The following is a 72,089-nucleotide window of genomic DNA, read 5'->3' as shown; positions in this document are numbered from 1 at the left end:
CACAAAAACAATACCATTTAAATATCTTATGCAACACAGGTTTGTGATGTTTATAGGGGAGGGCCGACTTATAGAGGTGATTGCATGCTGCATAGCATTTCTAGACAGCACAGAGCGGTTTGTATTCCAATTTTTTTTCCTTCTCCAAGCATGAGACACACTAAACTCAAATATCAGGTTTTACTTTAGGGTGGATGTTTTGGGTAAAGACATCAACTCTGCTGATGGGCCTGTCAACATATTAGAGCACATGTTTCAAATGATCAGTTTGCTTATTTTTGCTGAATAATAATTGGTCTTACATTCTCTATCAGCTAATCTATTTTGGTTTATTTATGTTGATTTTATGATATTGATGAAACTGTATACTCTCTTCACTTCTCCTGGATTGCCACCTTGTCGTCGGGGAGAAGCTTGCGTGTACTAATGATCCCAAGAGCTATGCCGCCAGGAGCTTGGCTCGTCGTAGGGTCACCCATGGCAGCTAGGTCAACAGGGAGGTTGCAGACGAAGTGTGATCCAACAAAGATCTTGCAAAATGCCTATAAACTCCACAGTAGACAGGTTAGGTTTTACACACTCCAAACTGCTTTAATTAAGATTCCGTGCTAAGTTACAACTGAGGTTGCCACTTGTGTACATCATAAGTCCTCGCCTGTAATTTAAAGTGACCACACCATAACTCTACATTCACCCTCTTCTAGATGTAACACAAAATACATTACAGCAACACAACAACAGCAATGCTGCATAACTTGAGTGGCACAAGCGGCTCCCTGAACACAACAGCATGAGTGGGGTACAGCACATAACAGGAAACTGACAAACTCGCATGCCAAAAAAAGATAAGATGGCATGTGTAACTAATAAGGTACAGAATAACCAACAAGGAAACTCAGTAATAAATCACTGGAAGGATTATATTTCTCAGTGTGCACACATTAGTTTTATCAGTCACTGGGGCTAAATGTTGATGTAATCCTGATAATGCTGGTTGGAGTGGCTGACTCTTCCTGAGCGAGTCACCAAAGGCTGTCTACCACCTGAATCACCTGGGGTGATTTCTGGTGTGGCGATGGACAGTGTGAGTGGCATAGTGTCAGCGCGAACAGCTTCTGTATCAAGTGCTGCTGAAGTGGGGATTTGTGGCAGGTCATCCTCAGAGATGGCCAGTGGGGGTTCATCAACTTGGAGAAGGTGTTGCCGATTCCTCGTGTAGTTGGTTCCTTGGGATGTTATTATGTAGCTGTAAGGCTGAGGGGCTGGGCCTACCACTCTTACTAACCTGTCAAATTCATGTGCAATCTGCACCCTGATGGTATGACCTGGACTTAATGCAGGGGCGGTGCCGGGCATTGCAGTCATGCTATGCTTTCCCCCTCATCCTCTCTTTTGTGATCGTGGCTTTCACATTAGTGTGGGTGGCTGGCTGGAGCATGGCTTTGGTGTCTGGTATGAATGTTCTGGTCTGTCTGGACACAAGGCGCTGAGTGGGACAGGGGAGTCCATCATGGGGAATGTTGCATGCATGGAGGAGAGCAGCCTGGATGTCTGTGCCATCACGGTAGCACTTTTCCAGGAGGAGCTTAGCAGATCATACAGCATGCTCAGCAAGGCCAATTGATTGTGGGAAATGAGGACTACTCCGCATGTGTCTGAGGTCCCATGTGTGTGGAAAGTCTGAGACGTCCTTACCAGTGAATTGGATCCCACTGTCAGTCATGAGTGTGTGAGGAACACCATGTGTTGCTAAGTGTCACTTCAGCTTTGCGATGACTATGGTGCTTGTCATATCAGGGAGGAAGTCTGGGTCCGCAGTGGCTTGGTGTCAATGCAGTTGCCGACTGGGGACTGGGGTTCGCGTCCCGGTCTCGTCAGATCCAACTATGGCCGGATTCAATGAAGCAGCAATAACTGGCAATGCTGTCTTCGGGAGGGGGGCGGAGTTGGCTTGTGTTCATCATATGAAAGCATCTCTGTGTGTGTCGGAAAAAGCAGTGGTTTGGCCTGGATTCGCCTTGTCACGAAAGTGGCGAGGCGTCTCCTTCGAGACTGCTGGCCGGAGAGATGCAGTTGGCGAATGCATGCAGTACGAGGGTGGGTGTTTGAACTAAAATAGGGATCGATTGGCCACTAAATTGGGAGAAAAGGGGAAAAATCAGAAATAAATGTATAAAGGGAGCAAGTCCAGCTCCAACCACCCCGAGTAAGAGTACACAACCACTAAATGCATTTTGGCATGCCATTCAAATATATCTGCTGCAGTGAATTGCCATGGTAGGTCTGGGATTTCATAAAGGTGCAGTGGTTCCTTTGTGTGGTGAGGTGTAAGAGCATTGTTAGCTGCACAGCGAGACACCTCCCTCTCAATGTTTGTGTACATTTATGGTGAATACATGGTCTCCCAAGCTGTGCATTTTGTGGCTTGAATACCAGGATGGCCTTGGTGTAACTGGCCAACATAGAACTTTTGCGGTGCAGGGGGTATTACTAGTCTCAGTCCACAGAGCAGAAGTCTGCAGAAGAAGAAGAGCAGCGCATATGCCACGCAAGTTGGGTGTGAGATGGAAGAGAAAGAAGAATTCTGGAGTGAGTTGGGTGAAGTGGTGGCGAGTGTACCCATGGGAGAGAGAGTGGTGACTGGAGCAGACTTCCACAGGCATGTTGGTGAAGGAAACAGAGGTGATGAAGAGGTGATGGGCAAGTATGGTGTCAAGGAGAAATGTGTAAAGACAGATGGTGGTGGAGTTTGCGAAAAGGATGGAAATGGCTGTGGTGAATACATATTTCAAGAAAAGGGAGGAACACACAGTGACGTATAAGAGTGGAGGAGAATCCACAGGTGGACAATATCTTATGTAGAAGGAGCAATCTGAAAGGGATTGGACACAGCAAAGTGGTGATGGGAGAACGAAGCTAGGCAGCATCAGATGGTGGTGTGTAGGATGACTTTGCAGACCAAGAAAAGGAAGAAAGTGAAAGCAGAGCCAAGGATCAAATGGTGGAATTTGAAAAAGGTAGTCTGTTGTGTGGAGTTCAGACAGGCGTTGAGTGGTAGTGAAGAGTTACCATATGGCTGGGAAACCACTGCAGAAATAGTGAGGGACACAATTAGGAAAGTACTTGGTGTGTCATCAGGACAAAGGAAGAAGTGGGATAGTCAGAGAGATGAATAAAGTAGACAGGAGTACAAGGATATGCAGCGTAAAGCGAGGAGAGAGGTAGCAAAGGCAAAGGAGGAAGGCGTATCGTGAGTTGTATGAGAAGTTAGACACTAAGGAAGAAGAAAAGGACTTGTACTGATTGGCTAGACAGAGGGATCAAGCTTGGAAGGATGTGCAGCAGGTAAGAGCGATCAAGGATAGAGATGTGCTGACAAGTAAGAGGAGTATGTTGAGAAGCTGGGCAGAGTACATTGAGGGCCTGATGAATGAAGAAAATGAGACAGAGAGAAGGTTGGATGATGTGGGGATAGTGAATCAGGAAGTGCAGTGGATTAGCAAGTAGGAAGGGCAGCTATGAAGAGGATGAACAGTGGAAAGGTAGTTGGTCCAGATGACATACCTGTGGAGGCATGGAAATGTTTAGGAGAGATGGCAGTTGAGTTTTTAACTAGATTGTTTAACACAATCTTAGAAAGTAGAGGATGCCTGAGCAGTGGAGAAGAGGTATATTGGTACCGATTTTCAAGAATAAGGGCAATGTGCAGAATCGTAGCAACTACAGAGGTATAAAGTTGATCAGCCACAGCATGAAGATATGGGAAAGAGTAATAGAAGTTAAATTAAGACAAGAGGTGACGATCAACGAGTATCAGTATGGTTTCATGTCACAAAAGAGCACTAAAGATGTGACGTTTACTTTGAGAATGTTGATTGGGAAGTATAGAGAAGGCCAGAAGGAGTTACATTGTGTCTTTGTGGATTTAGAGAAACCATATGACATGGTGCTGAGAGAGGAGGTCTGGGAGGTATGACTCCCTCATACCTCCCACAACTCCTCTCGAGAGAGAGAGAGGGGGGGGTGAGGAAGTCGGGAGTTGTAGAGAAGTATGTAGGAACGGTGAAGCATACTATGTATGAGGGCAATGTGACAGCGGTGTGCGGTATGAATGATGGATGGATTCAAGGTGAAGGTGGGATTAAATCAAAGATCAGCTCTGAGCCCTTTCTTGTTTGCAAGGTTGATGGACGAGATCAGGCAGGAATCTCTGTGGAATATGATGTTTGCGGATGACATTGTGATCTGTACCAAGCGTAGGCTGCATGTTGAGGAGAACCTTGAGAGGTGGAGGTATGCACTGGAGAGAAGAGGAATGAAAGTCAATAAGGGCAAGACGGAATACCTATGTGTGAATGAGAGGGAGGACAGTGGAATGGTGAGAATGCAAGGAGTAGAGGTGACAAAGGCATAGGAGTCTGAATACTTGGGGTCAACTGTACAAAGTAGAAGGGAGTGCAAAAGAGAGTTGAAGAAGAGGGTGCAGGCAGGGTGTAGTGGGTGGAGAAGAATGTTAGGAGTGCTTTGCGATAGAAGGGTACTAGCAAGAGCTGAGGGGAATGTTTACAAAATGGTTGTGAGACCAGCTATGTTACAAGGTTTGACATCAGTGGCACTGACGAAAAGACAGAAGGCGGAACTGGAAGTGGCAGTGCTGAGGATGCTAAGATTTTTATTGGGAGTGACAAAGAAGGACACGATTAGGAATGAGTATATTAGAGACAGCTCAGGATGGACGGTTTGGAGACAAAGCAAGAGAGGCAAGATTGAGATGGCTTGGATATGTGTGGAGCAGAGATGCTGGGTATATTGGGAGAAGGATGCTGAATATGGAGCTGCCAGGCAAGAGGAAAAGAGGAAGGCCAATGAGGAGGTTTATGGATGTGGTGAGAGAGGACATGCAGGTGGTGGGTGTGAAAGAGGAAGATGCAGAGGACAGGAAGAGATGGAAATGGATGATCCGTTGTGGCGACCCCCAACGGGAGCAGCCGAAATTAGTAGTTGTAGTAGTAGTAGTGGTAGTAGTAGCCCACAGAGCAGAAGTACATCTTTAACAGTCAAATCTTCCTTCATTGAAAAGAAGAGAATCAGAATGTGGGGTAATTCATTTGAGGTGTTCGGCCAGCCATGTAGGATAATGTCACTTATAGAAATATGTTATCTTACTTTACTTGAACACGAAATCCATGCATCTCTCCTTGTAAATGAACACTTCTGTGACTTTACTGTAAAAGTATCCTGCTTGTTGGAGTTTTGAAAGTCTCTCCTTCTCAACTGAAATCAGGGCCAGTGATGAAAGGCGTCCTTGTCCGGTGCAATTTTGACTGAGGGTCTTCACTCTCTTCATCGTTGAAAATTACCTCTCAACAGATACCGTTGTTGCTGGTATAGTTAAGACTAATTTTAGCAACTTGGTTGCCTCGGGAACGGTTTCAACCAAATCATGCTGAATGAGCCATCCAAGCATCTCCCCAGATGTTTTCTCTCTCACCTCCTATAATTGGTAAAGTCCAACTAAGTCTGCCTTAAGTCTGATGAAATCAACATGTTTAGCATACACCGCCAGGCTCTCAAATTTGTCATTGTCAAAAATTTTTGATATTTGGTTAAATTGTTTGTTGTCAACAAGGCCAATGAAATTCAAACTGCCGAAGTTACTAAATCTAGCCTTCATTTGTGCGAGTGTGTCATTCAAAATTCTGTGAAAAAAGTATCTTTCGCTCATCTTTGATGGATTGGTTGGGTCTTGCGTGCCCCTCCGTGAGGTTGAGTTGGCTGCATTTCTGGTCAAATTGCACATAGTGCGCATCAAAGCCCTGCCATTTTTTTTTCTTTTTCAAAAGCTGTCATTATGTCTTGTATTCTAGAACAATAACCAATGTAAATTCCCTTTTTTGCAGCACATTAAACAGTGCATCAGTGACATTAAAAATGTCTTCATAGGTGTCAAGGAGAAAGCATGTCGAGGCCTTTGCCAGCAAGGCATCTAAATAGCCTTCAGCCATCATTAGGGTTTCAGTATCCCAGTCAGTAGGATTATCAATCATCGACTGAAACATGGTCCACATATCCGAGTAGTTGTGGCTAACTGTCTGAACGAGGCATGAGTGCGAAGTCCACTGTGTCGGTGCAGCTCTTGGTATCCATCGTTTGACAACCTCATCCAGGAGTTTTGTGCGCTTTGTCGATTTGTTGAAGAATGATGAAAGCCCTTCCACTGTTTTGAAAAAGACCTGGAATTCTGAAATAGACCTCACCGATTGTGATAGTACGACATTTAATTTATGAGCGTAAAAATGCCTGAAAATAGCCTCTGGCCTCTTTTTCTGTATTGACTGGAGGCTTTAGTGCTAACTGTGGGCCATGCTGGCATGGATCTGCAGCATTTATAAAAATGATTGAGTTTGCAACAATTATTGCATTATTCGTTGAATGCATAACATTTACGACAGTCAGGAGCGTGTTGTCCATTCCAGTTACCACGGCAAGTTTTCTGAATAGCGCATATATCCGCTTCTTTCTTTAACTCCTTGGAGCTCTTTTATGACTGTTCACTGAGCATACTGCTAATCGCTATTTCCACGGTGACATTCTTTTCATTTAGTAGCCACTTGCAGACAAAGTCCCTTTCTATGCCCCACACAATGCGATCCCTTATCAATTCATCGTGGAGCGCGCCAAAATCACATTTCTTTGTCAGTATTTTCAAAGTGGAGATGTAAGTTAGAACTGTCTCACCAGGTTTTTGACTAGTGGTGTTGAAAGCATGTCTGTCCTTATTGATGTTTCTGCAGATAAGCACAATTCAGCAAACTTTTCCAGTAGAACCTCTGAATCTTCATGACTTTCTCCATCTTTGTAAATGAATGATTCCGATTTTTCAACAGCCTCAGGACCGGCTAGGTTTAGGAGCGTGCAGGCTTACACTTTCTTTGATTTATCCAACAGCCCCGCGTCGTTCAAAACTTAAGGGGTCGATGCGACGAAGGCCTTGCGTCATTGTCGTGCACTTCTGACACCATGTAAAGTGCCTCTAAATTCCTCAGTAGACCGATAAAGTTTTACACATTCCGAACTCCTTTAATCACCATTCTGTGCTAAGTTACAGCTGAGGTCGTCACTTGTGTACGTCATAAGTCCTCACCCATAATTTAAAGTGATCACACGATAACTCTACAGACCTCAACAGCGGAACTGGCAGAAGCCCATGCCAGTGAAGGCAGATGAAGGCTGCAACCGAGTGTGGTACCCAATCGTCTTGGTTCTCTATGCCATCGGACTCTGGCCATCCCCTGGCAAGGCCTGTGTGGTGGCTGCAGGCACATCAGCCATTCCACATCAAAAGCTGTCACATGCAGGCGTCCTCCCGCAAGGATGCCCACAAAGACCACGAAAGGAAGACAGTCGTACTCGACCCCAAGTGACCACCGATAATGATGATGATGATGATGATGATGATGATGATGATAATACTCTCTTCATGTGATCATATAAACTGCCTTTGCTCGTCTAACCTATAACAAATAGTGTAACCTCTCTCTCTCTATTCATTGTGACATGGACAAAACCTGTGCTGTGATATATTTAAATGTGATAAAATTTGTTGAACAAAATTAAATTTAATAGGATTTATATATATATATGAATATTTCATATCAGGAACTGAGAGAAATTTGATTATCTCTTTTTGGCTTATATGGGTTTCTTTAAACCTGTGTCCCTATTGGTAGGTTGTGTAACAGATATACAGGCTTGCCTTTCTGAGCTTTTCTGAGCTTTTCCTAGCTTTGTCTAGTCAGAAAGGCACAAACTGAGGGAGCCTCTTGGATGAGAGGCGAAACGTCTTAACGGATATATACCAAGTCCAGTTGCACTTGATTCAACTCCTTTGGATATTCAGGTAGTATCCTGTCATACCCAGGAAGGAGGCGACCTGGGCGGCTGAGCTGGGCTCGGGGATGGCCTGAATGATGTCCACATTAGACTGGAGTGGGGTTATGCCACTTGCTGACAGCCGGAGCCCCACAAACTCAATGGCCGGCACAGAGAGGACACATTTTTCAGCATTGAGAGTTAGCTTGTGCTTGGCTAGGGCTGCGAAGACCTTGTTTGAGTTGCTTGTCACGGATTTCAGTGGTGGTCCCGTGTACGACTATATTGTCAGAGAAATGGCCATGCCCGGTATGCCAGCCAGCACAGAGACCATGCCTTTCTGGAAGCAGCTAGGGGCGGAGCTGAGGCCAAACGGCATCCGGGTGTAGCGAAACACTCCTGCATGTGTCACGAAGGCTGTGAGGTATCTGCTGCCGGGGTGGAGAAGCACCTGTAAGAATCCCTGTCTGAGGTCGAGCTTGGAGAACACCGCAGAGCCACAGAACTGAACTTTGAGCTCTTCTGAGTTGGGTAGTAGATACTTGACAGGGATCACCGCCTTATTCACTGCACGTAGATCGACACAGACATGCAGGGCCTACGACTTCTTCTTAGCCACCATGAGGTTTGAGACTCAGGGTGAAGCGTCCACTAGCTCAATGATGTCAGCTTCCAGCAGTTGTTGCAGCTCGGCCGAGAACCCATCACAGAGAGCCAGCTGGATGCGGCACAGTACCTGGATGACAGGTTTCACAGAAGGATCAAGGAGAGGTTGATGGGCAAAGGCAGAGAGGCAGCCCAGACCCTCAAACAGTGATGGCCATTTTTGCTGCCATGGCGTGGCGACAGTCAGGATTATTGACCCCCCCATGTCCAAGAGGGAGAACCTCAGAGCAGAGAACAGGTCCAGGCCCATCAAGTTGGCCCCATCGCAGGCAACATGAAAGACAACACTGGGCAAAAGCTTTGTTCCATAGAAGACAGTCACTCGGAGAGAGCCGATCAGACCGATTCTGGAGTCTCCATAGCTGCAGAGGGCAGCTGAGGGTGCACACAGCGGTAGTGAACTGAAAAATTGTCTGTAAGTATCAACATTCAGAAGAGACACACTGGCGCCGGTGTCCAACAGCAGAGGAATGCTCACATCACTGAGGTTGACTGTGCATGATTTGAATGGCACAGGCCCAGGGGTCACATTGTGAATAATGTTGGGTGCAGACTGGGAGGCGTGGCTCTCTGACCCAGCTGGGGAAGAGCGACTGACGTTAGCAAAATGATTTTGCTTACCGCAGCTACGGCATGTCTGGCCATTGGCTGGACAGTTCCGGGCCCTTGAGGCGTGAGACCGAGATCCACAGTTACCGCAGGGCTGTTGTGGGCGGGACCGAGAATGCTGTCATTGGCCCAGTTGCATGACATCCGAGGAGTCGGGGTCTGCTTTGCTCTGGCTTGGAAGCGTCCCGGGGGGAAGTCTCGAGTAAGAGAGCAATCTGAGGAGGCAACTTGACTGGGGGTGGCCACTTGCTGTGTAGTTAGCATAGCTGCACACTCAGCTGCACTCTCTACTTGCAATACAATGGTAATTGCTCTAAACAGCGATAGATCATCTGATTCAAGTAAAAGTGTCTAATGCATCTTCGTGCTGTTGGTGTGTTCAATCAGCTGGTCATGGATCATCTTGTCCTGCAGCGCGCCAAACTTGCACGAGCTAGCCAACCCTTACATATTAGCTACCTACTGCTGCACAGACTCACCAGGCAGTTGGTGTCGCTGACAGAATAAAAATTGCGGAAGGAGTGCACTTTGTGGAGCAGTGAAATGGATATTCAGAAGCCCCACAGCTGTGTCATAGTCAGTGATGGTCCCCAGCGTCCCGAGCACACGCTGACCATCAGCTCCCAAACAGTGCTGTAACAGAGCCTTCTTCCGAGCCGCACTCACTTAGCTCAGCCCTGAGGCTATGAGGTAAGTTTCGGAGGACTGTAACCAGTGAGTCCAGGGTATTGGAGGCTTGCCAGACAATGCCAGAAAGGGGGCAGGTGGTGGAAGAGAAATATCAGCCATCTTCTTTGCCAATATTATGTTTGAAGGATCACACCATGACACAGTCTCAGCATCAATGCAATGTTCGTTTTACTCTCGATTTCAAAACCCCTTACAGCAGACTCAACCTATCAATTCAAGAACCATAAAAGCATCACATACCGACTGTAGCACAACAGAACAGTGCTAACCAAAATGCAGTACTGATAACCCAGTGTGCAGACATAACACTCTGTACAAATCATGTCCCTGTATGCTGTACGCTAACAATAGTTGTGCCAAATGCTGCTAACGTCCATAATGATGATCCTAAATTAAATACGAAAAATTTTGTTTTTAGGACAAAGATGAAGTGTGCTACGCTGCACTGGATGTTCGCCAAGCAAAGCGGAGGCCAAAGAAGAGCGACCAAAACTCTGACTTCTGCACCTATTCAGCCATTAACACAAATAGAATATGAAGGACCACTGGATGTGGGTATGTGTCCTGGTCACTCCAATAGCGCCTCCTCTGGTCGGACGGGGCGCCTGTTCAGAGGGGAGGGGGAACTAGGGGGAAGAGCATGGCGGTCTTCCATTGCCTACAACAAGGGGATCGCCGGATCGAATCCCCGTGCTACCTCCAGCTTGGTCGGGCATCACTACTGACAAAATTGGCTATGTCTGCGGGTGGGAAGTCGGTTTGTGCCCTGGTCGCTGCACTAGCAACTCCTCTGGTTGGTCGGAGTGCCTGTTCAGGGTGGAGAAGAACTGGGGGAATAGTGTGATCCTCCCACGCACTATGTCACCCTGGTGAAACTCCTCACTGTCAGGTTAAAAGAAGCGGCTGGCGACTCCACATGTTTCGGAGGAGATATGTGGTTGTCAGCAGCCCTTGCCGGATCAGCAGATGGGGTGGAGCAGCAACCTGGACACCTCAGAAGAGCAGGGTAATTGGCCGGATACAATTGGGGAGAAGAAGGGGGGGAATAATAAAAAAAAAACTCCCCCTGGCGAAACTCCTCACCGTCAGGTGAAAAGAAGCGGCTGGCGATTCCACATGTATCACAGGAAGCACGTGGTGGTCTGCAGCCCTCCCCGGATCGGCAGAGGGGGTGAAGCAGCGACCGGAACGCCTCGGAAGAGTGGGGTAATTGGCCAAGTACAATTGGGGAGAAAAAGGGGGAAAATCAAAATCAAAAAGAAAACATGACCTTCATCATTATGCATTATGTTGGCCACACTGATGGACACTATAAACTAGTTGTAATCTCTGTAGACTTATTTTCTCAAGCCTCATCCCTCACAGCAGTACAGCCACCTTCATCACCACATGCCTCACACACAAACACATATATACACACACACACATACACACACACACACACACACACGCACACACGCACACACTGTAGAAAGTACTGTGTGCTACCCATGCAGTGAAAAGAGAATTTTGCCAGAGATTTTTGTTGATTTACTATTTTTCATGTGTTCCATTTTCTTATAGCCCTTTTTAAAATGAATACACAGTTTGTATAAAAAAGTCATTAATGATATGTACACAATACTCTTGTCATGACTAATGAGTAATATTCAAATGAATAACCATTGCATTGGTAATGTTTCAGATGGCACTGACAAGTGATTGTTTTATACAGAAAGACCGGCGTACATGATGATCTAACCTGAGAAAACTGTTGAAACAAAACTGTTCACATTTCTCTCAGACTTTAGCTGTTTATGATATGACCACATTAAGTTTGCTGAGAGCAGGTGTTGACAGGAAGTGGTTAAAAAGACGCTCAAATAAATGGTTGACTCGTTTCGAGGTGTCGTGGGGCTCACACACCAAATGGTCTAAGAAGTTTCCATTTCAGAAAAAAATTTAAGAGCAAAAATAAAAAGTCTTTTTAAATGCAGCCATGGATAAACATTCTTTACCCTGAATCATTTTTACACCGTGTATTTAAAAAATTATTGTATTTCATTTTATTCTCATTTTGTTATTGTTGTTCCAGTTGCATTTCCATGTGCAAACCTACATAGCCAATAAACATGATTCTGATTTTGAGCCTGATGACGTGGGACCAACTACCGTCAGCCTTTTTCTTCTTGCTCCTCTCATCCCTGTTGGTCTATCTACTCGGGAGATAAACAGCTATCACAACAATGTTTAATTCTGTTATGTAGCCTACTCATTTATTTAGTCTTTTCATAATATTCTGTCACACCTCATCTGGATAGTTGAGTTATCTTTTCGTCTCTCCCAGTGTTCTTGGTCTTGTACTTCCTGTTTTATTTTGATACTCACCTCTTGTCTCGTTTCAGGTCCTTTACTTCCTGCCCTCATGTGACTCCCACCTGCGTGATTACCTGCCCTGCCCTAATGTGTTGCACCTGTGTCTCATTGTCTCACCTCCTCCAGAGTATATATAGTCTTAGTGTTCCCTTCCATCTGTGCCAGTTCGTCTTGTTCCTTGTGACAGCGTTCCAGCATTTTTTTCCATTGTGTGAGTTTCTTAAGCCCTATAGTTTCCTGACCTGTTTTTGCCTTTTTGACCTTGCCTTTCACCTGCCGATTTGGACACTGTTGCCTTGTTATCTGATCACCTGTGTACCGACCTCATTCTTATTAAAAGGACTGATTTTTGTGAACTGAGACTGCGTCTGCTTTTTGAGTCCAAGCCTGTGGTTCAGTACTGACAGTAAGAACTGGCCATAACATGGACTCAGCGGACTCAGATACAGTACGCTCTTTGATCTGAGCACAGGTTCACAAGATCCAGAGTCAAGATGAGCAGATCAGTCTTCTTTGCCATGAAGTGAAGGAGCTGACAAGACCATCAGGAGTCCCTCTTGGCAGCCTTTGGAACCCAGCTCAACCATCTCACTGACCAAATGCAGAAGATGCAGAACCCGCCGGGCTCTGGCTTATCGACACCGGCGGCACCTCCAGGTTCTGGGTCCGATGCTGCGTCTCCTGCGCCCACCACTCCGTCTCTGCCTCTCCACCTTTCCAGACCAGAGCGTTTCTCCGAAGACACAGGTGACTGCAGAGCTTTTCTAACCCAGTGTGATATGCATTTTGAGCTTCAGGCTGCTGCCTTCCCCTCTGACCATTCAGATTGCATATATTATTTCTCACCTGACTGGGAGAGCGGAGGTCTGGGCGACGGCAAAGTGGAGTCGGAAATCACCTGTCTGCAATTCACTGTCGCTGTTCTCCAAGACCTTCACCCAGATCTTCCAGCAGACAGCCCCTGGACAGGAGGCAGCCCGAGCTCTAGTGAGACTGCGACAGCATAAGAAGAGGGTCTTTGATTACGCCATAGAGTTCCGCACTCTAGCAGCAGAGTGATTGGAACCAGCCAGCCTTGTTTGATGCTTTTCTTGATGGACTTTCTGACACTCTAAAAGACCAATTAGCCCCCCTGGACCTACCTGCAGAGCTGGATTCCCTTATAGCCCTGGCTATAAAGATTGACAAGCGTCTGTATGAGAGAGAGAGAGGCAGAACCAGACCCTGCAGTTCCCCGCCGCTCCAGCGGAGGCAACAGGTCGGCAGCTCTTCTTCTTCCTGGCGACGCACTCCTCCTGCTGACTCTATCACAGCGCCTCCCCCAGGCACGGAGGAACCTATGCAGCTTGGCTGAACCCACCTGACTCCAGAGGAATGCCAGCGACGAGTTTCAGAGGGTCGCTGCATCTACTGTGGCCAACTGGGCCACTTCATCGCCTTCTGCCCGTTAAAAGACCAGGCTTGCAAGTGAAGGTGAGGGCACTGGTGAGCCGTACTTTGACTGTTTCTAATCCCTCTCGTTTGTAACCTCTAGTCAGTGGCGTAACCACGAATATTTCTTTAGGTGGGCCTGAGTGAAAACGGGTGGGCCAAAATTTTCCAGCAATAATCCTTCAAACAAGACGCAAATTCGAACACATTACAGCAGTAAACACATAACACAGGTTTTTAGTACGTGACCAAGAAACATACTAAAACTTTAATAAAAACCCACTTAAACAAATACCACGCCAGTCATTCTCGCCAGGCTCTACACAACCATTTAAACATCACTGAGGAAAACAGCCCGACTCAGTCTAAAAGATCATGATACAACATGTAAGCTATAGGCCTATAGTACACGTTTTACAGCACAATGTGTAGACGCCGAGGGCGAGTGTTGAAGATAGAAATTATTTCATCATAGTCCAAAGAGTCAGTAAGTTCCCTTTCAAAGGATACCAGGGATAGATTGTTGAGGCGTGCAGTTAGCATGGAAGATCTTAGACATGTTTTGATACGGCCTGTAGTGGAGAAGAGTCTTTCAACAGTATATGAAGTCAGGGGAATGGTGATCATTGCCCTTAACAGTCTGTTAATGTTTGGGAAAACGTCAGAGTTGCAGCTGTCCAGCACTTCAATGAGGGATGGGTAACACTGACCCCTCTCCACTTTACAACGCAGTGCCTGAATGAAAACGGTCCATTCCGCGTCCTCAATAGATATCCGGTAATGATAACACTTTGTTGAAATCACCTTGTGAATTATCTCTAAACTGTGCAAAACTGTCTTTGAGGCCTTGAATTAGATCTATGCAGTCAGTGACAGTCAATGAGCCACTCTGTAAACCTTTTGTTGCAAAATCGCTGCTCTCGAATAATTTCCCGAATGTAACCAGCAAAAACAAAAAATTCTTCGTCTGAATTTGTTGCAAAAGTCATTCGGCTTCAACTTTAGTGTGACCACTAGTTTCGGAAAATTGTGCTAGCGTTTCCAAGATAATGTCAAGTAACACCAAAACCTTGCTCACTGATCCTGACTTCGAGCTCCACCTTGTGTCTGTTGAGCGCTCTAACTCCAGGCATCGTCTGTTAGGATGAAACTCTTTCTGTATGTTGAGGAGTTTAGCGTGTCTGTGCGCACCTGTCATGAAACTGTATAGAGAGTTCAGTGTCTCGAAAACAGTGCTGACGTGTCCCGATACTTTCCATGCGGTGCAAAGAACTAAATTAAGACGGTGGGAATTACAATGGACGTATACCGCGTCTGGAAAAGTGCGTTTTAAAATAACATGCACACCCCCTCTGTTCCCTGACATTACGGAAGCCCCGTCAAAGCTTAAACCCACGCACAGAGAGGGATCAAGTTCCAGTGGTTGCAGCACTTCTAAAATCTTCTCAGATATCGCGTTTGCACTCATCACCGGTGTCTACAAATCCAATTGCTCTTTCTTTTATTGTCCCTGCATGAATGTACCTAATACACACAGCGACCAATTCACGCTTTAACATATCCTTATATTCGTCCGCTAATATGGCATAGTAGGTGGCGGGTGATTCACGCAGCTCTGCTTTTATCTTGCGCAACAATAATGAGGCAGCAGATTCTAGCAATTCGTTCTGAATTTTTGCACTCATGAGCGTTGCATTTTTAGGCATTTGTTGAAGGCGACTTTGAATTTCTGGGTCGTATTTGGAAATGAATTTAATCAATTCTAAAAAATTTCCCTTGTTTAGTGCTTCTGCTTCCTCGCTTTCTTTGTGTCCACATAATGACAGTTCTTGTTTTGCACAGAACATAACAATGTCCAGAACCACCTTTACGTGATCACGATTTCTTTCCACAAATGAGCGGTCCATTGCCTCAGGGTTTAGTTGGTCTAGAACAGTCCCCCGACCTTGCAGGCTTGCTCTGTAACCCTCAAATTTACCAAGTGCAATACAGTGGGGGGGGGGGTTGCTAGCCTGATGTTTCGAGCATGCCTGGCGGAGGTGCTTCCAATCTACAAACCCGCTTCGAAAAAACGTGTTTTCCATATGGGGCTCGGGGAAATGCCTACACATTTTACAGAAAACAGCGTTCCTTGCTGAGCTGTATTCAAGCCACTTAAATTCTTCATACCACTTATGGGAAAAAGAACGTAATTTTCCTGAAATGTTGGTTGCGGGGAACACTAATTTAGGCTGCGAGGGTGGCTCATCCACAGCAGACAAATCTGGCGGTGGCATGGTCAAGGGAATCGTCTCACCGTCGTCAGAGGGGGAAGGAGAAGCTGCCTGCAACGGAGAAGCTGTAGCCTCGTCTGTCGTTCTCTCCGGCGGTATCTCACTCTCATTGGGCGCCTCACTCGGTGCTGGAGCAGGTGTGCGTTCCTCCTCCTCCATCCGTGGCTTTTTAAAAAAGCGGAAGATTGAACTTTGTTTCGCCATTCCATAAGTTATGGCTAACTATTGGCTATTGGCTAGTTAGCAGCAGTGAAAAATACAGAGCGTGATGGTATGCACGCTCAGATTTTGCAGTTCTACGTACGTAAAAGGGGCCGGCCTACGTGCTTGTAAGCCAGCGTGATTGGGTGGGCCTGTGACAGGCCAGGCCCACCCGTGGTTACGCCCCTGCCTCTAGTGTCTCTCATCTCCCCTGTGTTTTCTCTTAAGCATCCAGTCCTAGTTGATTCCGGCTCAGATGCTAACCTAATGGACTTTGATCTAGCCAGGAAGCTAGGCCTCAAAACCTTCCACCTCAACCAGCCCCTGGATGCCAGTGCCCTGGACAGCAGGCTATTATGTAAGGTCACCCATCGCACTCAGTCACTGTACCTGTCTTTTCCCGACTCTCACACCGAAAGAATCAGCTTTCATGTCTTTTGAGCTCCTCAGCACCCACTTATCCTTGGATACCCCTGGCTCACACTCCACAGCCCCCATATAGACTGGAAAACAGGGCAGGTAATTTTGTGGGGAGAGACTTGTGCAAAGAACTGTTTCTCACCCTCTCAACCTTTCCTGTCTGAGCTTCAACCTCCTAACACCTCCCAGAACTCCCCCAACCTGGATCCAGAGTTTCCTGACCTTTCCGTGGATCCCGTCTGCTACCACGACCTTAAGGAGGTTTTTAGCAAGGCCCGTGCCATGTCCTTGCCTCTGCACCGGGCCTATGACTGCGCCATTGACCTGCTCCCTGGAACATCACCACCCAAGAGTCACCTGTATTCCCTGTCAGCTCCTGAAACCCAGGCCATGAGAGTGCGTTGAGGAATCCCTGGCTGCAGGATTATTCGGCCTTCCTCCTCTCCTGCTGGCGCTGGATTCTTCTTTGTTGACAAGAAGGATAAAACCCTGCAGCCATACATTGACTACAGAGGATTCAGGAGATCACCGTTCGCAACAGGTACCCTCTCCCTTTAATTTCCACTGCTTTTGAACTACTAAATGGTGCTAAGGTTTTCACTAAACTGAACTTAAGGAATGCTTATCACCTAGTTAGAATAAGGGCTTCATCGTGTCTGAGGGGGGGGGGGTCAGGATGGACCCAGAAAAGGTTTGTGCTGTTGTTGATCGGCCCACTCCCACTAGCCGTAAGGAGGTTCAACGATTCCTGGGGTTTTCTAATTTTTACAGAAAGTTCATCAGAAATTTTAGTTCTGTTGCTGCCTCCCTTCATGCACTGACCTCTTCTAAGCCTAGCTTCCAGTGGAACCCCCGGGCTGAGCTCGCTTTCCAGAGACTGAAGACCAGCTTCACATCAGCTCCTGTCCTCACGTTGCCTAACCCTAACCTAGAGTTTGTGGTGGAGGTGGATGCCTCTGATGTGGGGGTGGGAGCTGTTTTCTCTCAGAGGTCAGCTAAAGACAATAAGCTACACCCCTGTGCCTTTCTTTCCCACAAGCTGTCGGCCTCTGAGAGAAACTATGATGTTGGCAACCGTGAGCTGCTTGCCATCAAAGTGGAATTGGAGGAGTGGAGGCACTGGTTGGAGGGGGCCGAACAGCCTTTTCTCGTCTGGACAGATCATAAAAACCTTGAGTACTTGAGGACGGCAAAGAGGCTCAACTCTCGGCAGGCAAGGTGGACTCTATTTTTCAACCAGTTATATTCACCCTGTCCTATCGCCCTGGCTCCAAGAACTTAAAGCCTGATGCTCTCTCCCGTTTGTTTCCCTCTGAGAACTTTTCTAAAGATCCTACCCCCGTTCTTCCTCCCTCGTGTGTTGTGGGTTCTGTCACTTAGGACATTGAGAGAAGGGTCAACGAGGCCAGTGTGAACTGTCAACCTCCAGCCGGCTGCCCCCCGAACCGGCTGTTTGTGCCTCCTGTCTTGCATTCACAGGTCATCCACTGGGCCCACTCTTCCCGGTTATCCTGTCACCCTGGAGTATGCAGGACCTGGTTCGTCATACGACAGCGGTTCTGGTGGCCGGTCATGGAGAAGGAGGTGACAGAGTATGTGGCAGCCTGTCCTGTGTGTGCTCGCAGTAAGGTCTCCCGACGCCCAGCTTCTGGTCAGCTTCTGGCCACCATCCCCAAACCAACGGTCAAACGGAGCGGCTGAAGCAGCAGCTGGGGACCAGCCTGTGTTGCCTCACCTTTTGTTCCCTTGCCCAAGTTGCCCTCAGCCAAGGAGACAGCCGAGGTGATGTTGCATCATGTTTTTCGCCTCCATGGCTTCCCCAGGGACATTGTGTCTGACCGAGGCCCACAGTTTGTGGCACAGTTCTGGCGGACTTTCTGTTCACCCCTGGGAGCATCCGTCAGCCTCTCATCTGGCCACCATTCCCAAACCAACGGTCATACGGAGCGGCTGAACCAGGAGCTGGGGACCAGCCTGTGTTGACTCGCCTCCCTGACCCCCAACACATGGAACAGTCAGCTCATCTGGGTTGAGTATGCACACAATTCCCTTCCATGTTCCCATCTGGTCTCTCCCCCTTTCAGTGTGACTATGGATATCAACCTCCTCTCTTCCCTGCCCTGGAGAAGGAGGTCACTGTGCCCTCTGCACTGGCTCTGGTTCGCCACTGTCGCCACACCTGGGCCCGGGCCCGACGCACCCTGCTCCGCAATTCTGAGCGTTACAAGAAGGCGGCTGACTGACGGTGAATCCATGCCCCCACTTACAGGAGCAGCCAGAGGGTATGGCTATCCACTAAAGACCTGGCTGTCAGAGTGGAGTCCTGGAAACTCGCTCCCAGGTTTGTGGGGCCAATCCCTATTTCCAAAGCCATTAACCCAGTTGCAGTCAAGCTCAAACTCCCCAGAGCCATGAGAGTCCACCCATCCTTCCGCGTGAGTCAGATCAAACCGGCCATAGAGAGCCCTCTGGTCCCTGCCTCCAGGCCCCCTCCTCCCACTTGGTTCGCCAATGGAGGCCCTGTTTACACTGTCCGCAAGCTGCTGGCGGTCCGGTGTCGGGGCCGGGGCTTCCAATACCTGGTCGACTGGGAGGGATACGGCCTGGAGGAATGTTCCTGGGTCTCGGCCAGCAACACCCTGGATCCCTCCCTCATCCAGGACTACCATTGGGCCCACCCTGGTGACCCTGGGCCGTCTGGGGCCGGCCGTAGGGGGGGGGGGTGTTAGTTTCAAATAAGACAAGTGCACTTATTTAACTGAGTTTTATTTGCGCTCTCAACAGCAAGTGGCCACAGCCTACCGAACATTTCAACAAGTGCCTTTCACTAGCAGCGCGCCTTCCTCTTAACAGCAGGGTTACCATAAAGACTGCAGTAGAAGTGACTAACAAAACAGGCTACCGTATTAACTGTATTATAGGCATCAACAAAAGTTAACTTAACAAACTTAACAATCTCCCCTCTTTTTTTTTTAAACGAAAACTGCAAGGATAATATTTCAGGAAAACAAAACAAATGCTCAGTTATCAACAGTCAGACTCAGTCATCTAGCTTCCATTGTCCATTATTCAGTGCCTTAAGCAATACCAGGGAAGAGGCTCCCTTTTTGGTCAGACAGTCTGCCAGCTGTTCCTTTGTAGCTGACCACAGAATACGATGAATCCTTTTGTTCTGGATAAGTTCTTTGATGCCACTTATTTCAAGTCTCAGTCGTTTCTCAGTCACTGACTTAGTGGACTTGATGGCATCCACAAGGGAGTAGTTGTCTGTTACACTTATCACAGGTAGGGTGTGCTGTTGGACCTTTCCTGTGGTAAGTTCAGAGTAGAGGGAGGACAGAAATATGGCATTATCAATACCATCAGCAAGGGCAAGTGTCTCTCCTGCCAGCGTGCTCCGAACCACTCTTCTGATCCTTTTTGATTGCCAGCAGATTGGCGAGAATCTTCCTTCCTCATCCATCAGCACGATGAGATGTCCTCCTTGTGTTCCCCCATCTGGGAGGTTTCCCATGGAAGCATCACTGAAAACAACAAACTTCAAAGAGTCCTCATTTCCGAAGTTCTGAAACTTTAGGGTGACACGTTCTGATTTCAGTTTTCTTACCTTATTTGCTTCATGCATGGTCTGTACAGTAGCATGTTTTAGATTGGCTGCAAGGGCGCATGTATCAAACATGATATCTGGCCTACTCTGTCTAGCCACCCATAGGAGTTGTCCTATCTTTGACCTTAGTTTGTCAGTCTCACACTCTGTGAGAAGAGCATCACGCTGCAACGCTCTTGATGAGTCTATGAGAATGGGCTGAAGATTCTTTATGTAGCTCTCTTGTTGCATGTGCACTTCTCCATCTACTGTGGCTAGTTCCATCCCCACATAGCGAAAGTTGTCCTGTTCTTCATGTCCCACTTGGAAAACTGTTTTGAGATGGGGAATGATTGTGGTGGCAAATTTGTGAGAGCCACCCCAGATAAAATCACCCACATGACAGGCAAGGACACCAGTCACATTACAATCTTCATCAACCCAGTAGAAAACAGCAGGATCAACTTGTGACATTGTGGCCCCTGTTTTCAGCATCGTTGCTTTGACTCTGTTGTACCAGTAGAGTGATGCATCAGCGAGTCCATAGACACATTTTTTGAGCTTCCACAATGTTCCCTCACTTTTAGCCTCAGGAGGTGGGCGAACATGGATGTCCCGAGACCGCTCCATTCCCTGAAGAAAAGCTGACTTGATGTCCATAGAGTTTAATGTCCACTTTTTCTAACATAGAGCTGACATGAGTAGTCTGAGGGACTCTGATGAGCATGTAGGTGAGTCCTTCTGTAGATCTTTAGTGTTGAATTCTTCAAAACCCCTAGCCACAAGACACACTTTGGGTATTATACCATCAGGGGATTCTTTCTGTGCATTTATTTTCTTCTTTCATCTTTACGTGTTCTTTCTTATGAGGGCAATCTTTCACCCAGTGGAATGTGCTTTGACAAATCCCACACTTTGTTCGTCTTCCGTATTTATCAAGTGGATTTGTGCCTGCGAGTGGTCCTCTAGCTTGCACACTTTGGGCTCGTGGCTGCAGTTTTCTTTGATCTGTGTAGTAGGCTGCATCCTGACTCACGTTAATGGCTCCCGCCTTCTGCTCATGTTTTTCTCCGAATATGCGTTTTAGTGCTGACTTCATATCATCAAAAGTGTGCTTACCACATGCAGTCAATGCCAGTTGCTTGTCTTTCACATCAAGACCTGCTGTATCCAGTAGTTTAAACGCCAAAACAGCGTCGGGCAGAACCATCTCGAATTTACGGATCCTCTTGTATTTCTGTTCAAAATCAACAATAAAGTTCACTATCGAGACGCCATTTTCCCTCGATATTCGATCAAACTCAGAATAGGATTTGTAAGCCCGGTCCTTCTCTTCTCTCAAAAAAACCTTGTCAAGTTCCCCAATCAAAGTGGTCATTCCATCATCCTCATTTAGATCATCCACATTTATTCCTAAAGCAGTATCCCTCGCTCTACCTGTCAACGATAGAGCCACAGCCAACGCTTGCGTTTTCTTGTCCAAGTTCGTCACCCGTCTCCATATTTCCACTTCATTCTTCCAGTTTTCATACGGCTTCTTTTCATCAAATCCCGGAGGCTGTCTGAAGTAATTTGTGGCAACCACCCTCTGCTACCAATGTTAGTTTCAAATAAGACAAGTGTACTTATTTAACTGAGTTTTATTTGCGCTCTCAACAGCAAGTGGCCACAGCCTACCGAACATTTCAACAAGTGCCTTTCACTAGCAGCGCGCCTTCCTCCTAACAGCAGGGTTACCGTAAAGACTGCAGTAGAAATGACTAACAAAACAGGCTACCGTATTAACTGTATTATAGGCACCAACAAAGTTAACTTAACGGGGGGAGGGGGTTCTGTCACACCCCATCTGGATAGTTAAGTTATCTTTTTTGTTTCTCCCAGTGTTCTTTGTCTTGTACTTCCTGTTTTATTTTGATACTCACCTCTTGTCTAATTTCAGGTCCTTTACTTCCTGCCCTCATGTGTCTCCCTCCTGCGTGATTACCTGCCCTGCCCTAATGTGTTGCACCTGTGTCTCATTGTCTCCCCTCCTCCAGAGTATATAGTCTTAGCGTTCCTTTCCTTCTGTGCCAGTTCGTCTTGTTCCCTGTGAGAGCGTTTCAGCATTTTTTCCTCTCATGTGAGTTTCTTAAGCCCTATAGTTTCCTGACCCGTTTTTGCCTTTTTGACCTTGCCTTTCACCTGCCGATTTGGACAGTTGCCTTGTTATCTGATCACCTGTGTACCGACCTCATTCTTATTAAAAGGACTCATTTTTGTGAACTGAGACCGAGTCTGCGTTTTGAGTCCAAGCCTGTGGTTCAGCTATGACAATATTCATATTTATCTTTTTCTCACTTAGCTTCACTTACCTTGTTTCTTTGTCATCAGTAATATCACAATTCAATTTCAACTTTATTGTCATGTGTATTAGAATACAATTAAATTATTGTGCACTGGCTCTCTCTGCCTTAACACAAGTGACACAAGGACATGACCCCACCCCCCCAAAAAACACAAAACTTAGTAATAGTAATAATTTAATCTACTACTACTACTTTCGGCTGCTCCCGTTAGGGGTCACCACAGCGGATCATCCATTTCCATTTTTTCCTGTCTTCTGCGTCTTCCTCTGTCAATAGTAATAATTTAATAAAATAGTAATAAATGTGATTAATACTGATCTTTTGATCTTCATAAATGAAATGATGAGCAAGTTCTCTTGTTTTAAGGTATCCTATAGAGCCGTGTGCTGCGGTCTGAGGGTTGTATTAAGTTTTGCAGCTAAAGACCTTCAAGTTCATTGACATGTAACACATCAGTATCAGGTGATGATGAGTTTAAGCTGTTCCAAGGCTTTAGCTTGTACGTTTGCATATTTCAAAGTCGTAAAAATTGTTGAGCAAAGTTAAATTTAATAGGATTTATATACATGAATAGTTCATATCAGGGACTGAGAGAATTGTGATTGTCTCTTTTTTGCCGATATGAGTTTCTTTAACACTGTGGCCTTATTGGTAGGTTGTGTAACAGATATACAGGCGGCTTGGATCATCAATCAAATGCCCTCTCTCTGTGTTTGCATAAACTAAACCAAATGTTTGACCTGCCAATAAAATGGTGTTGTACACAGTGGAGAAATTACCACAACATTGAGATTAGGACATAAAAATTACTGAGTTTAGGTTTGTTTGAAGTATGTATCTTACACTGTTAATTATCGCTAAACACTCAAGTGGGCATCATATCTGTGAAAGCCTTTGTTTGAAATGTTTATTTCAACACCAAACCCACAAAAAGACAAAGAAAAAAAAGTGTTGCGGGTAAAATGTTCCACTCAACCAGCCAATCACTGTCATTTGTCTTTTAATGGAAAAAGTTTGTCTCATCACCAGTGACATCCGTGTGGCCCGTGTCCCTTTCTCTCAAACTCAGATCATCCTCAGACATGAGTTGGCTGCACATCCTTCTAACTGCTCTCTCAGGTAAACCTTGGCTCATTTTTAATCCTTATGGAAGGTTGAATTTACATTCTTGGTTTCCACTTTGACAAGGCATGCGTTTTTCCTGTTGTTGTATCAGGCACTAACCTGTGTTTGCTCTGTTGTGATGTTGAGTGCCATTTTGCTCATCTTCATCCTAACTTTAAGACTGCTTTTGCATTCCAGGTGCTCTGCTCTCCAGTCCACATTGGACCTCTGCATCAGAAATCGAGCTGACAGTGAGATCGGGGGACAATGTGACGCTTTATTTTGACTGCAGACAGTCAAAGCCTGATTCATCGTGTGGCTCAGTAACTGTTCTCATGAGAATCAGCCTACTTTTGTTCTGTCAATAAACTTTAAATCAACTACAATAAAGAAAAATTATTTTCAGAGATTGAATCCTTTTCCGCGTTTCCATTTTGTTTTGAATGAGTCCAATCAGTCCTATGATCTATGGATTGAGAGCATCACTCTCAATCCATCACGGCCCAGTTGGAGGTGGGCCGCTACTACTGTGGGACTGAAGAGACGAACGTGGTGGATTATGGAATGCCAATTTACACTAAAACAATCAACAAAAATTGTGATCTTGTCACCCGGCTCTTACTAGGTGAGTACTCTGATTCTGGTCCACTTTTATTTAAAGGTTTTATTGATAGGTTTATCCTGCTTATTTATATGTTCGAAATAAGTTACATTGTGCTTCTAGTCCCGTTTTTACTCCAATAATAACAGTTTTTCTTCCAGAATCCTAGTAATATTTCCATGAAATTATCTATTGCCATCCTGGATTCAACCATACAAAACAACAAAAACTTCAATGCATGTCAATAGAAACCAACCTGGTTGCAGCATCTAAGTTTTTAAAATGATTTCTATGGCCCTGACACCCAGAATTATACATCAGAAGCATCCTCACAATTCTAAATCTCAATCCATTTTGTAAATCTATATTAGCATATTCATCAGCATGTCGGTAAACAAGTTTACCTGAGACAGTAGCCATTTTCCCTACTCATATTGAATAAACCATTTAAACTCTAAAGTTGCTGCCTCTAAAAATTCTTCACCAGATTTTGTTCAACAATGATAACTAGTTGTTTTTAGGACGAAGACGGAGTGTGTTATGCTGCACTGGATGTTCGCCAGGCTAAACAGAGGCCAAAGAAGAGCGGTCACAACTCTGTCTTCAGCACCTATTCAGCCATTAACACACGTAGAATATGAAGGACCTTGTTTAGTATCATTAAGTTGTCCATACTGATCAGTACTATAAACTAGTTGCAATCTCTGTAGACTTAGTATTTTCTCAAGCCTCATCCCTCACAGCAGTACAGCCGCCACCTTCACCACTACCACATGCAAACTCTCTCTCTCCCCACCTTTCTTCCTCTAACATGCCTCAAACACACAAACACACGCACACGCACACATACAAACACTGTAGAAAGTACCGTTTGCTACCCATGGAGGGAGGCAAATGAAAGAATTTTTTTCAAGACATTTCTGTTAATTTACTATTTTTTCGTAAGTTCCATTTCCTTATAGCCCTTTTTAGTATTAATACACATTTTGCATAAAACTCATGAATAATACAAACATAATTATTGCTTTGCAGTTCTTTATTTATTTTTCTTCCGCCCATTTTTTAACACTTTGTAGCTCCTTCATACTTTTAGCTACTGAAACCATTCAACTATCAAAATGTTAAACTCATTAAGGAAATTAGTGCTCCCCTTTCAGATTTTTCATACCTTTTGAACTTTTTGAAATATTCAACTTTTTTCAGCCATTTTTTGAATGGGAGTCAATGGGGGACTTTTGCAACCTTTCCACCTCTTTTACTCCTTCATAATTTCAGCCACTGAAACCATTCAGGTATCAAAATGTTCATCTCTTTAAGCCCATTAAGGCTCACATTTCGTTTTTTTTAATCTTTTATACTTTTGGACATATTAAGCTTTTTCTACTTTTTCAAAACAATGGAAGTCGATGGGGAAAGGTTGAAACCCTCATCACCTTTGAACTGTATCTCCTCCATTTTTTGAGCTAGAACCCCCATTTAAAATTTAAACAGTTTAGGACATTCAGCTCTTTCAGGATCCTATTCAGAAATATTTTATAGTTTTTGAACAATTCAGCTCTAAAGTTTAGCAATTCTGCCATACACTTTGCCTGTTAGAATGTTCAGTCCTATTGTGACATCACATATCAATTTGAAACTCAACTGCCAGTCTAATTACTGTCAACTCTCAACACCTGGTAGATTTGATCAGCTTCTGCCACTTCTTAACTGCTCTTCCTCCCTCTTCAACCTTCCTACCTTCCTTCCTTCCTAACTTGCTTCCTACCATCTTTCCTACCTTCCTACAACCTTACTACCTTCCTTCCTACAATCTTCTTACCTTCCTTCCCACAACCTTCCTGCCTTCCTACCTTCCTACAATCTTCCTACCTTACTTCCTACCTACAACCTTCCTACCTTGCTTCCTACCATCCTTCCTACAACCTTCTTACCTTCCTACCTTGCTTCCTACAACCTTACCTTCCTTCCTACAAGCTCCCTGCTATCCTACCTTCCTACAACCTTCTTACCCTCCTTCCTACCCTTCCTCTTCATCACCACTCTTCATCTTCGTCACCACCCTTCCTCTTCATCACTCATCTTCATCACTACCGCTCCTCTCATTCTACCCCTCCTCCTCTCATTCTACCATTCCTCCTCTCGTTCTACCCCTCTTCTCATTCTACCCCTCCTCCTCTCATTCTACCCTTCCTCTTATTCTACCCCTCCTCCTCTCATTCTACCCTTCCTCCTCTCATTGTAACCCTCCTCTCATTCTACCCCTCCTCCTCTCATTCTACCCTTCCTCTTATTCTACCCCTCCTCCTCTCATTCTACCCTTCCTCCTCTCATTGTACCCCTCCTCTCATTCTACCCCTCATCGCATTTTACCCCTCTCATTCTACTCCTTCTCCTCTCATTCTACCCTTCCTTCTCTCATTCTACCCCTCCTCCTCTCATTCTACCCCCTCCTGAGAGATCTCTTGAGAAAGGAGAAGAGGCCTACCAAGCATTCCAGCAAACAAGGTTAGATGCAGACCCACCACCTGTGAAATTCCACGACAAGATGACCAAGCAAAGTCTGAAAACATTCTCCAATGTCAGCACAAAACAAGCTCATGGAAAGAAAGCACAGGATGTGGTTCTGAAGGCAGATAGAAACCTTTTCAGTCACATGATCCTGGTGGCTGAAAGCAGGAAGGTGAATCTGAAGGATGTCCTTGCCTATCCATTGGGCCCACTACCATGGGCACTGGCAAATGCTGATGGGTGCTTACGAAAAACAAACAAGGCTGCACTTGCCAGAGAGCTTGAAAAGAATGTATCTCCTGCAGAAGACATCCCAATCCCATCTACTTCCATCATTGATGGGATGAGCCTGGTCCAAAAAATGAATGGCAACAACAAAACCTTTGCACAGGTGGCAGAGTCAGCCTTGACCCAGGTCCTCCATGAGGGAGCACAGAGTGGGAGGATTGATGTTGTTTTTGATGTCTATCACCAGACTTTGATCAAAGATGCTGAACGACTGAACCGGGGTGGAGACATCACTCTCCAGTACAAGAATCTTGCAGGGGGACACCACGTCCAGCAGTGGAGAAAATTTCTGTGCAGTTCCTCCAACAAGACCAGTCTCATCAAGTTTCTGGTGGAAGAGTGGAAACTCCCACGATACAGAGCTATGCTGCATGGCAAGGTGTTGTACATGACCTGTGAGGAAACCTGCTACAAGTTGACAGAAGATGGGTGTGAGGAAGCAGCAGAACTGCACTCCACACATGAAGAAGCTGACACCCGTCTGCTCCTGCATGCATTGCATGCAGCAAATGCGGGCTCAAAGTCAGTTATCATCACAGCTGAGGACACTGATGTCATGGTGCTTTGTCTTGGCTTCCAGAAGGACATCACCTGTCCCATCTACCAGAAGTGTGGGACTCAGAACCGCACACGGTTTGTCGACATCACCAAACTGGCAAGTTCACTTGGAGACAGCATCTGTGACAGCCTAATTGGCTTACATGCCTTCACAGGCTGCGACACTGTCAGTGCATTCACTGGTCGAGGGAAGCTGAATGCCCTGAAGATAGTGAGAAAGCACACTTCCTGCCAAGAGACTTTTAGTCAACTGGGACAGACATGGAATGTGAGTATGAGCTGTTCCAGAAAATTGAGCAGTTCACCTGTCGGATGTATGTTGCTAATAGCAGCACTGCTGAGGTGAACAAACTGCGTTACCAGCTCTTCTGCACCAAAAGGGGAGAGGTTGAGTCCAGCCAGCTGCCACCATGTAGAGACTGTCTCTTTATGCATGTTCAACGAGCCAACTATCAGGCAGCAATATGGAAGTGCTGTCTGCAGGCTAACCCTGTGGTGCCAAGCCCTACTGAGTATGGATGGACAGACGATGAAGGCAAGCTGGCCATTTACTGGATGCGCTCCCCACCTGCACCAGATGTGGTCTTGGAAATGCTAACATGCAAGTGTGTGCATTCATGCAAAATGCCAAGCTGCATGTGCATGTCAAATGGACTTCCATGCACAGACATGTGCAGGTTACAGACCTGCAGTAACCAAAAACAGCAGGATGGTCCAGAACTGGACTTTGAACTTGGGGAGTCAGATGATGAGAGAAACGAGCAGTTTGATGAATGACAGTGTGATGATTCTGATGGTATTACTGTGGTAGTAGTCTATTGATGCACAGGATGTTGATTCTGGACTTGGTTACCCAGAGCTTGATAACAATAATGTAACCATATTCACATATACCCATTACCCTACCCATTACCATTACATATACCCACTAATGATATGGGATTACATGTATCATTGACTAAGTATATGTAAATGTCAATGTTGTTTAAAATATTAAAATAGTTCATTACCTCACTATGGTATTCCTTTTTATCATGTATTTTGATTGTGTATTTAAACAAATGTATAGAGACCAGTTTGTGACCTAACTGGCTTTGGTCTAGTTCTCATTTAAGGCTCACAATCACCTCACACAATGAAATAGTATGGGTATATTATACATTTCCTGAATCTTTACAGTCCTGTGAGTATTCCAGTTTTTGTGTTTTGTGTCCCTGATATTCCTAGATGCCACAGGGCTAAAAGAAAGTATATAGTTTAGGCGAACATTGCAGAAAGATGTGTGTTATTGACGGGTTGAAGAGCTCAAGTGACCTCTATATTTGTGAGAAATATCCACAACAGGGCTTGAATGAAAGCTAAGAAGGTCCCCTTTAAAATGATACCAAAGACAATATTACAGAACATTGAAAAATGTCCTGACCATGAGGCTAAACCAGGATATGCACCAGCGTCTAAAATGCAATTTACCTAGCGGGTGGTTAACTTCATGAGCTGATAACTGTGATACAGCTGCCACTCAGGAATGGTTATCATACCAAAATATCATCTACAGACATGGATCCTTTCAAAAATTATAAGTAAGTTTTGCCACCTTGAGTGTACCGAAATATCGTCTGGCCCATGGACTAATTGAGTCAGTGACGACCGAAAGACAGGAGTTGAGCCGAGTGAGGTGCCGATTCACTCGATTTGATTCGACTTCGTGCAATGAATGATTTTGCTACAGCAATAGGATCATTTAAAACAACGAGAAATGTGTAATTGAAATATATTATTTCACACTGACCAGGCAGCCATACCCAATTGACGCCCCTGCTTCTCTCCCTGATCCAGCTGGCTCTCCAGTAGTTAAGACTTGCTTTTCATTGCGTCCCCAAAATAATAATAGCGCCATGCGTGCCCCATTTCAAAGAGATGTTGTCTCGATCCCATATGCGACGGCATATTGGAACCGGTTTGTAAATGACATCCACTGGAAGAAGATCTGGGTGCTTCCAAATAAGTACCTATTCACAAATAAGATTAAAGAGGTGTCCTTTAAAATCCTTCAGAAATAGTATCCCGCCAATCACTATTTGCAGAATTTTTTTTTAAATTTATTTCTGATTTTTCCCTTTTTTCTCCCAATTTAGTGGCAAATCGATCCCTATTTTAGTTCAACTGCATCTCCGGCCGGCGGTCTCGAAGGAGACACCTCGCCAGCGTTATTATTTTTCCCACCTGGATTCCGGGAAGACCCGCCCCTACTCTATCTCTGATTGGCTAACCCTATCCCTAACCCCACTTTAACCCTAACCATCCTAATCAACGGAGGCAACAAGTACTAGCCAATCAGAGGCAGAGTTCCCAGAATGCGGGTCGGAAAAAAAAACAAGGCGCCTCGCCACTTGCGTGACAAGGCGAATCCAGGCCGAATCACTGCTTTTTCCGACACACACTCAGAGACGCGTTCATGTGACGAACATAAGCCGACTCCGCCCCCCTCCCGAAGACAGCGTTGCCAATTATTGCTGCTTCGTCGAGTCCGGCCATAGTCGGATCTGACGAGACCGGGGCGCGAACCCCGGTCCCCAGTGGGCAACTGCATCGACACAAAGCCGATGCTTAGACCGCTACACCACTATCTGCAAAACTTTAAAAAAGTTGTAAAAACGAACTGTTCTTTATGGGATGAACATCCAGAACCCGTGTTACACTTATTCTGGCACTGTTCTCACACCAAGAAATTCTGGCAAGACCTTTGCAGATTTGTCATTGATCATATTTTCAAAGGCTTTGTTTTATTATGGGAGAATGTAATATTTGGTTTTTGTAAACACCCCCAAAAAGGTGACAAACAATTTTTTCATAATAAATCTGTTAATAATGGCAAAAAAAATTATTCACAAAGCAAATTCACAAAAAAAACCGTTTCTGTTGTTTTCTTGAAAGAAATTGAACAATATGTAAAACATTTCCTTTTCTACAAACAAAAAGGATGTCAAAACTTTTAATTTATGTATGCCTTTTAATATCTTTATATAATGGAATGGAATGTACCCCTGGCTCACTTGTTATTTATGTTCGTTTGTTATGTACGTACTAAATCTGTTGTGTTAATAAAGAATTGTTTGGGGGGAGGGGGGAGGCCACACATAGAAACAACACATAAACAACCAACATTATGTTTTATGACAACATTCTACGGAAGGGTGACAAATTAAAGGAAACCACAACAAAGTTCCATGTTTCAAAATCCAACATAACCTAAATTTCAAGCAGGTTCAAGCACTTCTTTCAAAATCCAAGCACTTTTCCAACCTTAAAAAGCATAATATACAAAGTGAAAAGTGTTGTAGCTTCCCTACCTGTTGCCAAGAAGCGCAATGTAATCATCAGACGGTCCCCTGCGGAGATACAATCCCGGTAGTCAGTGCCTCTGGATGACTGGACTGAGAAGTTCCTTCAACATGTGGAACTGAACAGGAAAGATCCGAGCGAATTTTTTTTATTTTTTTAAAAATCGGTCGTTTCGTTTATCTCCAGCTCTCGACACAGGTTGGGGAAAGCCCCTTGAGCCTGTCGCTGTAGTAGCCACGATTTCACCCATTTAGTGCGATTTCTCCTTATTTTTCGCCTCCGCCTCTATCCTTCTTCTTCCACAACCAAAAGACCAAGGGCTGACAACGTCGGCGCCATTTGCAACTTTTTATCAGACAGATTCTCGATCAGAAGCAGCTACATTACGACACCGCCCGCAGCGAGCAAGAGTTGAGGGAAAACGGTAAGCGAATGCTGCGCTGTTTCCGGTTTGTATATCCGCGGTCCTGGCTTTTCCGGTTTCAATTGTTGAACGACGAATACAGACTACCGCCACCTGCTGGTGTGGAGAGTAATTTCCTCTCACGCAGGCGCAGAACGTACATGTTAGTCGGCCGTTGGCCGTGGTGATTGCGGTGTGTGAGGCGACGCAACAGCCGGCCTTCGTCGCCGCTAGTTCTCTGGTGTCGGTATGGTGAGTCTGGGCCCTGACTGTTGCAGTCATTCGTAAAGTCCACTGCTTTCGGGCCCTAACATTTCAAGACAGAAAAAATAATCACGCAAATAAACAAATGAATGCATTCAATGCAATAGCTATTCACATCATAGTTGTCAACCATTTGTTCACTTTAAACTAGTATTTATTGGTTTAAATTCATGTGTTACCTGGTCACACCATTTGACTGTTATCAGTTGTGCCACCTGACAACATTAGTGATGACAGGAAACATGCTGAATAATTGCATTTTTAATCCAAATACAAAAAACAAATGTTTTAGTCAACAGTCTCTATTGAAGTAGTAGTAGTAGTAGGCTACGGTGCAATACACTGTGTAATGGATTGTGATTGAACAACAAAGTCATATTCTGGTTTGATACACTTAAAAGAAACGTCAGCTGGGGCATCCGGATGGCGTCTGGCCGTTGCCTACCAACACGGGGGATCGCCGGTTCGAATCCCCGTTACCTCCGGCTTGGTCGAGCGTCCCTACAGACACAATTGGCCGTGTCCGCGGGTGGGAAGCCGGACGTGGATATATGTCCTGGTCGCTGCATTAGCGCCTCCTCTGGTCGGTGGGGCGCCTGTTCGGTGAAAAGAAGTGGCTGGCGACTCCACATGTACCGGAGGAGGCATGTGGGAGTCTGCAGCCCAGTGGCGCCCCCAAGGGGTGGCCACGGCCACCCTGATACTATCCCTGGCCCCCCCGCTGGCCCCCCCAACCACGAGTCGCATATGCAGAATATGCTTCTGATTATGCATAATATGCTTCTATCTGATATTTTGCATTAGGTGCTGTTCATTTAAATCAATAATGTATATTTTTCTTAACTCTCATATTGACAGTTTTCCACTAGCCTATACAGTATACTACAACAGTATCATAGAATTCCCGAAATTCAGTCGTGGCTTTTGGTTTTGGTGTGCCACCCCAAGATTTTCAGTGGCCCCATTTGGCCCCCCCTATGAAACATGTCTGGGGGCGCCACTGCTGCAGCCCTCACCGGCTCGTGCAATGCATCAGAAGTAGTCCCAAGATTTTAAAACATTGTAGCACAGCAACTGGAATGCAGCACTATAATTAAATACTAAATAAAAATGGATTGTGATTTAACAACAATTAAGTAGTGTTGTAGTACTCGAGTCCAGGAGTCCGACTCGAGTCCTGATCGACTGCATTCGGACTCGAAAGTTGGAGGACTCGGACTTGTTTTTGGTTTTTTTAGTTTTTAGTTTATGAAATGCAACATGTGTGCCTAACACTAGTGCCGCCAGCCTATTGTTCCAAACTATTCTTGATAGACAAATGTCTTTCGACTAGTTTTTTGTGAATGTATTGTATGCTATGGAACATACTTCTTTTATCAAATCTATACTGTATCCACCATTTGCTAATGTCACACTATCCACAGCTATCAGTGTGTTTTGAAGCACATCTAATGTTCAGAATGTCAACGACATTCAGACTGTTCTAATGAGTGTGTGTGTGCGCGCGCATGCTTGAGAGTGCATTTGTTTGGCTGTTGTGTCACAAGGTAAATAAACTCCCTTTGAAGTGGTGACAGCTGTGTGATTTTTGTCTCATGTAGACCTCTTCTATTTGTATGTCAGCTTTTTGTTCGGTGCCAGAGTGGAGCACCTCTTATCCACTGATGCCAGGTCACAGTCTTTTCCACCAGGGTGTTGCAACTTCTACCTCATTGCAGCAGCATTTTGCACAGACTTGATACATGCCTGACTTGTTGTCTGGACCGCACACAATGAACAAACATGAAATCATGCCATAGTATTGTATTTTGAATTTATTATCATTAAAATACCATTTTATCTTTTTTTTTTTAAGTCTGTACATTTGAACAAACAGTTCCGCCACTTGACATTTTGGGGGTTTGGGATGCCAAAAAAAATAAAACAACATATATTATTTGAATGTATCGAAAATGTATTCAAAGTAAATAGGCTTTCTAGAATGAAGTGATACGTGTCATGAATTGATTAAATTATATTAAAAGGAAATAGTGTGCTCGGACACAACAATATGCATTTTTATTGACCCATTAGTTTTTCAACAATTACACAGGGTTTTTTTTTTCTAAAGTTGTAAACTAAACTGTTTTTTCTAAACTTCACCTGGCCTCCAATTAAAAAATTAAGTAGTACACAAAAAGGCCCTTAGGACAGACCGCCCTCACGATCAAGAATTTATTGTAGATTTTAAAACTGTATATTCCATCAAGGAACTATTTATGCCACCACAGTAAATGTATTAGAAAACTAGTTTTAGCTCTGAGGAACATATACAATTTTTCTTTTTCATGACTGAAAACATGGAATATATTCGATCTGGTTTCTACCGGTTTAAACAAACATGAAAATCAAGATGTTAGCAACAAAGGGAAGAAAACAAACTTCTGTTAATCTCTTATTATAAGATAATGATGTCCCCTAACTTATTAGGTCTAGATTTTGTTTCCAAAGATTTCAGCAAGTATCAAATCATCAAACCACAATTCATCAGCTGACTTTCATACTACAAATGAGTGCATAACCTTGTCTTTTACGCAAAGAAAAAAAATACATGTTCCTGAAAAACTTTCAAGACATAAGGAGAGACATAATAGATAAAACAAATAAAATGATGAAACAATAAAAAAAACAACTGCTTGATGGGCAAATTAAGGATTCATTAGTTATGAATCTTGGGATTTAGGGTTTGACGAAGAAACTATCCAGGGCTCTGACATAAAGCCTGTAAACAATCAAAGCGAAACATAAATCCAAAACCACCATGATGATCGTGGTAAGCATAAAAAAATGGACTGAAATGCACTTCATTCAAAAGTTTAAAGTCAGCTCTATGTTAGTTTTTATCCAGTAATACTGGCACTTGTATAGTGAAGTAAACAAACAATGATTAATTCCCCCACAGCAAATCTCCCAGTTAGAAATTTACAGTGGAATTAAATTTTGCTTCCGTTACACAGAACAGCTTGTGCTTAAATGTTCTTGAACCACAAGTAATGCACCCAAAGACTGTAGGGGTGGGACGATACTGGATCGAATTCATTCGATACGGCCTTCAGGGTTCCAGACGCTCCCCATTTCGCGAGATCGGGATTTCACTCCTACCCAGTTGAGACATTAATGCATTGCATGTTAGTGTGTCTGTTAAAAAAACGAGTGACACCAAAATTAACATTTTAACAACTTTAGTCCTGTAGTGAATTCACTGAGGCAGAAGGGAACTGCCGCAGCCAGGACGCGAACCCAGGTCTCCCGCATCACGGGCGACTACGTAAAGCGGTCGACTAAAAGGTCCGACGCCGACTCGTTAGCGAGTCTACACATCCGTGATGGTTACAATGCTATGCTTCAAACAGTTTAAAACCGACGCAGTCCAACGCCTATAAATACTGCAATGCCTCGGTGGTAGTCATGGTGCGTCTGAAACGGCGGCTGTACCCAGAAATGCTGGAAATAATACCTGGGAAAACAAAACGGAAAACACACATTGCTAATCTAACAAACGTAACAAGGCCTATAAAATGTGAACAGCAATGTTACCTATATAGGTCAGCTTTCGATTATCCTTGGTAAATTCCACATCCACAAATCTAAATGGTCTCACTCCAAACCCTGCTTTCGTCGATTTGTTTTTGAACTCCAGCAGTATGGCACCTTAATTGAAAATGTGAAAACAATAAAGCTATATAATGCCCAACCCTTCAACAACCAGGAAGGGCCCCGGCGTTTTCCAGCTTTCGTTCGGGAGGGGGATAAACTGAAGGCCAAACCCTTCATTTCCCAACTTAGGCTCACTAAACTCAGCCAGGGATTGGGAAATGCGAGAGGACTTAGGCCAGAATCTCATCTTGCCGACAGAGATCACAACAACGACCTTGCGACCAGACCTCGTCCTCTGGTCCAATTCTTGCCAGCTCGCTTACATCATTGAACTGACAGTCCCCTGGGAGGATGCAGTCGATGAAGCATATGAGCATAAGAAGCTGCGGTACGCCAACCTAGCAGCCGAAGCAGAGGACAGAGGCTGGAAGGTGAAGGTGCGCCCTGTGGAGGTGGGTTGTAGGGGCTTTGTTGCCAGCTCCACAGCAAAACTCCTGAGGGAACTAGTTGTCATGGGGCAGGCCCACAGGAGAGTGATCAAAGAGCTAGCCAACACTGCTGAGAGGACTAGCCACTGGATCTGGAACAAAAGGAGAGACGCCGTCTGGGCTGCCAGGGTGAACAGCTAACCACAGGTCACACACCCAGGACCGATCAACCTGTGGTGGGCCTGCCTCAGCGGAGGGTGTCTTGTGATAAAAGGCCGAAACACCCTGTGATGCTGAGGTACACAACTGATGATGTGTCCTGGTGGTGGCAATGTCACCTTGGCAGACATCCCACCGAAACTGTTGCAGTGCAAACACTAGGGATTTTAACAACCAGTCCTTTTTTTTAATCTTAAAGACTTTTGATACTTTAAAGAAAGTACATTTTATTTGAACTCTGAGAGGACTTAAAACGAGTGGACTTTGAACTCCCCTTGTCTGTACAAATTTGTTTTGTTTGGGTTTTTTTTCTCACTCTCTGTCTCTGTGACAATTGTATACCCGTTTGTTGTAAATTAAAGTTTTTTGGAAAAAAAAAGTCAAATGCAAAAAAAAAAACCCAAAACAAAACTGAACGTTGTGAAGGAAATTATGCTACCAACATGACGCGCACGATGACGCACAAATTACGCGCGATCATTTTGACCGCTCTTGGTCGTTTTATGTAGATCTTAGCATGGCTTTTTTGTGCAATAGATCCAAAACACATTTTACTGCAAATATATGCAATTTTAGGAGCATTCAGGGAGCAGCAGGTCTGTATCTTTTTTCTTTTTTTCCCCCCACAAAGTTATTGAACTTTGAAAATCCAAAATGGTCAACATGACCGCCTTGGTCGTTCTAGTAGTTTTTAAAGTTAAAGCAGCTGTGTTACACAACAAGAAAAGATGGCACAAACTGTTGTTAGAACTTTTGCACTTGCATTACGTTTGAATACGTGCCCTGGTAATGCCAAAATGTTGGGCCTAATTCTTAAAATAAATGAAAAATAGAGAACTGCAATGGTGTGTTGTCTCTTACTTACCAAGGCATCCACTGCATCGTATTGAACCAAATCGTGAGCCCTGAATTGTGAAACGTATTCAACCGTGAGACTTGTGAGTCGTCCAAACCCCATTGTGAAAACAGTTGTATACCATTCCTCTGTCTAATCAGAATCAGAATTATTAAGACTTAAATAAAATGATAAAAACAACAATTATCCTCGGCTAGAAAATAGACAATAACTCCTCAATGACTCTCATCTTCGTCACATTACAGATCCAATTGACCTGTTTAAAATAAACACTTCTAAAATTTATTTGACAGTTTGTTCAGTCTAAATTTTTTAAAGCATTGGTGGTTTCATCGCCATTACATCACTGTTTTTTTAAAATCATGTAATACTACTATATTTACCTACCAATTATTTAATTTCAAATGTAAGCCTTAATAGATGATCTCACCACCTCTCTTACTAATAAGATTTAGACCTTCAAGAGGTTTTCTTGTGAAGCGAATCGTAAAAAACTAAATTCAGATGAAGTTCAAAGCTTCTGAAGGCCACTTTGAGGCCTTTCAGAAGCTGAATCTTTTTTCTTTTTAAAAAAGTTCTTGAGTTTTGAGGTTTTCTTGCTCTTTTCCTTATCTGTGTTCTTCTCCTGTGCCCTTTCAGGGGATGTTGCACTGGGAGATGGGATAGGGATCCTTGGTGATGTCAGTGGTGGGTCTAACTCGCCGGTCAGCATGCTCTGGGCTGAGTAGTGTGTTGAGGCTGAGAGGTCACCTAGGCTAGATGCAGTTGTAGCCATAGAGGTGCAGGATTTCTCTAGGATCCCATCATACACAAGCTGGCTTAATGGATCAGGGCTGAAAAGATCAGAGGATGGATTCCACATTTCCAGGGAAGTTATGGTAAGGTCTGGCTGCCCCATTTGACCTGGAGATATGCTTGGTTCAGATAGAACAAACTTCTCCCCCACTATCTTTTGTTTAGGCATTTCTAAGGCAACACCAACTCTGTCCCAGGACATTTTTCCTGTGGGTGTGTCTATGGAACTGTCAATCTTATCTCTTGCTATTCTTCTTCTAACAAAACCAGCAGGCATCTCGAGTTCATCTCTCAATATTCTCCTGCTTGCCGACAGCTCTAAACTAAACTCCTGCTTCTCTCCAGAGACCTTACGAGATGAGGTATCAATAAGTGCTTCCATTTTCTCTCTGGGCAGTATCTTTCTCAAGGTACTCTCTGAGGAATACTCCAGCTCGTCTCTAGATATCTTTCTTAGTGGAGTTGCAGCAGTCTCAATCATCTTGTCCCTTGTCATTGTTCTCACAGGAGAATCCAGTTGATATTCTCCTTTATCCATGACTAACTTCCTAGAAACTGTGTCCAGGGACATTCCCACTGAATCCCTACTTATCTTCCTTGATACTGAGTCAAATGGAAGCTCAAGCTCATCTCGCAGTGTCTTTCTTGAGGCGCTGTCCAGAGAAAGCCCCATCACATCTCTTGATATTTTCCTGGTTACCACATCTGGTGATGTTTCTATTTCATTCCAAAGCATCTTTCTAACTGTAACATCCAGTGATAAATCACTTCTATCTCTGTATAGATTCCTTGAGGCTGTGTCCTTTAACACTCCAACTGTATCTCTATCAACTTTGCTAGTTACTAAATCAATAGAGGCATCCAGTGAAACTTCAGTTCTATCTCTTGATATCTTCCTCGAAGCAGCATCTATCAAAGAGTCAGTGTCCTCCTTAGACATCTTTGAAGCAGCAGTGTCCAAAGGAATATCTATGGACTTATCTTTTACCATCTTCCTAGAGGAAAAATCTGCAGAATTTTCTAACTCCTCCACTGAGATCTTGCACACAGGAGATTCAACAACAGCATCTAGTTCTTTACTGGAGGACTTTCTAACAGAGCTATCGGCAAACATTTCCATATCATCCCGATATATCTTGTGAGTGGAGTCAACGGAGGAGGTGCTAGAAAATGTTCTGCTTGCAGGAAGTGGAGCCATGTAGTCTGTGTCTGGGAACAACTCCTGGGAGTCTCTATCAGGGAGAAAAATGAGAAAGGAATAAATGAGAGAAGTTAGAAAGGAAAGAAGGGAGGAAGGAAGGGCATTTCTTCATATATATATATGTATATATACACTACCGTTCAAAAGTTTGGGATCACCCAAACAATTTTGTGTTTTCCATGAAAAGTCACACTTATTCACCACCATATGTTGTGAAATGAATAGAAAATAGAGTCAAGACATTGACAAGGTTAGAAATAATGATTTGTATTTGAAATAAGATTTTTTTTACATAAAACTTTGCTTTCGTCAAAGAATCCTCCATTTGCAGCAATTACAGCATTGCAGACCTTTGGCATTCTAGCTGTTAATTTGTTGAGGTAATCTGGAGAAATTGCACCCCACGCTTCCAGAAGCAGCTCCCACAAGTTGGATTGGTTGGATGGGCACTTCTTTGAGCAGATTGAGTTTCTGGAGCATCACATTTGTGGGGTCAATTAAACGCTCAAAATGGCCAGAAAAAGAGAACTTTCATCTGAAACTCGACAGTCTATTCTTGTTCTTAGAAATGAAGGCTATTCCATGCGAGAAATTGCTAAGAAATTGAAGATTTCCTACACCGGTGTGTACTACTCCCTTCAGAGGACAGCACAAACAGGCTCTAACCAGAGTAGAAAAAGAAGTGGGAGGCCGCGTTGCACAACTGAGCAAGAAGATAAGTACATTAGAGTCTCTAGTTTGAGAAACAGACGCCTCACAGGTCCCCAACTGGCATCTTCATTAAATAGTACCTGTTAGAGCCTGTTTGTGCTGTCCTCTGAAGGGAGTAGTACACACCGGTGTAGGAAATCTTCAATTTCTTAGCAATTTCTCGCATGGAATAGCCTTCATTTCTAAGAACAAGAATAGACTGTCGAGTTTCAGATGAAAGTTCTCTTTTTCTGGCCATTTTGAGCGTTTAATTGACCCCACAAATGTGATGCTCCAGAAACTCAATCTGCTCAAAGAAGTGCCCATCCAACCAATCCAACTTGTGGGAGCTGCTTCTGGAAGCGTGGGGTGCAATTTCTCCAGATTACCTCAACAAATTAACAGCTAGAATGCCAAAGGTCTGCAATGCTGTAATTGCTGCAAATGGAGGATTCTTTGACGAAAGCAAAGTTTGATGTAAAAAAAATCTTATTTCAAATACAAATCATTATTTCTAACCTTGTCAATGTCTTGACTCTATTTTCTATTCATTTCACAACATATGGTGGTGAATAAGTGTGACTTTTCATGGAAAACACGAAATTGTTTGGGTGATCCCAAACTTTTGAACGGTAGTGTATATATATATATATATATATATATATATATATATATATATATATATATATATATATATATATATATCATTACAGATGCAGGGAAAAAAGTTTTAATACATAGCAGTGAGAAAACGTTTTAATACTGCTATGTATTTAATACTGCTATGTATCCTGCATCTGTAATGATATTCCGCTCCTCATTAGTTGAGCTCTTAAAACAACAAAATTGACGGTTTCGGGGGAAAAAACGCTATATATACGGTGCATCCGGAAAGTATTCACACCCCTTCACTTTCCCCACATTTTGTTATGTTACAGCCTTATTCCAAAATGCTTTAAATTCCTTTTTTCCCCTCATCAATCTACATACAATACCCCATAATGACACAGTGAAAAAGGTTTTGTAGAAATTTTTGCAAATTTATTAAAAATAAAAAACTGAAATATTGCATGTACATAAGTATTCACACCCTTTACTCAGTACTTGGTTGAGGCACCCTTGGCAGCGATTACAGCCTCAAGTCTTCTTGGGTATGAAGCTACAAGCTTGGCACACCTATATTTGGGGTATTTCTCCCATTCTTCTCTGCAGATCCTCTCGAGCTCTGTAAGGTTCGATGGGGAGCGTCGCTGCACAGCTATTTTCAGGTCTTTCCAGAGATATTCAATGGGGTTCAAGTCTGGGCTCTGGCTGGGCCACTCAAGGACATTCACAGACTTCTCCCAAAGCCACTGCTTCGTTGTCTTGGCTGTATGCTTAAGGTCGTTGTAATGTTGAAAGGTAAACCTTCTCCCCAGTCTGAGGTCCTGAGCGCTCTGCAGCAGGTTTTCATCAAGGATCTCTCTGTACTTTGCTCCATTCATCTTTCCCGCGATCCTGACCTGTCTCCCAGTTCCTGCTGCTGAAGAACATCCCCACAGCATGATGCTACCACCACCATGCTTCACTGTAGGGATGGTATTAGCAAGGTGATGAGAGGTGCCTGGCTTCCTCCAGATGTGACGTTTGGCATTCAGGCCAAAGAGTTCAATCTTGGTTTCATCAGACCAGAGAATCTTGTTTCTCATGGTCTGAGAGTCCTTTAGGTGCTTTCTGGCAAACTCCAAGCGGGCTGTCATGTGCCTTTTACTGAGCAGAGGTTTCCGTCTGGCCACTCTACCACAATGGCCTGATTGGTGGAGTGCTGCAGAGATGGTTGTCCTGGAAGGTTTTCCCATCTCCACAGAGGAACGCTGGAGCTCTGTCAGAGTGACCATCGGGTTCTTGGTCACCTCCCTGACCAAGGCCCTTCTCCCCCGATTGCTCAGTTTGGCTGGGTGGCCAGCTCTAGGAAGAGTCCTGGTGGATCCAAACGTCTTCCATTTATGAATGATGGAGACCACTGTGCTCTTCGGGACCTTCAAAGCTGTAGACATTTTTTGTACCCTTCCCCAGATCTGTGCCTCGATACAATCCTGTCTCGAAGGTCCACAGACAATTTCTTTGACTTCATGGCTTGGTTTCTGCTCTGACATGCACTGTCAACAGTGGGACCTTATATAGACAGGTGTGTGCCTTTCCAAATCATGTCCAATCCATTGAATTTGCTACAGGTGGACTCCAATCAAGATGTAGAAACATCTAAAGGATGATCAGTGGAAACAGGATGAACCTGAGCTCAATTTTGAGTGTCATAGCAAAGGGTGTGAATACTTATGTACATGCAATATTTCAGTTTTTTATTTTTAATAAATTTGCAAAACTTTCTACAAAACCCTTTTCACTTTGTCATTATGGGGTATTGTGAGTAGATTGATGAGAAAAAAAAGGGAATTTAATCCATTTTGGAATAAGGCGGTAACATAACAAAATGTGGGGAAAGTGAAGGGGTGTGAATACTTTCCGGATACACTGTATATATATAAAAATGCCCTTCCTATATATATATATATATATATATATATATATATATATATATATATATATATATATATATATACAAACCCCAATTCCAATGAAGTTGGTACGTTGTGTAAAATGTGAATAAAAATAGAATACATGATTTGCAAATCCTTTGTGACCTGTATTCAATTGAATACACTACAAAGACAAGATACTTAATGTTCAAACTGATCAACTTTATTGTTTTTTGCAAATATTCAGTCATCTTGAATTTGATGCCTGCAACATGTTCCAAAGAAACTGGGACAGGGGAAACAAAAGACTGGGAAAGTTGAGGAATGCACAAAAAACACCTGTTTGGAACATTCCACAGGTGAACAGGTTAATTGGAAACAGGTGAGTGTCATGATTGGTTATATAAGGAGCATCCCCGAAAGGCTCAGTCTTTCACAAGCAAGGATGGGGTGAGAATCACCACTTTGTGAACAACTGTGTGAGCAAATAGTCCAACAGTTTAAGAACAACGTTTCTCAACGTACAATTGCAAGGAATTTAGGGATTTCATCATCTACAGTCCATAATATCAAAAGATTCAGAGAATCTGGAGAAATCTCTGCACGTAAGCGGCAAGGCCAAAAACCAACATTGAATGCCCATGACCTTCGATCCCTCAGGCGGCAATGCATTAAAAACCGACATCATTCTGTAAAGGATATTACCACGTGGGCTCAGGAACACTTGGGAAAACCATTGTCAGTTAACACAGTTCGTCGCTACATCTACAAGTGCAAGTTAAAACTCTACCATGCAAAGCGAAAGCCATATATCAACAACACCCAGAAAAGCCGCCGGCTTCTCTGGGCCCGAGCTCATCTGAGACGGACTGACGCAAATGGAAAAGTGTGCTGTGGTCTGACGAGTCCACATTTCAAATTGTTTTTGGAAATCATGGACGTCGTGTCCTCCGGGCTAAAGAGGAAGAGGACCATCCAGATTGTTATCAGCGCAAAGTTCAAAAGCCAGCATCTGTGATGGTATGGGGGTGTGTTAGTGCCCATGGCATCATGGGTAACTTGCACATCTGTGAAGGCACCATTAATGCTGAAAGGTACATACAGGTTTTGGAGCAACATATGCTGCCATCCAACCGACGTCTTTTTCAGGGACGTCCCTGCTTATTTCAGCAAGACAATACCAAGTCACATTCTGCACGTGTTCCAACAGCGTGGCTTCGTAGTAAAAGAGTGCAGGTACTAGACTGGCCTGCCTGCAGTCCAGACCTGTCTCCCATTGAAAATGTGTGGCGCATTATGAAGCGCAAAATACGACAACGGAGACCCCGGACTGTTGAGCAACTGAAGTCGTACATCAAACAAGAATGGGAAAGAATTCCACCTACAAATCCTCAACAATTAGTGTCCTCAGTTCCCAAATGCTTGTTGAGTGTTGTTAAAAGGAAAGGTGATGTAACACAGTGGTAAACATGCCCCTGTCCCAGCTTTTTTGGAACGTGTTGCAGGCATCAAATTCAAAATGACTGAATATTTGCAAAAAAACAATAAAGTTTATCAGTTTGAACATTAAATATCTTGTCTTTGTAGTGTATTCAGTTGAATATAGGTCGAAAAGGATTTGCAAATCATTGTATTCTGTTTTTATTTACATTTTACACAATGTCCCAACTTCATTGGAATTGGGGTTTGTATATATACACCAATTCCACGAGAAAAATAATATTTTCTAATAGCTGTTGGCTGTGAAACATACTGTCTTTTCTGAGGGTTATGGAAGAGTCCCTCTTCTTCCTCAAAACAGGAGAATGGGGCTCGGATGGGGATGAGAATATCTGGGTCTTGGGAAATCATGGAGGCTGGGGGCTGGGTGATGACTCCAGGACGGCGTGAACGACATATGGCAGAGCCTCGAGACCGAGGAGACCGCTTCATTTGAGGAACTGGTGGAAAGTCAAAGGTCAACCGACTAGTGAACATTTCAAGCAATTATTTTCCCCTTTTGATTGCACTAATATAAGTATTGGATCCACTGTCCAAAAGAATTTGCAAAGTCATTGATATATCACCATTTCCTTTCACTTAATACTGTTGGAGCCTCTCCATCTCAAGTTATTACAGCAACTTCCTTCTATTGATGTTGAAGCATTGAGCCACCAGCTGCTTCTGAGTCAGTGTGGAAATAGTGTGGATGTGTGTGTATATATATATATAGATAGATAGATAGATAGATAGATAGATAGATAGATAGATAGATAGATAGATAGATAGATAGATAGATAGATAGATAGATAGATAGATAGATAGATAGATAGATATAGTCCAGTGAGTCAAGTATATTATATTTCTTTTATTTATTCTTTATTTATTTATTGAGCACTTTCTCTACCATTGAGTGTTTCTTTTATTTATACACACACACACACACACACACACACACCCACACACACATATATATATATATAGTAGTGACCTACTTGCAGGTTACATATTCACCATGCGGGCCAGAGACGGTCCCTTTAAGACAGTGAGAGGGGGTTAGCAAAGGGTATTGTGGGTAGACACGAGGCTGAGGTTTAGCAGAATGAACTGCTGACTCAGTTTTTGGTTGGAGGAAATAAACGACCCAACAGCTGTGTGGTCAAAAGCAGAAGTGGTCTCGTCACCTTTCTTTCATCCGCCACAATACACTCACTGGCCACTTTATTAGGTACACCTTGCTAGTACCGGGTTGGACCCCCTTTTGCCTTCAGAACTGCCTTAATCCTTCGTGGCATAGATTCAACAAGGTACTGGAAACATTCCTCAGAGAGTTTGGTCCATATTGACATGATAGCATCACGCAGTTGCTGCAGATTTGTCGGCTGCACATCCATGATGCGAATCTCCCGGTCCACCACATCCCAAAGGTGCTCTATTGGATTGAGATCTGGTGACTGTGGAGGCCATTTGAGTACAGTGAACTCATTGTCATATTCAAGAAACCAGTCTGAGATGATTCGAGCTTTATGACATGGCGCGCTATCCTGCTGGAAGTAGCCATCAGAAGATGGGAACACTGTGGTCATAAAGGGATGGACATGGTCAGCAACAATACTCAGGTAGGCTTTGGCGTTGACACGATGCTCAATTGGTACTAAGGGGCCCAAAGTGTGCCAAGAAAATATCCCCCACACCATTACACCACCACCACCAGCCTGAACCGTTGATACAAGGCAGGATGGATCCATGCTTTCATGTTGTTGACGCCAAATTCTGACCCTACCATCCGAATGTCGCAGCAGAAATCGAGACTCATCAGACCAGGCAACGTTTTTCCAATCTTCTATTGTCCAATTTTGGTGAGCCTGTACGAATTGTAGCCTCAGTTTCCTGTTCTTAGCAGACAGGAGTGGCACCCGGTGTGGTCTTCTGCTGCTGTAGCCCATCTGCCTCAAGGTTTGACGTGTTGTGCGTTCAGAGATGCTCTTCTGCATACTTCGGTTGTAATGAGTGGTTATTTGAGTTACTGTTGCCTTTCTGTCAGCTCGAACCAGTCTGGCCATTCTCCTCTGACCTCTGGCATCAACAAGGCATTTTCGCCCACAGAACTGCCGCTCACTGGATATTTTCTCTTTTTCGGACCATTCTCTGTAAACCCTAGAGATGGTTGTGCGTGAAAATCCCAGTAGATCAGCAGTTTCTGAAATACTCAGACCAGCCCGTCTGGCACCAACAACCATGCCACGTTCAAAGTCACTTAAATCACCTTTCTTCCCCATTCTGATGCTCGGTTTGAACTGCAGCAGATCGTCTTGACCATGCCTAAATGCATTGAGTTGCTGCCATGTGATTGGCTGATTAGAAATTTGCGTTAACGAGCAGTTGGACAGGTGTGCCTAATAAAGTGGCCGGTGAGTGTATATATATCATTACTATTTATTTCACTCATGGTAATGCACAGCTCCACACAAAAACAAGCAATTCATAATCAAACACATATCAATTTACACATTCCATGATTGAAAAGGAGCAGAGCTCCTGAAATTTTGAATGTCGCACCTCTCCCTTCTCCATTGGACGTTGTGCACGTGATGTGCATGACGAGGCAGAAAATGGTATGTTCTTTCCCGTGTAGATTTGTTGACAGCTGATGATTGCTTATGGCATGAAACAGGCTTGTACTGTCTTGTAAACAGGGGCGTGGCCACGTGGGGGCCAGGGGGTCCACAGCCCCCATTGGTCAGAGCACGGCCCCCCAGCTGGCCCCCACGACCCCGACCCCCTTCCCCTGTCCCGAGTGGGTAAAAAAAAAAACACAAAAAAAACGCCTGCACAGAAACAGTCAAATGGAAGCTGAAATACATGCCTTATTGCATGGGAACACTGTGGTCATGCATTATTATTATTAGCCTATTATTATTAAGTCTTGTCCTTTGCCACTAAAGTTATGAGCCTGATGGGCTATTTTTAAGGGACCACCCACTGCGCCGCACGGAATGTTCAGTGTATCAACAGCTTGGGACACAGCGCGACACTCAAACGCAGGCAGGTCTGTGAATGTTCTCATTCATCCAGGTCATGGTTATCCAAAGGAGTTGAATCAAGTGCAACTGGACTTGGTATATATCCGTGAAGACGTTTCGCCTCTCATCCAAGAGGCTTCCTCAGTTCGTGCCTTTCTGACTAGACCAAGCTAGTCTGACTGGCTGGTGATGAAACTCAGATATTTATCCTCTTTGGAGTCGCTTTGCTCCCCGTTCTTGAAGCCTATCAAAACACTTCAAACATGCTATCTGCTGCACTGTCAGCCCCCTGTGATAACGTTAGCCTAGCTGTCCTGCAGATTTAGCCAAGTGAAAAGAAGTGCAATTAGATAAAATAATGTCAAAATTTCAGTAGATTAATGTTACTTTCAAACCACAATGCATAGCTAGTTAGCTAGCCTATTTAATTTGTGAAATCTGAAGTTTGAAACTAGTTGTAACGGCGTTACGCAGCTAACGTTGGCTAACGTTCATCCAATGTGCACTGGTTGGCTACGAAGACGTAGCTAGACCTAACTTAGGTTCTATCGAAATGGTATTCTACCCTGCATATACACAAAAACCGCTCTCGTTGCTCTAGGCTATTGTAGACAATATATTTACCCCATGAAATAACTTTGCCGTGGACTATTAATTCAACCAATACTTACATTATTGTGGAAAGTCTGAACGAGTTACTGCGATGAATTGCAGATGGCACTTTGACAGGAAGTGTTTGACGCGAGCATCCGATCCTGTCAAACGTCATTGCTGTAGACAATTGTCACTCAAAACGTCTGCCCAATGAGGAAGCACCCGCCCACCGTGGGCAATGTGCTTCAAAAAATGAAGTTTGAATTTCACTCGCTTCGAAACTCAAAGGCGAAGGACTCCACAAAAAAAAGTTTCAATCAAAAAAAAAAAAATTCAACCAAAAGATCAACCCAAAAATATGTTGTTCAATCAAAGAAAAAAAGGGGTTTGAATACATTTTTGTGAGTCAGTTTTTTTTTGAAAATATTTTTGGGGATCGAAGTTTTTTTTTAAAAAAATATTTTTTTTATTGAATCGTTATTTTTTTTATTGGAAAATTAAAACACAAATGTCCTACCCATAAAATGGCCCAAACACAAAAAAATCACTTCAATCGAAAAATAATTCAGTTTAATCAAAAAAAATATTTTCAAACAAAAAATAACTCATTTCAATCAAAAAAAATTTTCAATCAAAGAAAATAAGTTTTCAAATGCAATTTTTGGATCTCAAATATTTTTTTGCATTCAAACACATTTTTTATTTGATTTAAAATATTTTTTTTGATTGAGGTGAGTTATTTTTTGATTGAAAATATATTTTTTGATTGAAGTGTCTTATTTTTTGATTGGATAATAAAAAGACAAATCTACCTCCATAGTAGCAACTGTTTGTTTATTCTATGCAACGTGTGTTCTCACCGCTTTGTGCTCGAAAGTGCGTTTAAAAGTTAAAAGTTAATTCTTACTTTGTAAAATTATTGTCTGTTGCCATTTGTTATCTAGGGAAAAGTTTTGTTTGTTTTTTTTACTTGAGAAGTACCTTGCTGGCTCAGACTTACTAAAAGAAATTTTGCTCTTTGCTTGCTATTTGGGATTCAATCATTTAGGCCTATAATGACATGTCTAAAGAACTATTTTGATTCGCTCGAGCCAAAAGCAAAAAACCGATATCGAGAGAAGATAAGCTTAGTGGATGGCATGGATCCATATGTTGTTCCTAAAAAGAGCTGGACCACAAGCCTGGCTGAATATCTTACAATAACATATCCAGATATTGTGAACTACCTGCTATTTACAAAGAGTACCTACACCCATGAAGAACTCAAGAATTTCAAGAGTCTAGAGATCTACAATCAATTTTTGTGTGGATGGGTTAAAGAAATATCATTGCTTAAAGCCCCTAATGGGAACATCCTTGTTCACTGAAGGGTAAGATAACTTGAGAAAATATTTCATTCTTCTGTGCATTCTATGCATTCATTTGAAATGGACACTGTTCAATAAAGCAGGGGTTAGAGTTATTGTCCAAACTTAAACAAATGTCGCTTTCATTGTTTATTTTGATATCATTTGCTTTAATTATTAACAAGTAATGTGCAATTCATTTGATACTTTAGATGCCTACTTTAAATGCTATTCAATTATAATTTCTTATCTTACTTCTTTCCAGGTAAGCCACTCACAAAGAATGAATGAATGAAACAGCCCTCCATCCCTGGATAATTTAAAAAAAGGATGGGCAAATGTTAGCCGGACAAATCTGATCTGCTAATCCGAGCCAACCACACAGCTCATCTCTCTTCTGAAATTAATTGTGCATCTTCACCTTAATGTGTGATAACTTGTGGTAATCTGAAAAAGGATTTCTTGTCCCTTCCAATTCTGTTTGAACACCCAACAATTGCACAAAAGTTAATCATGATTGATGAACTCCTCTTCATTGGGTAGGCTTATGGCCTAAAACGGTAGGCACTAACTTGAAGAATTTTTCCTACTTCTGTCAGAGCCAGGTACTTATCACATTTTAAAAAACTGTTACCTAGATAACAAATGGCAGCAGGCAATAATTTTATGAAGTAAGAATTAACGTTTCTTAACTTATAAAATGCACTTTCGAGCAAAAACAAGGGCTGGAACACATGTTGCATAGAATAAACAAACGGTTGCTACACGTATCCAGAGCTAGGTTGTGTGTGATCCAACATGGCAGCAACGAGGAAGTCACGTGACCGATGGAAATATTGAATACCCTTCACCATAATATTTACAAATACACTATTGGACAATTTCGAAACATCTGTGAACGGTAACAGATTTAACAAAAATCTTCCTCTCAGAAGGGCAGATAAACACCACCAGAGAGGGCAAACTAAACTCCTTTCAGGAGAACAAACATGAGGAAAGCATAAAAGTGAGTTCAGACACTCAAAGCGGTTATTCAGGTAGGGCCCTCCACAGGCATGGAGGAGAGCGCGTCAGTCAAGATGTTATCATTCCCTGCCACATGCCGCACCACTAGACTATAGGGCTGCAGTATCAAGGCCCACGTGAACACCTTCTGGTTGGAGGTCTGAAACTGAGCAAGAAAAGTGAGGGGATTATGATCCGGGTAGACTTCAACCTCTTGGCCGGCATGGGACACATTAACCTCAAAATGTTTAACAGCCAGAACCAGACCCAAAGCTTCTTTCTCTATGGTGGAGTAGGCGCTCTGATGTTTATTGAGCTTTTTTGAAAAATAAGCCAAATGCGTATCCAGTCCGGCCACATCAGACTGCAGAAGCACGGCCCCACTCTCAACATTACAAGAGTCTACCACCAACTTAAACAGGGCCTCAAAATCTGGGGAACCAGCACAGGCTCACAGGCCGAAATGGCTTTTACTCCTGCAAAAGCCTGCTTGCAAACATCAGTCCAAGCAAAATTTATATCCTTCTTTAGGAGACTGGTTAAAGGAGCAGCGACTGCAGCAAAATTGGGCACAAAACATCTGTACAACCCGCATATACCCAACACCCACTGTACCTCACAGCAGTTTCTCTGTGGGGGGAGGCCCAAAATGGTCTCCACCTTGGCCTGACGTGGCATGACCTTCCCCTGTTCCACCTGATGTCCCAAGTACATCACTTGCCCCTTGCCAAACTCACACTTGGGCAAGTTTACTACCAGTCCAGCCTCCTGAAGTTTTTCAAAGCGCTGCCGCAGATGCACAAGGTGTTCTTTCCATGAACTACTAAATACGACAACATCATCATTATACGTGACTACCACGCTAGTCCCATTGGTAAGGCTGTTCATAAGCCCCCGGAATGTGGCCTGTACATTTTTCATCCCAAACGGGAGAACGTTACATAGATATAGACAGTGGTACTCACTAATTTTCTTAGGAGAGCCACTTATGAGTAAGACCATTCCTCAAAGAGCCACAGAGCTTGCAAAACATTTCGCAAATACAAAGCTACACACATAGGCTATATGTCTACCCATGATCCCACGCTGTTACGTAGCCTACGTTCTTTGACGTAACTTCAGTATGCTGCTATCTGCTGAATAATTCATTTCAACGTGCTAAAACAGGACACAAATGGAACCTATAGAAGTAAGTAATAGCTATGTTCTTATTGTTATCAGTGGATGCGCAAAACAAAGTCTCACGAGCCACATTGCAGCTCGCGAGCCGCGTAAAGAGTAACACTGATATAGACCTTCAGGAGTAACAAAAGCCAATATTTCTTTGGCCTTAGGAGTCAATGGCACCTGCTAATACCCTTTCAATAGATCTAATTTGGATATGACTTCGGCTCTCCTAATCCTATCTATACAGTCCTCTAATCAAGGAATAGGAAATGTATCCACCTTGGTCACATGGTTTACCTTCCAGTAGTCAATACATGGTCTCAAAGTATAGTCTAGCTTCGGAACAAGCTCTATGGGAGAACTCCATTCACTCTGCCCACGTTCTATAGCTCCTATCTCCAACATGTAAGACAGCTCCTCCCTCAAACTCTGCAACTTAGAGGGGGCTAGCCTATATGGATGTGCTTTAAAGAAATAGTCACTCGTCCATTGTCAATTTGGCTTGTCTCGAAAAGGAAGGCTGCTCCTAATTTTCTGTCTGTAAAAGGAAATGAAGGCTGTCCTACCAGCTGACTTGCTTAGTCGGCCAACTCATAATGAGTACTGCCATTCTCATTGGCTTACAAATCCCTCTGTCAACTCATCTTTATATTGATTAGTTCTACAATTCCCACTACATTTCTTTTATTATAATCAATTTTAGCCCATGAAAACCTAGCTCAGTCACTTTCATCAAGGGTTTTCTTTTTTCTTCTGTACTGCCTTCAAAGAGTTTATCCATTCATGTATTAATTTCTTTTTATTCTGGAATTGCATTCGATTGCAATTTTTTTTATTATAAAGCTGTTTCTTTTATCACTATTTTGGATGACTATATCTTATTTAGTTGTTGCTGGTCATTTACAAATTATTATTAATTATTATTATTATTATCATTATGGTTATTATTTTACTATGTAACTCAGGGTTACAAGCAGCCGGTGGCTCAATGCTCAAACATCATTAGAAGAAAGCTACTGTCACAACTTGTGATGGAGAGGCTCCAAACAGCATGACTATGAAATTCAGTACCCTAAAGGGCTGTCCAGTAGACAGGAGATATATGAGTGTAACCCAGTGAAGTATTTGGGTTTACAGAATGAATGGTTAAACAAGATACAATTATTAACTAAAGATTATGGTTAATATTTTCATATGATTTGAGGAGTGATTTAATTTTATATTATGTCAGTTGCATTATAGCTGAGCTACTTATTGATTTCAGACATTTTTACCTTCATAAATAATGAAGGACTTTTATTTTGAAAACAGGAAGTACGTTTTCTAGTTCAACATGCATGCCGGTTTGAGCTGGTTGAACCAGTGTTGCTTGCTGGTGAAATAAACGCGAGTTTATTTCTGTCAACAGAGTTGAGCAGAACGAATTAGAAAGTATTGTATTCAATAGTAAAGTGAAGTATAAAAACCACAGAACGCAAGGACGCTGGAAACCTCGGTTTCATCTTTTCTTTTGTGTGTGCCTTGCTGGGACTCGGTAAGCTAAAGCTAAGCTAGGCTAGCTAGCTGCTTTTCATTGCTAGATCTCCACATTAGCATGGTGGATCGTTTTAAGTTAATTTCTTGCAAATATGTCATAAGCAATTAATGTAGTATGTTTATAAGATGTTGTATGTTGGAACTGGAACCGTTTGGGAAGGTTAAAGAGTGAATTTAATAGTACTATTTGCATATTACTGCAATCGGAAATAGGCGGGAAGTAATTCACTGTGTGTTGTTGGACCTAGCTAATGTTGGTTAACGTAGCCAACTGTTGCCATACTGTTGCCATACATGGTTATGGGTCACCATTTAGCAGTATGTTGAATAGTTCCAGATAATATAGTTTATAGATTAGATATTACTATATAATTTGATAATATGTATTTGAATTGAATACTTACATGAATGTATTGTGTTCAGCAGTACATTGTTGAATTTAGAGTGAGTGATTGTGTTGTACAACAAACAAAATAGAGATGAGCTGAACCTGTTTATGTTCAGGTCAGGTCTTTTGATTCCATCAAGAACCACCACAGGGACGATCCCGATCTCAATAGATGGCGAGCTACCCAAATTGGATTTCCAGGATTGCGGATCAACCTACTAGAACAGGAGTTTGACCACCATCGGCCTTGTGGTGAGACTGTGTCAGTCAGACTGAGTGGCACAGTGACACATACGTGCACGTCATCCTGAGACATTCTCAGATTCCAAGAGCTCTTAGACAAAACTGCCTTGACTAGATCTGATCCCAACGGGTCAGATTCGGATTCAACCTTCGACTCAAGACTTTGGACACTTTAAAATTCATACAAAGAGACATTCACAGCATTACGTCGTGAAGAAAGAAACCATCCCAGCCAGTGATGCAGATAAACAGCTTCTGAAACAGTTCTGCAAGGGATGTTGAAATAATAGCTTGATCACCGCACTCCAGCTGGAGCAGAAGAAAACAAACCACCTACCTTCTTGGAGCTACTATTGCTCTTACGCATTGAAGAAGATAAACAAGCAGCAAAAGCCAACAGAATGAAGCAGCATCTTGGCCTTACCAAAACCAAAGCTCAATCCCAAGCACATGCTTGCTTCTCTGAAGAAGAGCACAACTTATCTGCTCCAGTGAGCAGTCTACCTTCTGAAATGGGGCAGATCCAGAAGCAGATAGCTGATCTACAAGCCCAAATTGCAAGCCTCCTGCAACACAAAGAAGGGAAAAGTCAGAAAAACAAGTGGACAAAGAAAAAAGCTAAACCAAAAGAGGAAACATCGAGTGAGAAGCAGCCCACAGCCAAGCCTGCTTCTGAAACCAAAAGACCCAAGCCGTGGTACTGTTTTCGCTGCGGCGAAGATGGACATATTGTGAGCAGCTGCAGCAACCCCCCAGATCCCACACTGGTTAACGCCAAGAGACAGGAGTTAAAGTGAAGACAACAAGCCTGGGACAAAGACAATGCAACAAATGAGACTACCAAAAGGTCTTGTTGGAGGGAAGAGCACTGCTAATATCAAAGTCAATGGAGTTGACTGCACATCACTTCTCGATACGGGGTCGCAAGTCACTACTGTGTCTCAATCCTTCTACAACCTGCATCTATCAGACCTAACCATTCACTCAATAAACGACCTACTGGAAGTTGAGGGAGCGAATGGTCAAACCATCCCATATGCAGGCTATGTAACTCTAACGGTGCAGTTTCCCAAAGAGTTCATTTCTTCTGAACCTGAAGTTCAAACCCTTGCCTTGATAGTACCAGATATCAGTTCCAACAGTGACATGCCAGTATTGACTGGAACTAACACTCTTGACTCTATCTACGAACAGTTCTGTGATGAAAGCTTTTTTGAAGGCAAGTTGTATTGTGGCTATCAACAAGTCTTGAAAACCCTACAGCTCAGGAATAAACAACAACTTGGCTTAGTCACACTTAAAAGCCACGAGCCAGATGTCGTCCCTGTTCATCAGTCAGTGGTGCTGGAAGGTTTTGTCAATGTTAGTGGTATAAGTAGTGAGAAATGGCGCTAATTGAACAACCTACCATCTCATCCTTACCTGGTGGCATCTTCATCGACAGCTATCTCATTACCCTTCCAAACCATTCACCTCACAAGATTCCTGTAGTGTTGAGAAATGAGACCAACCATGACATTGCCTTATGGACACACTGCGTTACTGCTGAGCTCAGTGTTCCCCCAGAAATCCTTCAAACCCAGAACACTCCTGTGAGTCACGCACAAGAGGAGAATCAACAGCCAAGTGACTTGAAAGAGAGCCTCAAGTTTGATTTAGGAGGTTCCGTACTCACTGAAGAGTGGAAAACTAGGATAACTCGAACACTGAACTCCTACTCTGACATCTTCTCTCAGCACGACCTTGACGTCGGTCATGCCACAAAGGTCAAACATAGCATCAAACTCAAAGATGAAACGCCTTTCAAATATCGACCACGTCCCATCCATCCACGGGACTACGATGCTGTCAGACGTCATCTGCAAACTCTTTTGGATGCTGGAATCATTCGCGAATCGGAATCCCCATTCTCGTCACCTATAGTGGTCTTTAAAAAGAAAAATGGAGATATCAGATTATGCGTGGATTACAGGAAACTTAACATGCAAACAATCAAGGATGCGTATGCCTTACCCAACCTTGAAGAATCCTTGTCCGCACTCAGTGGATCTCAATGGCTCTCCGTGATGGACTTAAAATCCGGATACTATCAGATTGAGATGGAGGAGAGTGATAAAGAAAAAACTGCTTTCGTGTGTCCCTTAGGTTTTTGGGAGTGGAACCGTATGCCGCAGGGAATAACCAATGCGCCAAGCACGTTCCAGCGCTTAATGGAAAAGTGTATGGGTGATCTAAACCTACACCTAGTGCTGGTCTTCCTTGACGACATCATTGTCTTTTCCAAAACCTTAGGGGAACACGAAGAATGACTTACTAACGTCCTGGATCGTCTGAGAGAAAATGGTCTGAAGTTGTCCCCAGAAAAGTGCCGTTTCTTTCAAACATCAGTGCGTTATCTGGGACACATTGTATCTCGACACGGAGTAGAAACGGATCCTAAAAAGATTGAAGCACTCAAGACCTGGCCGAGACCTCAGACTTTGAAGGAGCTGAAATCTTTCCTCGGCTTCTCTGGCTACTACAGGAGATTTGTCCAAGACTACTCGAAGATCGCAAAGCCCTTAACAAAACTCACCGCAGGATACCCGCCGCCACGAAAAGGGATGAAAGGAACCAGAACGGATACAAAATACCACAATCCCAAGGAACCATTCGGAGGGAGATGGACAGCAGATTGTCAAAGGGCCTTCGAGGAGATCATCCATAAACTAACATCATCCCCAGTCCTAGGGTTCGCAAACCCTAAGTTACCATATATTATCCACACAGACGGTAGTACAACGGGACTTGGAGCGGCATTGTATCAGGAGCAGGACGGACACAGTCGGGTTATCGCTTATGCAAGCAGGGGATTATCCCAAAGTGAATCTCGATATCCAGCCCATAAACTGGAATTCCTAGCCTTAAAATGGGCTATCACAGAAAAGTTCCATGACTACCTGTATGGGAACTCCTTCACGGTAGTGACAGACAATAATCCTCTCCGGTACATACTCACCACTGCCAAGCTGGACGCCACCAGCTACCGCTGGCTAGCCAATCTGTCCACCTATTTCTTTGACATCAGGTACCGTGCCGGGAAGGAAAACCAAGACGCAGATGGTCTATCAAGGAGACCACATGGAGAATTGATCAATGACCTCAGTTCTCAAGAAGAAAGCTCAAGGATCCATGACTTTACTTTACACCACATAGCTCCTGAAGATGTTGTCAAGGCAACCTGCCAGTATCACATCAATGGGAAGAATGAGCCAGTACTCATCGAGTCACTCGCGATTCATCCAGATGCTATCCCAGCTGCTTTTGAAGAGGATGAATCCGCTAACAGTCTTTCTACTGTCCCAAAGTACAGTGACCATGAGTCAGCCAGACTACAGCATGCAGATCCTGTGATCAGAAGTGTCATCAGGTTACTTGAAATAGAGGAGCCTGTGTCTGACAGTCTACAGAATGAATGGTTAAACAAGATAAAATTATTAACTAAAGATTATGGTTAATATTTTCATATGATTTGAGGAGTGATTTAATTTTATATTATGCCAGTTGCATTATAGCTGAGCTACTTATTGATTTCAGACGTTTTTACCTTCATAAATAATGAAGGACTTTTATTTTTGAAAGCAGGAAGTACGTTTTCTAGTTCAACATGCATGCCGGTTCTAGCTGGTTGAACCAGAGTGTTGCTTGCTGGTGAAATAAACGCGAGTTTATTTCTGTCAACAGAGTTGAGCAGAACGACTGAGAAACGAATTAGAAAGTATTTTATTCAATAGTAAAGTGAAGTATAAAAACCACAGAACGCAAGGACGCTGGAAACCTCGGTTTCATCTTTTCTTTTGTGTGTGCCTTGCTGGGACTCGGTAAGCTAAAGCAAAGCTAGGCTAGCTAGCTGCTTTTCATTGCTAGATCTCCACATTAGCATGGTGGATCGTTTTAAGTTAATTTCTTGCAAATATGTCATAAGCAATTAATGTAGTATGTTTATAAGATGTTGTATGTTGGAACTGGAACCGTTTGGGAAGGTTAAAGAGTGAATTTAATAGTACTATTTGCATATTACTGCAATCGGAAATAGGCGGGAAGTAATTCACTGTGTGTTGTTGGACCTAGCTAATGTTGGTTAACGTAGCCAACTGTTGCCATACTGTTGCCATACATGGTTATGGGTCACCATTTAGCAGTATGTTGAATAGTTCCAGATAATATAGTTTATAGATTAGATATTACTATATAATTTGATAATATGTATTTGAATTGAATACTTACATGAATGTATTGTGTTCAGCAGTACATTGTTGAATTTAGAGTGAGTGATTGTGTTGTACAACAAACAAAATAGAGATGAGCTGAACCTGTTTATGTTCAGGTCAGGTCTTTTGATTCCATCAAGAACCACCACAGGGACGATCCCGATCTCAATAGATGGCGAGCTACCCAAATTGGATTTCCAGGATTGCGGATCAACCTACTAGAACAGGAGTTTGACCACCATCGGCCTTGTGGTGAGACTGTGCCAGTCAGACTGAGTGGCACAGTGACACATACGTGCACGTCATCCTGAGACATTCTCAGATTCCAAGAGCTCTTAGACAAAACTGCCTTGACTAGATCTGATCCCAACGGGTCAGATTCGGATTCAACCTTCGACTCAAGACTTTGGACGCTTTAAAATTCATACAAAGAGACATTCACAGCATTTTATTTTTGGGCCTGTTTATTATTTTCTATATATTGTACATGTATATATGTTGTTGCATAATTTACATACAAGGTTGCAAAGTTGCAAAGTAAAAGTAGTAACCTTGAAATCAGGCGTGGTCGTGGTTATTGTACTTACCTCATACCTTACTCCTTACGAACCTAGTATATTCTAGAGCACCTACGTCAACCAAGAGTGGGTTACATGAGGACAGACTCCAGCCAGCTGAAACAATCCTACCAGTCATGACAGCTGAAGCTACTAAGGTGCAAATGAGCATCATGGCCAGACTAAAGACAGTCATCCCCTGAGCTCGGCTTCCACAGCTCAGTGACAAAATACCATCACAAAGCCTGCTTGCGGATGTGAACACAGGCTTATACAATATCTCGACTGCCACCATAACGGAGACCAAAGAGCTTGTATATGCCACTGCAACCATAACCGTGAAGATGCTTGGGTACAGGATTCAGAACACCGGTCACCAACAGTACCCTTCATGGAAGAGAAGGCTGGAAGCCAAGATCATAGCAGCACAGAGAGATGTTAGCCAGTTAATGGAGGTGAAGAAAGGTGTGATGAAAGACAAGCCCTGGTTCAAGAAGTACAAGATGTCCAGCAGCGAAACTATTATATATATACGTATATATATATATATATATATATATATATATATATATATATATATATAGAGAGAGAGAGAGAGAGAGAGAGAGAGAGAGAGAGAGAGAGAGAGAGAGAGAGAGAGAGAGAGAGAGAGTTTTTTTCCGAAACCATCAATGATGTTGAGTGCTCAACTAATGAGGAGTGTATATATATATATATATATATATATATATATATATATATATATATATATATATATATATATATATATATATATATATATATATATAGGTTATGCAGCTGCATTGGGGCCTGCAACAGTTTAGGGCCCACACACATGGGCCTCTCCTTTTCTCGCCACTACCATATCAAAGATCTCGAGCACTGAGTCTACGGTATATACTATACGGCCACTAAACATTAAATGGCAAGCAATAAGTATTTATAGAACTCAATGAGCCAAGTCATCTATGTGATGGTGTCTCATACTTGATGTCATTCACTCGGGGCTCGATTCTCCGTATTTATTACAAGGCAGTGTTCCATCAAAATAATTTTGAAGCTGTTATTTTAAGATAAAAATTTTACTATTGCTTCAATTTACTCACAATAACTTAATTTACCTGCCATTGGCAAGTAAATAGGGTTCATTTTTAACCCTGGCTTCTGTATTCCTGTTGGAGCTTTGTTGAAATTTCTTAGTGGGCCCCCACCCCCAGCTGATGTGACAACTCAGCCACCTCCCCAAGTGTCTCCTACTATTGTTGTTGGTGAGTAATGTTTCAAAATACTGTGTTATTTGTGTGACAGTGCAGATATCCAGTATGTCCGTTTTAGGTAAAGGTTTTCTGGTTATTATATATTATCTCATACTGTATGTCTGCTTGAAGGTCCCTCTACTCAAAAGGACCCTGACCCAGGTCCTTCTACTCAAAGGGGCCCTGACCCAGGTCCTTCTACTCAAGGGGACCCTGACCCAGATCCCTCTACTGAAGTTTGTCCTACTACTGCTGGTAAGAGAAAAATAATGTTTCATAGTCTACACTGTGTTATTTCATGTTATGTGTAACATTGCAGGACATTTATAGTGTCTTATGTCTGCTTGAAGGTCCTTCTACTCAAGCTGTACCTGAAACAGACTTCACCCACTCACCTCCTGTCCCAGTTGCCAGCCAAGCTCCACCTTCTGACCCAGCTGACTGGCCCTCTGTCTTATCAGACACAGTAAGAACTGATCTTGTAAGCAGCGGTCCACTACAGCCTAAATCTGACTACACCTTTCCAAAAGAGAAGATGGCAGAGCATGCCACCACCACTACTTCTTTAGAACATTGGTAAATGGTGAGAAAATGAGGTGAAGCTGGTTAACTTATTTCCCCAAAAGCAATGCACTTTTTTGTTTTTGCTGCAAATTGTTTTCTCCAAAAGAGTATAATTTAGTCAAATGGGGGTCAAGTGATTGGAAGAATACACAATCTATCTTGAAAACCCATGAGAGCTCTCCTGAACACACCAAGCATATGGCAGCCTGGATGGAGTTAGAGTTGCATCTCAAAAAGGGGAAGACTATAGACAGGCAGGAAATATTACTACTAGAGGCCGAGAAGAGGTGTTGGAGGGACGTTCTTTCTCATTTAGTGGCCATTATCCAATCTCTAGCACAGAGAAACCTCACCTTAAGAGGATCAAGTGACACACTGTACCAGCCAGACAACAGTAACTTTTTGAAAGAGGTGGAACTTCTTGCTAAGTTTGATCCTGTAATACAGAAACATATTGCAAGGGTACAAAGTGCAGTTTGATATCATCCACATTACATGGGGAAAGCTGTTCAGAATGAACTAATTGCAGCAATGAGTGGCAAAGTAATGGAAGAAATTGTGACTGAAATCAAAGCAGCCAAATACTTCTCAATCATATTAGACTGCACCCCAGATTTAAGCCATCAAGAACAAATGTCTGCAATCATTCGAATAGTCGGTTTCAATGACATGCCACAGATCAAGGAACATTTCATTGGTTTTCTTTTGGCAGACGAAAGCACTGGTGAAAGTTTGGCAAACCTCATACTCAAAAAGTTAAATGAACACAATCTCCAATTTGGTGACTGCAGAGGTGAGGCTTACGGTAATGGAGCGAACATGCGTGGAAAACACAAGGGTGTACAGGCCAGACTCTTAGAAGTGAATCCCCGAGCCTTTTTTGTGTCTTGTGGGGCACATACCCTGAACTTAGTTGTTTCTGATGCAACCAAAGCCTCCACAGATGCAATTAGTTACTTTGGATACCTCCAAAACATCTATGTCCTTTTTCAGCAAGTGTTCAGAGATGGGCAGTCCTGAAAAAAACATGTTCCGATTAGTGTGAAGTCCTGGGCAGAAACTAGGTGGGAGAGCAGAATCAAAAGTGTAGAGGCTCTACGCTATCAGGCTGCTGAGGTAAGGGAGGCCCTCTTGGAGGTGAGGGATAAGGCCACTGATGGAAACATCAGAACTTAAGCTCAGTCTTTGGCAGAAGAGGTGGGCTCATACCATTTTTCTGTTTGTTCGGTTGTGTTCGGTTGTTCTAGCAAAGATCCAGCATGTCAGCAAACTTATGCAGTCATCTGAAATGCAGTTAGATGTAGCTGTTGATCTGCTCAGGGACACACAGAGAGTCCTTGCTGACTACAGAGTCACTGGTTTCGCAGCAGCTCAAGCAACAGCTAAAGAAATCTGTGATGGAATGATTTTGGATGTCACACTAAAGCGGAAGCGGCTGAGAAGCACCAAACGGCAGTTTGTCTATGAATCATGTGATGAGCCTTTCAGAAATGCATTGAAGAGGTTAGAGGTGACATTGCCTTAAAGAGGTTAGAGGTGACATTCTTTAACACTGTTGTAGATGCGGCCAAATCATCCATTGAGGAAAGGTTTGTCTGTCTGTCTGTCTGTCTGTCTGTCTGAGGTGAAAAACAAGTTCAGTGTGCTGAAAAACTTTACTAATCTGACAAAGGATGAACTGTCAACTCAGTGTGAGACACTTAGTGCTGCTCTAACAACAAATCGTGATCATGACATCAATGGTAGGGAGGAGTTAAGAAGCTTACCACAGTTGCCTTCACCCAATATCTCCCTGCTGGACTTCCTATCATTTATTCACACCCAGCATTTGAAAGAGGTTTACCCCAGTCTCTGGACAGCTCTTCGTATTGCATTAGCCCTACTAGTAACTGTGGCCAGTGCAGAGAAGCTTTTTGAAGCTAAAACTAATTACAACGTACATACAATCCATGATGTCCCAGGAGCACCTCACTGGCCTTGTGATTCTCAGTGTGAATCATAAAATAAGTGAGAGAATCACATATAATGATGTAATCAATGATTTTTCTGCTGTGAAGTCACATAGAGTCAAGATCTAAAAGACACATAGAATCAAAATCTAAAAGATACTCTACCGTGAGCTATACTGGTAACTCTACTGAGAACTACACTGTCTGTGAGCAGAGGAATGTACTGTGAGTTATGCTGAGAGATATACTGTGAGTTATACTGAGAAATATACTGCAAGTTATACTGAGAAATATACTGTGATTTGTACTGAGAAATATACCGAGTGAGCTATACTGAGAAATACACTGGGAACTACTGTGGGCTATACTGCCAAATATACGTTGTAGCACTATTTTTTTGTGACCAATTTTTTTATTTTATTTTTGACAGTTTGCAGGTGTACATTGACAAAAAAGTTCAGTATACAAGTATACATACATTTTGTACAATATAGTACATTATAGCACTATTAATAAATATTTTAAAAGTAATATCATTGTTGCCTGTCCGATTTTATTTGTATTATTATTTGTTAGTTGGGGGGGGGGGCATTTTCAGGATCTCGCCTAGGGCCCAGCAGACCCACGGGCTGGCCCTGTGCCTTAGAATGAACTGTCTTCAAGAGATAAGTTTAGGATAAAATCCTTTGTTCCTATACTAGATGCACTTGACGCCAGTTTAAGAAGAAGATCTATTGTGTACAGTGATGTTGCACAAATGTTTTCCTTTCTTGCTAATCTGACAGAATCTAAGCAAGAAGTTCAGCAAAGTGTTGAACTGTTGATGGAAGCATACCCAGAAGATGTTGACCTGAACTTTTGCACTTTCACTTGTACATGAGACAAAGCCATAGGCTAACAGAGGAGCACTCTCTGTCTCATACAGACCTTTATCAAATTATATACAAGGAAAAAATTCAGATGGCCTTCCCTAATGTGGAAGCAATATTGTGGCTATTTCTTAGCTTAATGGTCACTAACTGCTCAGGAGAGAGAGGTCTTTTTCAAGACTCAAAAGAATTAAAAATGAATTAAGGGCCACAATGTCTCAAGAGAGGCTGTCTGCACTGAGCATTCTGTGCATTGAAAGTGACAAACTTAGACAAACAAATTTTGATGACCTTTTGCTACGAGTAAGGCTAGAAAAAAACTTTTTTAGTCTTAGTGTATTTGATGATTGTAGTTTTTTTATTTCTTAATATGTATTTTAAAACCGACTGTTTAATGACAACATAAAGTAGGATATAAAAGTGTCACATTGTCACTGTCAAGTAGCCATGATCATCTTATTGAAATTTCCCAGGCAATAACATTTTAGGCTCAAGGTTTTTTTTAAAGAATATAACAGTAAACTTACAATTTAATTTTCCTAAAAATTCCTGTTTATTCCACAAAATGTTTACAAAGTTCAGTTATTGCAACAGTTTTTCAAAGTGTTAGATTTAACATTTATGCATTTTTTCAATCACTACAGTATTTAAAAAAACATCTCATGTCCTTTAGAGGAGGAATTGTGAATTGCGAAATTTTAAACAGCCATCATCATCCTTGGCTTCACTTAATTTTGTTTAAAACACTTTTCCATCTTCCTCTAGTCATGAGGGTAGGGTATTGAGAGGGGACTCACAAGTGGAATAGCCTAGGGCCTCCCTTCATCTAAATTTGGCACTACAAAAGATCTTCTACAATTTTAAACTCAAGTACAACCCACCATTAAATACTGACTGCTAGCAAATCAACAAACGTAGCAGAAGACGAAACATCACCTGGTACAACCCACCCTACAGTGACACCATGCCACAAACATCGGAAAGCACTTTTTTGAAATTTTGAATAAGTGCTTCACCACCAACTGGGGAAGATATTCAACAACAGCATCATCAAAATTAGTTACAGCTGCATGCCTAACATTCAACAAATAATATTGTCCCACAACACAAGCATCATGAACAAATCAATGACACCTTCATCACAAACGGACACCCCCAACCGCAACTGCTGTGTGAACGACTCATGCCCCCTCGAGGGAAAATGCCAGACAAAAGGAGTTATCTACCAAGCTATGGTGATGAGAAATGACAATGGCAAAATGGAGACATACGTTGGTCTAACAGAGGAACATTCAAAAAGAGGTTTAATGCACACGTGTGTAGCTTTAGAAACAACCGTTTAAAGAATGTGACATTTTTAAGCTGTTATATTGTGTCATTGGCGGACAGAAACATTAATTATTCAACCACCTGGAAAATCCTCTCAAAGAACAAAGCATATTCAACCAGTAGCAAAATGTGCAATCTAAGTCTAGCTAAAAAATATTTTATCATTTGCAAACCAGAAATGTCCACATTGAATAACAGGAATGAACTGACCAGCAGTTGCAGACATAGATATAAGCACCTATTTAGTAATTATAAATAAATCATGTCAATAGACAAATACCATTAACCTTGTATGCAACCTACCCCCCCCCCCACACACACACACTTTACTGGACCATTAGCAATCACGTGTTTTTGAATTTTTGAATGTAGGCACCTCCCCCTTCCCGATTGGACGTTGTGCACGTGATGTGCGTGACGAGGCAGTTAATATGTTCTTTCCCATGTAGCTTTATTGACAGCTTATGATTACTTACGGCATGAAACAGGCGTAAAGAATTTACTTGACTCACTGGATTATATATATATATAAAATTATTCTTGTTACCAACCTGGCATTTGTGGTTTAATGGGAGAAGTGGGGTCATCTTTCAGATCCTCCATTGATCCTTGGACTGAGCTGTGGCATGGGTAGGATGGCTGAGTCAACCTGGACAACCCAAGTATGCTTGGTTCGGAGTAGAGCTTAGACATGAGGTTTGCCAAGCCAGTATTCCTGAGGATGGGGAAGCCACACAGGCGCTCGATCTGCTGCCAGCGGTGGAGGCGCTCCCGCAGGCATGCTGTCACCTCAGACAAGGCATTCCTGTGTGGTACATATAAGAATGCTGTATGTTAGGGATAACATGTATTACACAAATACAAGCACACACAAATGCACTTGCACAGTCACACCCGTGCTTTTACAGCAAAATTTGCACTCACACACACAGATAGATGTATAAAGCAGAAATAAAATGACTCACTTGGCCTCCAGGATTTTATGGTCAACCTGATCGAGAGATGAGCTGTGGGCTATGTGGAGGGTCCCAAGCAAAGAGCTCCTCTTCTTCTTGATCTTCTCTGCCTGTGGGTACAGTGTACAGAAAGACAAACAGATGATAGATAAGAAAACTTGTGAAAACACTACCTACCTTACGCGACATCGCACTCTTACTTTACATTTTGCTAGCTCACTTATCCAGAGCTCCTTACTCAAACAGCGAACCAAGTATGCAATTGTAATTCTTATCATTGTCCCAACTGATTATTTGGAAATGTTTTACTGGTTTAATCAGAGCTCCCTACTGCATACCTCCTCCTTGACAGTGGTAAGCTGTAACTCAGCGCTCTGTTTCTTGATATTGTAATACTGGACCTCGACCTCGTGGGTTAGCTGCAGCCACAGCTGAAGGGCTTCTGAGGCAGACCAGCTGGCCTGCACGTCTTTCTCTGCTTGCTTTAGTGCTCCAAGAACCTGCATGGATAACATCAGTAAGACATCAGTCTTTTTTATTCAGAAGCTATTAGATCATCACAACCAAACATTAATTTTTATAATATACATTATGAAATAAAAATTAAAGTTTGGCTGAGATTATCTTATGGCGTTTCACTAAAATTTTATGCGAAAGAGTAAGTGCTCATTTATCTATCCCATCTCTACCCCCTCACATTTTAGAAAAAGGATAAAAAGGGGTGTGGCTGTAGAGGAGAGTGATGGTGGTGTCCATGTATAAAGGATATAGAGGGGTGTAGATGTAGAGGAAGTGACGGTGGTGTCCATGTATAAAGAATATAAAGGGGTATAGATGTAGAGGAAACTAATGAAGGTGTCCATGTATAGATGATATAAAGGGGTGTAGATGTAGAAGACAGTGATGGTGGTGTCCATGTATAAAGGATATAAAGGAGTGTAGATGTAGAGGAAGTGACGGGGGTGTCCATGTATAAAGGATATAAAGGGGTGTAGATGTAGAAGACAGTGATGATGGTGTCCATGTATAAAGGATATAAAGGAGTGTAGATGTAGAGGAAGTGACGGGGGTGTCCATGTATAAAGGATATAAAGGGGTGTAGATGTAGAAGACAGTGATGATGGTGTCCATGTATAAAGGATATAAAGGAGTGTAGATGTAGAGGAAGTGACAGGGGTGTCCATGTATATAGGATATAAAGGGGTGTAGATGTAGAGGAAGTGACGGTGGTGTCCATGAATAAAGAATATAAAGGGGTGTAGATGCAGAAGACAGTGATGGTGGTGTCCATGTATGAAGGATATAAACGGGTATAGATGTAGAGGAAGTGACGGTGGTGTCCATGTTTAAAGGATATAAAGGGGTGTAGATGTAGAGGAGAGTGAGGTGGTGTCCATGGATTAAGAATATAAAGGGGTATAGATGTAGAGGAAGTGACGGTGGTATCCATGTATAAAGGATATAAAGGGGTGTAGATGTAGAGGACAGTGATGATGGTGTGGTTTAGACTGAAGGTGGTAGTGTTGTATTAAAAACATTTCGTCCCAGCTTCTCACAAGTCTACCCAGAGAGTTTAGCTGGCCAATGCCAGGGTTTCACTTTTCTGTTCGCCTCTGGACCTCACGTATCGCCTACGTCACATGGCTTTCGCTGCCTTCAGTACTCCCAAATTAAGTCGAGGGGGTTGATCATATGCGTTTCCCCCCCATATGTAAGAAAAAGCATACATTTTCTCCCTCAAATGGTCCACAAATGTGGACCTTGTCATTTACGTATCAGTCCAGCCATCCTAGGCCTGTATAAACATGTCTTCAGCTCAAAAAAAATGTAAGAGTGTAAAAAAAAAGATTTACTATCCTTTTAATATATATTAATGTATATCTAAATATATCAATGATGATGGATGAGATTAAACAACTTTTACACATGGACTGAAAATAATCTTTTCAAAAGGGGTTGAAATATAAATAACATTTAAATGGGGCGGCATGGCTCAGGAGGTAGAGTGGGTTGTCTAGTAATCAGAAGGTTGCTGGTTCGATCCCCTGCTCCTGCAGAGAGTGTGTCAAAGTGCCCTTGAGCAAGAAAGTGAACCCCTAACTGCTCCTGATGAGCAGGTTGGTGCCTTGCATGGCAGTCCAATTACCACTTACTATTTAAATGTAGATACACATTTAAATAAGATTGTTCCACCGAGGGAGAGCCTGTTTGCTTTTGTCGGGTTTCTACCTGCTCCAGCTCTTCCTCTGCATAGCGGAGTCGGCTGAGTTCACTAACAGCCCCCTGACGCAGCTCGTGGAGGCGGTTGGCCTCCTCCTGTGCTCCCATGATCTCATCTCTCATCTTCTCTTCCAGGTTTTGTTTCTCCTCAGCAACGTTTCGCTTCTCCTCCTGGGCTCGCTCCAGTCTGACAGTGAAAAGTGTGCATGTACAAACTTAAAGTGGGTGCCAAGTGAACAGAAGCATGCACAGGCACACACACACACACATATATAGAGAGTTTTAAAATACACTTACTGTTCCTGTAGTTCTCTAAGGCTCTGTTCAGCCTTCTGCAGACTTTCCAGGTCTTTCATCATTTTGGAAATGTGGATCTTGCTGGCTTTGTTCTGAAACTGGGCGAACCAGCAGCCGCCAAGCCCCATCACCACTGATACAATCAGCAGCAGGTCCTTCATATAGTTATGGGGAGGACCTAGATTGGGGAATTCGGATTCGTGTAAATGGTCCCATAGAGGGACTACAGACGACAAATGATGAAATTCACCAACCATGTAAAAAGACGGGGCCAAAATCCCAGAAGAAAGTGAGTTACGTAATATTTTCATTGTCAAATTGTCTGTTTTTGAAAGATTTGGATATATGAGTTAGGGCAGGGGGAAGTGGGCGTAAACAGACACAGTGATGGGATTAAAGAAGTGGAGTGGTGGAAAGGAGGGAGGTGGTATCCTCACGTGTAGGTGGTCCAAACAGCACCACGTCCAATGCTTTGATGTTGAGCTTCTGCTTATCTCTCTGGTCCTGGACCCTCAGCTGGCCACTGAGGAATGAAGGCTCGTTGGCTGCAATCCTGAGAACACAGAGGTGTCATTTATACTGATTTAACGTGGGTAAGGAGTACCATTTGTTTAGAGTCAATGCAGGTGGCTGGCGTGACAGAGGAAGATGCAGAGGACAGGAAGAAATGGAGACGGATGATCCGCTGTGGCGACCCCTAACGGGAGCAGCCCAAAGTAGTAGTAGAGTCAACGTTTATAATCAGTGCATTTGGTCATTTACCTCATACAAGTAGACTTGGAAGGATCTGCCTTACACTGATTTCATATATTCGATATACGGGGAACACCGAAGTTGTTTACATATACTGATTTTTAAATGTTGTTTTTTTTATTTTGCATTAAGTCTAAATGTCAATAACATGAATCGAGTCAAAATTCTGGTGTGTGGAGGTGCAAGAGTGTGTCAGCAAAACTAAAATGCCAATAGAGAGAAGAAGAAGAAGAAGAAAGAAAGAAAGCCACTTTATTTTTTGTCATTGTACAGTTGTTTGGTTACAATGAATGTGTTCTCTGAATTTAACCCATCATATTGTATAGGGGCAGTGCTCAGCAGCAGCACCCGGGGACCAGCTCCAGCTCTTCTTTCCATTGCCTTGCTCAAGGGCACCGGCAGGAGTATTAACCCTAACGTGCATGTCTTTCCATTGCCAACCAACACGGGGATCGCTGGTTCGAATCTCCATGTTACCTCCTGCTTGTTTGGGCGTCCCTACAGACACAATTTGCCGTGTCTGCAGGTGGGAAGCCGGATGTGGGTATGTGTCCTGGTTGCTGCACTAGCGCCTCCTCTGGTCAGTCGAGGCGCCTGTTCAAGAGAGAGGGGGAACTGGGGGGAATACGCCTCACTGTCAGGTGAAAAGAAGCGGCTGGTGACTCCACATGTATCGGAGGAAGCATGTGGTAGTCTGCAGCCCTCCCCGGATCGGCAGAGGGGGTGGAGCAGTGGCTGAGATGGCTCGGGAAGAGTGGAGTAATTGGCCAAGTACAATTTGAAGAAAAACGGGGGGGGAAATCCAACAAAAAAAACCCAAAACAAAACATGTATGTCTTTTTGACGGTGGGAGGAAACCAGAGCACCCGCAGGAAACCCACGCAGACACATCGAGAACATGCAAACTCCACACTGAAAGGATCTGTGGGGTCTCATTTATAACCGTTGTGTACGCACAATACGGAGCCTGAAAGATGCGTACACCACTTCCCATGAAAAATGTGTGATCTATAAAAACAAACGACAGGGAAATGTGCGCGCCTGTATGGTGCACGCCATATTCGGCTTTTGTGCGCACGTACACTTTTAGTAAGGCTCCTATGCACTGTTTTATAAATGAGACCCCTGCTGGGACGGCCTGGGGTTCGAACCCAGGACCTTCTTGTTGTGAGGCGACAGTGCCAACCACCGGGCCACCGTGCCGCCCCGTAGATAGAAACATGTTCCACCATTTCAAATAGTGCCCAGGTGGTGGGACACCTCTACAGGTGTGGGTGGATTAAGGGAAAATAACGTGAGCCTCAACACTCATTACATTCCCCCGGAGAAACCTGCAGCTGGCAGGTTGAAAGACGTGATCTGCTCGCTCCCACCATGTGTATCGGGGGACACACACGGAAGTCTTCCTTCCCCAACCACTGCAGAAGTTGTATGATGGCAAAGTGTTCTCGGTGTGTACAGGAACTGCAGTGACAGACGTGACCCCACACCGAAAGGTGTTTGATATTTCCACTCGGAAACCCTACGGAGAGGGTTTCTCACTGGCTGTTCTCACCTGGGCAGGGTGTTTCCATTGACCTTGAAGTCTTTAAAATTCCTTTCATACTGGGGTAGTTCAACAAAGTCCTTGAGCCAACGAAGCACCTCATCTTGAGTCCAGTTATGTACTGTGACAGGAAGAGAACAAGCCAAAGACAGATGTAGGAATTAAATGTGAGAGGAAAAGCTGCTATTTGGTTTAAAGAGAGGCAACACACCTGGAATTAAAAGAGAGAAAGAGGCGCTGTAAGTTTTACAGGCAAATTAACACTCGCTCATTCACTCACTCACTCACTTCACTTCACTTCACTCACTCGCTCACTTCACTCACCCACTTCACTCACTTCACTCACCCACTCACTCACTTCACTCACTCACTCACTCACTTCACTCACTCACTCACTCACTCACTCACTTCACTCACCCACTTCACTCACTTCACTCACTCACTCACTCACTCACTTCACTCACCCACTTCACTCACTTCACTCACTTCACTCACTCACTCACTCGCTCACTTCACTCACCCACTTCACTCACTTCACTAACCCACTCACTCACTTCACTCACTCACTCACTCACTTCACTCACTCACTCACTTCACTCACCCACTTCACTCACTCACTTCACGTCACTCGCTCACTTCACTCACTCACTCGCTCACTTCACTCACTCTCACTCACTCACTCATTCACTCACTCACTCGCTTCACTCACCCACTCACTCGCTCACTTCACACACACACACACACTCACTCACGCATGCATGCATACACGCATGCACGCACGTGCGCACGCACACACACACTCACACACACATGCACACACACACACCACACCACACACATGCACACACACCTTCGGAAGACTTCCACCCCCTCCAGAGCTCCTCCACAGTGATGTGTTGGTCCTCTCTGTGCAGGTTGTTGTGTTTGTTAGTCTGCTGCTGCTTCATGTCCTCGATGATGAACTATTATCCATGAGACCATGAGAAAGAGAGAGAGAGAAGAGATTAAAGAGAACAGGGACTCTAAGATTAGTAGAAAGACACAACATAAGCGGAGCTCAACCTCGGCCTCGATTTCCAAAATAAATTTGTTGAGGTGTTGCAATGCGTTATGTGCTTATGTTTCAATTTGGGGACAGGGAGTGGCGGTCTGAGAGAATCTGAGTATGTATTTATTTAGAATGGATGTAGACGCATGAGTGTGTATTGCAAACTCCATTTTGTGCACATGTTTTTGTGTGTGCTTATACACACACACACACTGCTGCTGTCTTGGAATGTGTCCTTGGCTGTAAATGGAGTCTTCATGTGATGGCTACAGGAATACCAGGGCTGTCTCCCAAAGAGCCTTGTCCATTCCCCTTTCTGTCTCTATGGTTACTGCAACTTGAGCCTGGGGATCCTGTATCCCCTGGACTACATTTTGGACTGCCATAACTTTGTGAAATTTTGGATTTACTATACATCATATATGTGTGTGTGTGTGTGTGTGTGTATATATAAATATATATATAGACAAAATGCTTATTTACTCTGACCTACAAACGACTGACTAAATGCACAGCAGTATACACATACACCCACCCACACACACACATGCATGCATGCACACACGCATACACACACACACACACACATGCATGCATGCACACACGCATACGCACACACACACCACAAATATGCAAACGCACACATGCAAAGTTCTGCATATATGTGGTTTGGCACAGAAGCACTGTGTCATATGCCTTCAGGGTCGCACCTTCATACTGATAGCTTGTTTGTTTGTCTAAGCGACGTCTTGGCAACAGTGTAATTCTGCTGGATTATTTCCAGGAATAGTTCTCAGTGGCATAGAGAAAACGCCGGCGACTTTCGCACGAATTTTTCGCTATCATTTTAACTTCCCCTTAATATAATTTAACTTCCCCCTCATTTGTGCCGTTTCCGCTTTGCTCTTTCACTCTGTTTCTCATGTGAAAAAAGGTAAGGGAGGAAACAAAGGATAATGTCAGATCAGAGAGGTGATCTCTGCAAAGGAAAAGTGGATCATCACAGTGGCAGTAAAGCACGAACTAATATTGCTGGTGTGCTAAAGGCAAAATTATACTGTTGGTATCCTTCGGGATGTACATGACTCCTAGCAAGCACGTCTGTTGTAGCCCTGCTGTATTCCATCTCGCTCATACATGCAATCACACATATCGGTGCATGAATACACGTACTTACATGAAAGTGTACACACACACACACACACACACACACACACACACAAACACAGTGTCTGACAAAACACAGTAAAATGTAAAAGCAGAGCTTTCCTACCTCCACACTCTCCTCCACCTCAATCCCTCCATCCTGATCATCGTCCATCATATGGTGGATATTCCTCAGGGCCTCCAGGCTGTAGCGGTCCGCCTCGCTCATACAAGGGGGAGACACCACCATGCAGGGATCTACATGGACCATTTGCAAGGCAGTGTCATTTCATCAAGCAGCATTCACCTGAACTGACTTCACGGAATGATATTTTCTTTGGTTCATTTCTGCAATAAGGGGTTTGGGCACAAGAACCTATGGTAAGAAGGACCAGGATCGTGTGACATTGCTTCAACTAATGTGATCGACTGTAGAGAGCGAACACAATCTTTTTTTGTACAGCTCTCATGCAGTGGTCTTCGCAGGCTAGGTACAAGGAAACGGTCATCTGTCAGTCATCATTTGGCTCGATATACAATGAGCATAATTTTTTTCGTTGTACGTGTGCAAGACAATGTAATGTACAATTATATTAGAAAGGGGACAAGGCCGGGTGGCGTGGTGGTCTATTCCGTTGCCTACCAACATGGGAATCACCGGTTTGAATCCCCGTGTTACCTTCCGGCGTGGTCAGGCGTCTCTACAGACGC

At 43.4% G+C, this 72,089-nt stretch overlaps 1 protein-coding gene across 1 annotated transcript; it reads right to left on the bottom strand.

The window, feature by feature from the left end:
• Positions 1-37,166: 37,166 nt before the first annotated feature.
• On the bottom strand, positions 37,167-71,628 carry LOC130113033 (stromal interaction molecule 2-like). Its single transcript, XM_056280550.1, has 12 exons — positions 71,506-71,628; positions 70,035-70,146; positions 69,194-69,305; positions 67,323-67,438; positions 66,886-67,063; positions 66,598-66,775; positions 64,707-64,868; positions 64,378-64,478; positions 63,964-64,217; positions 44,550-44,555; positions 43,611-43,797; positions 37,167-38,682 (listed from the first exon to the last, which is right to left on the bottom strand). The coding sequence occupies exons 1-12, from the start codon at positions 71,626-71,628 to the stop codon at positions 37,167-37,169; spliced, it is 3,045 nt and encodes a 1,014-aa protein (XP_056136525.1).
• Positions 71,629-72,089: the final 461 nt, after the last annotated feature.

The sequence above is a fragment of the Lampris incognitus genome, chromosome 5, assembly GCF_029633865.1.
Source record: "Lampris incognitus isolate fLamInc1 chromosome 5, fLamInc1.hap2, whole genome shotgun sequence".
In the NCBI taxonomy this organism is placed as follows: domain Eukaryota; kingdom Metazoa; phylum Chordata; class Actinopteri; order Lampriformes; family Lampridae; genus Lampris; species Lampris incognitus.
The sequence above is the reverse complement of the archived record's forward strand: the minus strand, read 5'-3'. Positions and strand labels throughout refer to the sequence as shown.

Bases quoted from the DNA above. Each gene is read 5' to 3' on its own strand.
- LOC130113033 (XM_056280550.1), bottom strand. From the start codon at position 71,628: ATGGTGGTGTCTCCCCCTTGTATGAGCGAGGCGGACCGCTACAGCCTG. The intron at 64,869-66,597 runs GTAGAAACCCGA...TTATCCATGCAG, and splicing joins CAGAGGAAGAGCTGGAGCAG to GTTCTTGGAGCACTAAAGCA. The intron at 64,479-64,706 runs GTATGCAGTAGG...CTGTACCCACAG, and splicing joins TTACCACTGTCAAGGAGGAG to GCAGAGAAGATCAAGAAGAA.